At 44.8% G+C, this 71,221-nt stretch overlaps 1 protein-coding gene across 3 annotated transcripts; it reads left to right on the top strand.

Annotated features, from left to right (window-relative positions):
• Positions 1 to 26,102: 26,102 nt before the first annotated feature.
• On the top strand, positions 26,103 to 67,221 carry MRAS (muscle RAS oncogene homolog). Of its 3 annotated transcripts, none has more exons than XM_074910910.1 (7): positions 26,103 to 26,202; positions 26,480 to 26,645; positions 48,578 to 48,788; positions 58,184 to 58,337; positions 61,569 to 61,668; positions 63,004 to 63,083; positions 66,244 to 67,221. In XM_074910910.1, the coding sequence occupies exons 3-7, from the start codon at positions 48,596 to 48,598 to the stop codon at positions 66,341 to 66,343; spliced, it is 627 nt and encodes a 208-aa protein (XP_074767011.1). In that variant the 5' UTR covers positions 26,103 to 26,202; positions 26,480 to 26,645; positions 48,578 to 48,595; the 3' UTR covers positions 66,344 to 67,221. The 3 variants fall into 3 exon arrangements, with proteins under 3 accessions (XP_074767011.1, XP_074767010.1, XP_074767012.1); XM_074910909.1 differs by having other exon boundaries at positions 48,575 to 48,788; XM_074910911.1 differs by lacking the exons at positions 26,103 to 26,202; positions 26,480 to 26,645 and adding an exon at positions 29,052 to 29,069 and having other exon boundaries at positions 48,575 to 48,788.
• The last annotated feature ends 4,000 nt before the right edge of the window (positions 67,222 to 71,221 follow it).

Raw genomic sequence — 71,221 nt, 5'->3', positions numbered from 1 at the left:
GGTAATACAAAATTTAAAAAACAGGGCGGGGGGGGGGGGCGAGGAATACACCCTTGAACTATTTTACTTGGACGCAAAGCCAACTTCTGCCTTCAGTTAAAACTTTCAGCCCCCAAAATCAAAGTGACGATAGGTTTGACTGAAGGCAGTATTAGGGTCAGTTTATTCTGGTACCGTTTTCCATGTGCCGAATACATTAATCATAACAATTACTGGTAATGCTAGCCATAGTGCCAAGGAAATAAGTGCCAAAGCACTCACCTTCCACCTGATCAGACTAAACGGGAAGGAATGGTCAGGTTTCTCTCCCTACAAGCCAGGCTATAGCAATCCGGAGAACTAACCAAGCTGTTGTTAAAGGCAATAGTGTTCTGTAACAGACTGCTGCAATTTCCTTAGGATTATTCTGAAGTTTCAAGTCCTTCTGATTTGATAGTTTCTGAAGAAAATTTTTCTCTTTCAAAGATCAGTTGGGCTGAACTGCATTCACTGTGGCTGTTCTTAAAGGTTGTTATCCTAATTTTACATCTCATTCTCTTGTACAGAGACTAGGATGAGCACAATTTTGTCTGCATAATTTCATCTCCAATTGCATCTACAGCTATAGTATAAATGGGAAGTGTCTCTTTGATTCATCTTCATTCCAGGCTCTCTTTTGATGCAAGACAAGAATAAAAGCCTTACACAAAAGATCACAAAAGTTCTTTTCTTTAAGGGGAATACTTGTGTTTCTATGTGTTGAAAGAAGCTTGAATTTCAAAGTTTTGGGGAGTTGGTCTGGAGTACGTTTAAATTGCAAGAGAAGATACGCAGTGATAGTCCTGCTCTTGTACAGGTGTTGTACATCTGACATGAGCTTCCCCTTCACGCTAGGGCTTTGCAGTACTCTGGCTCATTCTGAAAGAAGAACTGATAACATGCTCTGAGGGAAGGAGATATTAGTCCAGTTCTTATGATATTCCCCCCCTCCCCTCATTTTTTCTTCAAAGCAGCAATATAGTGAGGTCATATGTTTCTCCATAGTATTCCTCTCATTTGCACCATTCTGTAACATTCTTTTCATGAGTTGTGTAATCCCACACAAACTAAAGAGTGATTAATAGATTATCACATCTCCATTAGCTTCACCTTGTGTTACTCTTGAAGGGTGTGTTATGCACAGGGAGGACTTAACAAAAAGGACCTCAATGGAGGAAAAGTTCCAGGAGGCAAATGGTCCTGTGTATCTGTAGGAGAAAGAAGTGTTTGAGGACTTGGGTGTGTGTTATCTGACCATGATCCTTAGTCCATGGATTTTGCCTGTCTTATTACTATTGTTTTTCCCATTTTGTTTTTAGCTTTGTTGGGAGATGGTGTTGGCAGAATACGTTGAAAGGCCATGGGCTGCAGAGGATGCTGTTGGAGCAGGAGGTATTAGTAGCTGCGGTGATGCTTTTGGGGTGGTTTTGGTTGGGGGGGGAAAAAACAAGGAGGCTCAATGGGATCTGAAGGAAGCATGCATACTCCTGCACAAAGTGGTGTCCCTTTTTATAGTAAGATAAAGTTGCAGGCTATGCTATCAGGGAACGATGTATAGAGCAACACATGGAGGTATTTTAGCGGACTTTGAACCAGGGCTGGCTTGGAGCCTGCCAGCTGGGAAATGCAGGTAGAGTTGGTATGCAAACCTTGCACCAGAATATTGATGTGCCCTGTAACACCTTAGCTTTAACATACTTCTTGAGTGTTTAATATTTCACTAAAAGCTTTGATAAGGTGAAACTTCAGTGAGAATGGAAAGACTTGCCTACTGTCTTAGGCTGGTGAGCAGGATATAATCTGAGTTGGCCTGGTGCATTTGTAAGAACTGGTCTGGTGCTGTTTGAATTTTTCCTAGTGTTGTTTGGTCTGGTAGTTTTATAAACTGCTTTTCTAATACTGTAGTATAAATCCATTAATTGATTTGGTTCTGGCTGTAATATTGACTTGATGAGTGGTGTTCCACAGTCCTGGTTTTTAAGGATAGTAGTTAAAGAGTTGATTGAAAAGACTAACAAAGCTGCAGTGGTTTGTTTATGGGCAATGAAACTTTTTAAAAGGATGTAGTCTACAAAAGATTTTTTCATTAAGTAGGACTACCTGTAGTTTGTTCTTTTGTTTTACAAGGAAAAAAAAAATCAGCCAGGTTGAAACTTCATAAGACTTTCTCTGTGGTATAAACAAGAAATGCTGAAGCTTTCTGCATATTACAACTATTCCCTTAACAAAAATACTTACACTTAGGACAAGCTCTATATGGACACAGAAATTTTTCCCATGTACTTTGATAAGGTGATCAAAATCAATTACTTAAAAGGTCCAGAGCATTGCATCTCAGAAGAGCCTTGTCCCTGAAAGCGGTTTGCAAAGTCACTTAAAATCTTGTTGAGAATCACAACTGATTAGTCCTCCCTTTAAACACCAAAATATTTATAAGAATCTAGCTGAAAATCATGAGTTGTCAAGATCTGAATGCTTGAGGGACCTCTGAATCATCCTACTATTAGGTTGGATCAAACTTTTAAAGATGTGGGAATATAGGGAATCATAACTGCAGATAGAGATGTTAATTTCTGCCTGCTAAAAAATCACTTGACTTTGGACTTAAAGACGAAACTCCCCTTTTTTGCAATTCCATACATTCTGCAGCATTAGCACTAATATAATAGATATGGGGGGGGGGGTTTTCAGCATGTACCCTGAGGTCATCTAATTTTAAAGCTTCTGGTGACTCCAAATGTAATGATTCTGGGGAGAAAAATCAAGTTTGAGTCACGGAATATTACCAAGTAATACAGATGCTACAAGTCACAGCCCTGTAAGCCTTTAGTTGGCAATTTTTTTGAAACACACTTTTAATGCCTGAGTCATTGTGCTCTCAGGGGGGTTATTCAGGGTCCGTTTGTTAAACTGACTTAGAATGACCCTGGTATAGCTGAGACTTTCTATATTTATTTGAAACCCCATTCTTTATCCTGGCTCATCTCCCAGCTAAATCCAGAGACTACTTCATAACAAGGCTGACATGTCATTTTCGGGAGCCCAAAGGAGATAACTTTTTCCATGGCAGCTAGGGAATCCCTGTTATCAGGAAGAGTCTCTGGCTAGGACACAATCTCCAGATGCTCCAGAGATGCTCTGGGCTGTGCCAAGCTGCCTGGGCTCTTGACTGTGTGAAAAGGCAGCAAGTGAAGACAAATGACTCTGGGCAGGGAAATGCTGAGCTTTGTGTGTTTTCATAACATGGCTTTTGCAACCATAAACAGCATTCTGGTGTCCTGAGGGATGCCTACCCACAGTAAAATTTAGAGGGTGCCTGAATATTGCTAGGCTTTCGTTCTGAAAAATCAGCATAGGCTGAACAGGACGTGGTTTCACCATTTTTCTCACACCCTGATGGGTTTTTTGTTTTACTTTAAGGCCTTATTTCCTGATCCTGGCATCACTCCTTCAGGGTCTTTTGAAAAGCAGCTGTCGACTTGGCCTACTTTGTGTCCTCTCCCAGTCGCAGGGCAGAAGCAGATGAAAGTTTTGGGCTGCTTTGTTTTTTAGATATAGTATGTTAAGAAAATAATGGCTTCTGTAGCCAAGGGTGGCTTCTAGCCAGGCCAGAGGCCGAAACATTTGTTTGCACCATATGCAACCCAAGTGCTAAGCTTTAAGAAATTCCCAGCAGCTCAAAGTATGGTTACAGAAGGAGTTTGTCTGTATTCTGTGAGAAAAGTGCAGTGAGATGCTCAGGTGCAGGTAGGAGCTGTGGGTAAGAAGAGGTGGTGGAGAGCTGGCTACTGTGAGTGTCTCTTAGGTGTTTACTTCTTCCCAGGTACTCTATAGGGAAACTTGGCAAACCTGGGCAGCACTTCAGTCCTTCTCTTCTTCTATGTATTTAGATGCAAATGTGTCAGAAACCCAAATCCCTTCTAACCTTCTTATTTTGTTTTGCTCGTTATCAGTTATCCTCATAGTCCTTGTATCCTAATTGTAATAACAATTTTTTAAAAATGAAGGAAGAGACAGTATATCTATTGGCTCATTCATTCTGATTTCCCCAAAGTGTTACTGGAGGCAATATTTTCCCAAGAATAGCTTTTCAGAGGCTAAAGAAGAGTTATAAACATAAAAATATCACTATAGCTCAACTGAATTACTTGTGCTAAAATAGTCCTTTACTAAGCAGACTCTGGAAATTAGTCCCGCACTCCTGCAGGGAGTTGCGAATCATTACACTTGCAGCTTTAATTTAGAAGTGCAAGTTCTTTCTTCTTCTCTAAAGATCCACAAAGCTGTTTCTAAGGCAATTTCTGCAGCTTTTGGAGAGTCTGAATTGTTCCCAGACTCAGAAGAGTCTTGAAATCCTTTACAGGTCCCCTTGCCAGCTGCTGCTCCCGAAATGGCTGGAGTAGCCATCTGTCATTTTTAAGCCTACAAATGTCAAATATCCAGGGTGAAAACAATAGGGAGAAGGCTGCTAACTCTTCCCAGCTGCATCTGTCAGTTAAATGAAAAATGATCTTTCGCTGTATATCTGAGCAGTGGACAGTCACCATCGGTGTTCTTGGACTCCCTGATCTCCCAACTTTTCTGCCTCTGGACTATCCCAGGTGTGCTCACAGCAGAGCTGCCTGCTCCTCTTCCTAAATTATTTTCCCCTAGTAAGGGAAGAGTAAGGAGCCGAGTCGACAAGGGAATAAATTTTAATGCTTACTGATGCCACAGGCTTTCTCTAGCTCCAGGCTGGCTGTTTCCATCCTGCCCGCACTAGGAAGCGCTTGAAATTGAAGCGCTCACACATTAGGTGGTGCTAAACTCTAATAAATGCAGGCAAAGTGATTAAAGGAGCTGCTGCCCATCCTACTTTCTGCACTTGGCAAGGCTCCACATTCATCTTCATGCTGTGAATGCTGCCCTGCGGCTCCAATAACCGGTTCGGAAGCTTTCTAGTTTGCAATTAAACTTGCCATCAAATAATTCTTGATAAAAAGCTTCCCGACTAGTTTTTTTCTAAAACTACAGCCAGTATCACCAAACTTAGGAACCTGAATTTAGTGTTTTGGGACTTTCCTACTCTTAGGGCTGTTCCCAGGGTGGGAATAGTTGGAGCTGCTTTGCACTTCCAAGTCACTTCTTTACTACTGCTCCCATAAGCATTGAATGGGAGACCTAAAGGTAACGGTCAGGTTCCTCTTTGGACCAAAACCCTGTCTCTTCTTGCTTCAAACTTGTTGACTAAATCACCATTCTATGTGCAACAGATGGGTAGAAAACTTGACTGAGGTCTACCTTACTAAGGGTTACCTGATTGAACTCTCCTAGCTATGTCTATCTTGCATTTGAGAGGCAAGATAACAGTGAACCTGCAGCTGAGTACCCAGTAGAGCTGGAGACCATTCTGCAGAGCACGAGGAGAGGAAGATGTCCATAGTCTTTCCTGCATACTGATGAGCACAATTATTTCATGGTCTGCACATACCTCCACACTGTATGAAACTTAGTGGGATGCAGCAAAAACTGGCATGAAGTGTGCTGCACTTACAGCACTTACTATTAGCGTTCTCTGTTAAAACATTCCAGAATCACAGACAGGTTCCTTTGAGTTCTATTGCATGGGGGAAGCTTTGCTTTAGGAGATCAGGACCTTACAGGATAATTGCGGACAGCGTTAAAAATGAAGGGATATAAAATATCTGAAGAGATGTTTTGAAACAAGCTGCCAAATAATGAATAATCACAGAGAACTGAAATGAGACCCACAGTGTAGCCTTTTATTTCTTAGGGTAAGCTACGTCTCTTGGACTTTTTTTTCCTCTCTGAGAACAAAAAGCAGAATCAATAAGCCAGTCAATGAAACTACTGGAAACCACTTTGAAGTTTGTGATGAAAGAGAATTTTCCTTCCTGTTTGAATTGCAGATTCCTTAGCACAAAACATGGCTGGTTCAATTCCACCTCAGCAAATCCAATTGAAGCCTCGAAACTCCCATCCCACCCTGCTGCCCAACCCTCCTGTGTGCAGCTCCAACGAGTGAGTTCAATCAGCTGTAGTCTGTACTGAGGACATTGCTTTTCAAAGGAGCTGAATCTATTGTTTCACCATCCCAGCTCTCAGGAAGTTTCGCTGTGGCCATTTTAAAGGCCTTATATGTTGGTGGGAGGAGTGGGGGGATGTTTTTTCAAGCAGTTCTCAGGTCTTTAGTCTTTTGGGTTTTGCTTTTTGTTTGTGTCTATGGGTCAAGAGAGCTACAATAGCACTATAATTATTAGTGGTTAAAATAAGTGTTATGTTGCACGTAAATTAGCACTTGATAGTCCCAAACAGTTAATGAACCATTGGTTAGAAACTGGTTGGGGGAAAAATGCCTAATTCCTCAATATGAGTAAGTCTGAGCGCTATGAACAACATCAGTCTTACTTTTAGCTTTTAAATATACAAAAGGATGAAGTTGGATCTCTTTTGACTTCCTAGCTCATACCTGGAGGACAGCACTGCTTTGATTCTGGCAGCCAGGGGATGTTTGCTCACTATTTGGCTCCTACTTTACAGACAGTTTCTCTTTGGCAACTTCAGAACCATTCAGTGGCACAGCAGCAATGGAAGTGGATAACTAGCGTACAGTTATCCAGGGGTTATTACATTTTAACCTTACAATGGGCGGTGCTTCTCATCCTTTTCTGTCATTATGAGTTAGAGACCTTGCCAAAGTCATGGGTGGTCTTTATTAGTATGCAGTCATGTAATACAAGACTGTCCTTGACCAGGGCAGCTCTCATTCAAAGTATCCCAGACAGGGATGGCTTCTGTGCTCTGCATGTTTGTAGCATCTGGCAGTTTACTTTCCATGAAGGCTCCTTAATACAGTCACTATTTTACCCCATTCAAAGATGAGACCTGAGATATTACGATGGCAAGTTCCAGCTACATTAGAAATTGGCAGAGCAGAATTCAGATAAGCTTCCTTAAGAGCTACCTTGCTGACACTGCATGGTCTATAACCTCTCCTTGCATCTCGCTGCACAATCATTCAGTTGGTGAACTACAACCCTTCAGCTCACCAGGACCTGTTTCTGTCTGCAATGGTTTGTGTTGCTAATCTAATGAGACCCAGGAAACATGGCCACATCCCACCTAGCAGCTCTCTTTACAGATCTTGGGTCCTTCAACTGATTTCCCTTTTAGAGGGGAAATGCAGAATGACAAACCTTGGTGCCTCATCTTACTAATGGATGGATCCAGGATGAACAATGCTTCAGAGAGGCCCAAGAGAATACATCTCCACCTTCCCTCAGCCTCTCCCAAATGCACTCCAAAGGATCCAGGTATGCCCAGGCTTCTGTTGAAGATTTTCAGTGTCCCTGTCATCACAGCGCTCACAGAAATCCCTACCAGTTCAGTCATTTCTGAAGGAAGTTCACCCAACAGAAGTGTTCTGCTGTTGCAAGTTGCCTTAAACACTTGGCAACTCCCTTCTGAGTTAAAGTAAAGCAGCAGGGAGTCATCTTCAAGTGCAGGGTGGGATAGAAAAGGTTAACCAGCTAACTGCAGAACCATCCCCTTTAACTGAAGGCAGGGAAGCACACTGCATTCTTTATAGCTTAGGACAGAAAAGTGCACAGTATGTGACATTGATGCAGAGTAAATGTTTCATGAGCTGGCCTCCTAACAGACTTTTCCCTGAGAGGAAGGAGCTGGCATGGTGGTGACAGCCTGAATGCCTGCAGGAGCGGCCCATGAAGTCTTCAGTAGCTGAGTCAGCATTCTCGGAACCTGAGAATCTTCCCCCTTGGACTTCATAGCTTTTTTGTTAAATAAAACTTTGGTCTCTTCTTAGCAGAAGTCTGCACTGACAGACAACAGAGCTGGAAGTACTGGTGATGTGTTTGGTGGCAGCTCTGAAGGCTGTGAGCCTCCCTGTCCTGTACTTGTGAACACAGGAATAATTGAACATTCTGTCAGACCATGCTCTTATTTTTAGTAGCATTGTTACAAATGCCCTATGTGCTACAGATCTCTCTCTGAAAAAAATGTCATTTGCAACCTAATTTTAACATGGTTAGCAGAGATTGCAAACATGATAATAGCCTTGGAAAAACTGTTTCTGTGGGAGAAAAACCTTTGGTTTAGTCTGTTACTGTTCTACTTTTTATGATATCTCAGCTCTATGGCAGCAGGACAGGTTACAGAAAAGTTTTTGTCACAGCTTTCGGTGAAAACAGATGGTGTAGCAAAGGAGCCAGGAAACAGGGATAAGAAAATAGGTGATATATATCTCTGTAAGGTACTTTGGCCAGTTATTTAAGAAGTGTCAGACATCAGGGTATTGGTTCAGCTTCCTGGTATCTAATACAGATGTCAGGTTTCTTTTTTTCAGAGTAACTAAATCCCTCCCCATTCTTCTACAAAACCACTGCTCCAGTTACCAGTGAACAATAAGACATCTTCTTTTTACCCCAATTGATGCAAGTCTCAAGGTGCTTTCATAGTCCCATCACCAAAAGTTGCTGAAAAATCTTTTCCCTGATAACAGCATAGTGATCCTCACCACTCATAAATGAGATGCAAAGTCAATGCTATGTCTTATCACACTGATTAAACTGAAATATGCTGGCCAGAGCACTGAGCTAGCATGAAGAAATGAGATTTGGAGCACAGAATATATTGCAAGGGTTACAGTGCTTATGCTGCCTGGCAATGGGATCAAGTTTTGTCATTTATTCTGTACAGAATTTGAGCAGGGTCTTAGTGTGCTCGTCTGGTGGTTCTGCTGTGTGTGTGAACACTAGTATGACCATTTTGCTATGTGGTCTGGCCCCGGGCAGCTCCAATGGCCGCTAAAATCGAGGTATTTCTTCCTGGTCTCCTGCTGAGCAGAGGAGCTGCGTTCCACCGAGAGCCACCTGCACGCTGCCTCGGGCAGGAGGGTGTTGTTATACGACTCTCCACTTAGTGTCCTCACTTGCTTGCTTTTTGGATCAGCTAGAAAAAGGGAGGGCTCTTGTTTCAGAAAGGGCAGAGAGTAAGAAGTAAGACCTTAGTATTTGGGGTTTTTTTATGTAAGGAAATAATCTCTAAAATTAAGCTTTCTCTAGGCTCTGAGTACCTTGGGGTTGCATCTTTCCTGATGCCTGTTGGAATGGCTTCAGGATGCGACCCACACTTTGTAGACATTATAATCCACATTCAGGGACTTTGTTTAGTTCCTCTGAAGCCTGTGGAGCATGGCAAACTCTAATATGTAGGGCCTGATAGAGAGCTGAAAATCCGTGGGAATCCCTCCTGATCCAAAGAGCATGGCTTTCTCACTGTGGATAAGCAAGTGCAAATGCTTTCACACCGTATCAGCTAATGAGTTACTGGACAGACTGTATTGGTCTCATTTTGAGTCCTGATTCTGTAAAACATCAGTGTGTACTTCATACTGAAGCAATTCCTCCCTTGCATATTTGCTGTAACTAAATGGTTAACTGGGAAACCTCACATAGATCTATTTCAGACTGGAGGAGAGCGATCTCCTATTTTTTTCAACTGTCCCTGTTGAGCTAATAATAGGGTATCTACCTTTAAACTTCACCCAGCTCATTAACAAAATCTTACTTCCTAGATGTCTAAAGCTGGAAAGAATAAGGTCTATTCCCACTAGCTCATCTATTACTATCACCTGCACAGCACAGCCCATTTAATACCATGTACAATTGCAGAGGAATCTCTTCACACTTCCCCTTTGCCCAGTTCATCAAATCTGAAATGGGTCTCTTTGTAATGGAAATTAATAAATGTAATGAATGAATTTACTACTAATTTTTTAACTTCAATATGATAACTGTTGCTCACCTTAAAGAAATGTCTTTGCAGCATTTATATTATGTAAACAACGAGTGCACAGAACAATGAACCTGCTTCAAAAATTTCCACCAGCTTGGACAGAGAAGGGATTGAACCATGTTGCGGATCAGCCCCAGGCTTTGGTACACTAATTGTTGGGGGAATCTTTCTTTTCTGTCCTTGGGACTGTGGAGTCCTGAAAGCTTTACTTCTGTAGCTAGAGGAAGACAAAAACCTGTTTCAAAACTGAAGTCTTCCATGAAGGAAGAACACTGTATTTCAGATGATCCTAATTTTACCAAGTTCCCCTATTTTAAGGTCAAAAAACTGTGGGGTTTTCAGATCTTATACAAAGGCATCTTGTTTCCACACAAAAGCACAAATAGGAGAAAATCCAGCCCTTCCACCAAGGATTTGTTCCAGTGATAAACATGGACTTTGGTTTAGACTACTTTGCCTCTTTCTTTGTGAAACCTTTCTAGCTTCAGTTTGCAGTAAGTTGCTCAAGTACTGCCATTCCCTGCTAGGAATCCAGAGGGATAAAGTTTCATGTTAATGGGGAATATTTCAATGCCTCAATTCATAAATTGGACTTTCACCCAGTAATTCCAACAATTTAGTAGCGTAATAAGAGGATTACCTCCTTCAGTTCCTGTTCCTGTCCCCCAAACTCAATACTCATCAGTCCAAAGTCTTCTAATTATTTTCTAGGGCTTCTGACCTTTGTCTAATTGAGCATTAACTTGTACAATGGTATCTGACAACATTTTAAGTCTGTTTAAATCCAGCTTAATTTGATCTTTATCCTTTGCTATATAATTCTTGATTCCTTCTCTATGTCCAGCCAAATCTCAGGACATGGGCCTCTAACGCAACCCTTTTTCTTATGAATTGTTAGGAACCGGCTTGTGGCTATTGGGACCCAGTTGCCAGATCTGCTTTTTTGTGCAATATCAGTAACAAAGCTGAAAAAACAGAAGCATTTTTTTTCTCCAGGGTATAGTCTGAGAGCAGCTGGAGGGCTTGGGCTGTCACTAGTGTATTAGGTGTGAAATACCCGCTATCTTTAACTAGGTGAATCTCTGACAGCAGAGCCTGTTAATCACGGTACCAGCAATAGGACTGCATCAATGGGCCAATTTTCTGTGTAGCTATAAATCACACTACATTCCTTTGTAGAAGAGAAAACCCACTGAGAGAACTGATTCTATTTGGGTGAGTTGTACTGAAGGAATATTGCTATTTAGAAATAACCATTATTGGTTTTGATTTGATGTGGAATAGAATAAAGCTTAAGCTGAATTATGCAGGGTTACTATAATTATTTTGAAAGTTCAGCATGGAAAAATTTGTAACAGTTCATGGGCTCACATCAGGGATCATTTCAATTTTACCCTCATGAACAGTTGTTCATTCATTGCTCATTGCAACAATCTTTTAATCAAGAAAACAGCGTGGATATTTCACTCCAGCTGGTAACAGGGGTTGGGAGAAATGGTGAGATCAATTTTACAAGCTGAATTTGAGAACCGAATTTCTTCAAAGTAATGATATTTGATAAATAGAAAGAAGTAGCTTTAAAGCTTCATTAAAAGGAAAGATGGTGTCAAATTCAGACTTTAAGTAGTGTGCTGCAAATGTGCTCCAACCCTAGAAGCAGCAATGGGACTGTCTCATGGGCAGCTTTTCCCCATTGCTCTTCATGTGGCAGCAATGGGCAGGAGCTCTGGTTTGCTTCACCAGCAACAAATTATAAATCACTAAGTGAATGAGCCAGCACACAACAAAACAGCTGGAAGCAAGGATCTCCCCTTCCATTCTCCTCGCTGCTCAAATTAGCTCATGCAGTGCTTGCTTACTCTTCAGTAGCCAAACCCAGCATCTTACTGAGTAACTTAAAGGCTGATGCCTTTTGACAACAAAAAACTGGGCAGATGCTGCAGCTGGCTTCCCAGACAGGTAAGATATAGGAAGGGGATAAGATAACAAGTCTTTTCTGTGTTCTTGAAGTCCCATATCCCTTGCAGGTTACTTACCATTACAGCTGTCTGGAAAGCAACTTGCATTATTTTTCCACTCTTAATGTGAAAGAGGGCAGACAGACAGACAGGAGGATCTCTTTAGATGCTGTTGTCATTGACTTTTGTGTGTTTTTTCTCCCTGGAAAAATGTTGGGATTAAAAGCGTTAGAGGTACTAGTGAAAGCATGAGCATTCTTGACAAAACCTATTTCGAGGATTTCACACACACACACACACCCCCGACATTTCCACTCTGGAGGAAAGAAACCTAACTCTTCTGACCACTGTTTGATCAGCTCTAGGACTATGACAAATCCTTCAGGTTCTGCTTATAGTCTAATGGTGTCTCCTATTATTATTTTTAGGTAGGGTCCATCCACATATGAATGGCACAAGTAATAGCACTTGCATTGCAGAGTTGCCTTGAAGAAAGACCTATTTGGGCATCATCAGTGCCAAGTGAGTGTTCAAGCTTCTGGCTGTTGCATGACTCAGGTACCTGCTCCTACTGTGCTGGTTTGTGTCTGCTCTGGCTCTGCTGTTGATGAGTTTGGATCTATGCTTCCTGATGGGGATGCTGCTCTGAGAGAAGGATCCTAGTTATGCTTCTCAGATGGCCCATCTGTGGAGACAAGAACAAAGGAGAGTTTACCCCACAGAAAAGCCTTGCCAAGACACACAAATATGTATTTTGCAATCAGGAGATATAAGTAGTCTATACTGAAATGGGACACTCTGCTTTTATAAGTTTTTGTAACCTAGTGAGTGGAGGAAAAACTGCATTAAAGATGTATTTTTTAACAGTGAAGTGATACTGCTACCTTATATACAACTTAGGAGCTTTTCTATCAGTATAAAAGGATATGGCCAAGGTGTTTCAGCCTTTCCAAGCACAGGTGGAGTGACTCCAGAAATCAAAAGTGCAATTGAGAGGTTTCCCTCCTACCTGACCCAGTAAACTCTTGGTGGCTTCACTGGCAATCTTGTATAGCTGCAGAATTCAGGTTGGGGTCAGTTACCATTAATACAGTGAAAAGCAAATGAGAAATCCCTGATTAGGTAAGTCATTACTACCTGTTTTCCCAGTTCAATCTCCAGACAAATTGATTTAGGGGGTTGGTTTTTCTATTGCCTGTTCTGGAATGCTAATAGGGACTGGGAGATATGAGCCTATTCAAATTGATATCTTGATATTTCTCATTATTTGTATATTGAGATTATTTCATAATGAGAAAATGTTTCGATTTTTCATACAGAATCAGGCAGCTTTGATATGCCATACTTTACCCTACCCAGTATCTTCTACATGTAGTGAGTATAAATTGACCTCTGTCATGGCGATATTTTCCTTATCTTTTTAGTGGCACGAAAACTGTCAAGTAAATCTTCTATAGAAGCTCTCAGCAGAAAAATTAAACTGAACTATTTAATCCCCATGGAAACAGCTTATCATGGATGGAGGATTTCCCCCAAAATCAGATTGTGAGCTTCCAAGAACACATCCTGGAAATGGTGATTTCACATCAAAGCTGAAAAAGGGAGTGGGAGGAGGAGAGAGGAGATTTTGGGGAGGAGGGGGAACCTGACTGCTGGCGTTCACCCAGGCTGTGCAGTCTCAGTCTCCAAGATCTAACTCCTGTGGATTTAGTGTACATGTGAGCACTTCCACAAACTTCAAGCTGTCCAGGCAGAAGTGCCATTGTTAGGCATTTAATCTGAAAGCAAAGAGGATCTTCTTTCTTCCTTTCAAATCTAAATCTCTTGTTAGCTTAATTTCTTGAGAGGAACACAATCAGACGGTTTTTCCCCCAAAAAAATTGAGAGTCAGGCTTTTCTTTTTCTTCACTCCCAAAGAAAAGTAGAAGTTACAAAGGAATGCTTACTTTTATTTGTAGGGTTTTTTTCTGATCATTGAAGTGCACGTGATGTGTCCGCTCCTTAAATCCCTTTATTCTGTATTTGTACTCTTTCATGTATTTTATTTTCAGTCTGCTGTGTCACTTTCTGCTTTTTTCAGAGTTTTCTCTTTTAATTGTAACATTTTAAAACTTGACACCCATATACCCTAACACATCAAGACTGTCCTCTCTTAAATCTTAGACTTCCCACTCCTGTTAGTGGATCTCTACTTCTAGGCAATGATGCAATGCACTTGATCGCTTATGCCATACTCCAGTGACAGAAGAAAGGAAAATCTCTCATGAATGGCCCAGACCACTTTCCACAACCCCTGCCCAGATAGGTAGATGATCCAGGATTTATTTTTCTTTCTGCAGATGACTGATTTTTCCTCATACTCTGTTATGATATTTCCTCAAATGTCTTGTGTCATGACACTTGGTCTCTTTTCTGTGACTTCTCTGCTCGAGAAATGCTGCACAGGCTCTCAGATCATGTAATTGCTTATGATCTTTGCACAGCTGAGGGGCACTGGATAAGTCTCAGCTAGTAGCCCACTCCAGAGCCTTTTATTTCTAGTCTTGCTGATTTGAATCTTGGCTGGGGTCTAAGTAAAAACTGACATCACTTGACAGTTGATTTTTAAATGAGCTGGCAGCTTCCATTTTCCAAAGGGTCATGGTTATTATAGAATACTGGAAATTTTGGTGACACACTCAACAGAAAAGAGGCCAGGGATTGAAGTAGCATGCAACATGAATTACTGGAGTATGTTGAAGCATCTCTTTAAATCAAATTAACTTCTTGTCAGCGCAAACAACCCTCATGTGCTGAAACCCTTTGGATTGTTCCTTGGAACCCAAACTTGCAGAATTCAAAAGATTACATCCTCAGATATCAAGACCTGTGCAAGCAACATCCTTTATCCAAATGGATTTCAGAGTGGCAATATGCTGAAAGTGAGGTGGAGCCTCAATGCTGTAAGCATCTTTACATGCATCCATGCAACTATATTCGAGCAGAGGTTCTTAGAGCATTAGGAATCTCCATAAGGAGACTTACACTGAAGGCCTATGACCCTCAGCTTTGCTTCTTGCAAAGAGGTATTTGTAAAAATGTATGGCCTTCCATAAACACCACCCAGTCCTGGTGAGCAAGGCTGAGTCCTTCCTCACTCAGGCAACATATCATTGATTTCCTTCTGAAAAGACATAGTTCGTTTTTATTAGAACTTAGAAGCAAGCAGTAGTGTGAAGAGTAGAACAATCCAAGCAGCATTCCCATAAGGTCTCCATGTGGTGCAAGCAGTGACTCTTCAGGCTGAACTCATTAGACTGTCTCTGAAACTGTTCCAAATGCAACTCTCCTTCAGGAAGCACTGAAAAATGAGCAAACTTGTACCAACCATGATGATTTTAGTGATTTTCCATTTCAAGACGTTCCTTTTTTGAGTAAGGGTATAAGCTTGTTTGTGACCTGATCCAATGCCTGGCAGATTCATTGAGCTGTGAGTAGGTTGTCTCTTTCTAAAATTTGCTGTGCTTGAAGGTTTTTCATCAACTACCTGTAAAACAGTGGGGCAAAGAGCCTTTGTTTTCCCATTTCCCACATGTGAAATAAGATAACAGTTCCTCTGATTCTTGATTTACTGATGTTTGTAAAGCTCCTGGTAGCCATTACTTGGGGATTTTAAAGGGCTGCATTTCTGTCTGGTGTAGGTACTTTGACTTCAGCAAAGCTATGAACTAGATTAGTATCTCCATCTTGTGCGAGTAACTCCTAACTAATCTTATTAAATCCTTTCCAGACCCAGATCAATATCTGAAATGCACTCTGTCCTGTAATTAATCTGATGAGCCATGTTAGCCATGTTTACAAGTCTCTTCAAATTTTTCTTTAGAGTTTTATATTTTAAAATTAAACTGGTTTAGCAGAATCAAGGTCATGATCTCTGTTTCTTGGTAGCTTTTTCATACCCTTATTAAATATCCTGTACTGAGTACACTCAGTAATTCAATGATCCTTCCCTGGTGAATAGAGTTTGGATACCAAGGTCTTAAAGACCCTGTACAGGGGCAGGTCTGGCAGTTTGATGGCTCATGTGTGAAAGGCATTGGTCAGATCAGCCTGACAGATGCATGGATTTGTTCCTCAGAGACATAAATGCATGATAATGTATGTGGACCTACATGAGTTAGAGCAGCATCACGTCAGCACTCCTGGCTCCCACCTCATGCAGTTATATGTCCTCATCAACTCTTGGTCTGTTTAAGCTCTTGGGGGTAGGGTCTACCTCTCAGTAAGGACAGTTTTCTGACACCTGGCTCTTTTGGACCAAAGAGCTATTCAACAAGCAGTGATGAACTACAGTACTACTAATTGGTGAGGGCATGAAAACACTGGCCTTCGGCTATGTAAGCCCTCCAGAAAAAAGGGCACATGTTCTTAGCTCATTAATGCTATAGATTACTTCATTAATAATATAGATAACAGCAAGACTTAGAAGTAAGCTTTAAGAACAGAAGGAACTAATGGAATAATATTGTGACTCAATTTTGTTGAAGTCTCAGTTTTTGACATAGCTCACATATGTCAGAGTGCATCAGACAGTAATTAACACACTACAGTTGTGTCTGGGCCCAAAACCATGGCTGACTGGTCTAGCATTGGCATAGAAGATTGGACTACAGACCTCCACAGGTTCCTTCCAACGTACCTTTCAAGGACTCTGTGACCCTGCCCAGGAGTCCTGTCATGTTGCACAGTGCACTGAAGTTCACACCCTAGTGCCACAGAAAGAGGTCTAAGGATGGGGAGAAATATTGGATATATGCACAGGGAATCATGAGAGAGTTGGAAACAATGTCAGCGTTGCTTTCTTTTCCCTCATCAGTCTTTAGTGTGCTGCTTTGGAAGGGACTCCACTAAATGAAGGCATCAAGAAGGCAGCACTGTAGAGCTTTATGGCAACAGGGAGTGCAAGGCTGAGTTAAAAATCTGAGATACTGGGTGGAGAGCAAAGCAGCCTGTACCAATCAGTCTCTAGAGTATTCCATGGAATCTGCAGGTTTTCCTCTTTAAAGAGTGGAAATCACAAACGTTTTTGGCCTTAGATTTAAGGTTTCTCCATGAGACACAAAGAATGTTGCACAGCTGAAAATTAAATTACTTGGAATCAGAGAGAAAGTTTTGTTCACCTCTTAGTCAGTGCAGGAGCTGGTAAATGTGCTCAAAGGTCCTGTGGGGAGGTTCATTCCAACTCCTTTTACTATTTGAAGCTTACATGGTCATGGAGAGGTGAGGAGAGAAATGGGCCCCTGCCATAGAGGCTGAAAGTGCTATCGGCACTTTATCTAATGATTTGGGTTTGGCACAGGCCTAGACTGCTCTTGGGCCCAGTTCAGTCTTGCAGCTGGTATATGTGCTACAGAGACCATTTAAGAACATCTTCCCTTCTCTGAGGGCATTTGTGTGCTTCATTATTACCCTTGCATAAAGAGGAAGGCCTGACTGTCCAGCTTGCAGAAATCACCCCACAGCTAGGGTGCTCTTGTATTACAATTTTAGCCTGGGCTGCTGACCCAGCCTTGAGCTGTAGAGCTAACTTGAGCGTCCAGAATAGTGCCGGCCTACCAGGAAAATGGCAAGCTCTGCTCTGCATAGAGCTGCTCAGCTGGGCTGCTGCTGCACGGGATGTGAGGATGAGAAACATTCTCAGTTGGGATCTGGGGCTCAGATTGGCCACACGTGCGGGCTTCACCACCAGGGTCACACAAGAAACCCCATTTCTGCAACTAAATTTCAGGAAAGCGTTCTGCATAATTTGAATATCCCAGTGTGGGGTGGGCGAAAGGGAGCAGCTCAGGTCTCTTCTCCTCCTTCCCCCTCATGGGAATTAAACATGAAAGCTAAGTGCTGGCTTTTCTGAAGCTATTATTGGCAACCAATGCAAAATGTCCCTTTTCATGACAAGTAAATGACCTGCTAAGTACAAGCTATAAAAATTCAGGTCATGTTTTCTGTTTCATTAATATTCTGCCTGACAAAGCCTTTGCCTGCTGGGGCTCTCTGCTGGGGAAGGGGAGTTAAAAAACCCTTAAGGATTTCTCACTGTCATTATGAGATAGAAAGACAAACAGGCTTCTAAAGGAAAGAAGGTTCCCAAAAGACAGGCTGCCTTTGTGTCCTGATCTCATGAGCAACCACAGGAGGAGGGAAGTAATGCCACTTACACACACAGTCCCAGTAGTGTGGAGTTCGAATGCTTTTATGTTTCACTAATAGCTGGGCCTGACTGTCCCAGAAGTCAACAGAAAGGTTTTCCTTGATTGCAACAGGCAATGGACCAAAAATGTGATTCAGCCACAGAAATGTTTGCAAAGTTGATAAGGACGGGAAGAAGAGCAATATGAATCAGAAAGAGAATCCAAGGGATAGTCTCTCTGACATGCTTTTCTACAAAAACATAGAATCATTAAGTTGGAAAAGACCTTTGAGAACACCAAGCCCAACCATTAACCTAGCACTGTCAAGTTCACCACTAAACCATGTCCTGAAGTACCACATGTACACATTTTTTAAATACCTCCAGGGATGGTGACTCCACCGCTTCCCTGGGAAGCCTGTTCCAATGCTTGACAACCCTTTCAGTGAAGAAATTTTTCCTAATATCTAAGCTAAACCTCCCCTGGTGCAACTTGAGGCCATTTCCTCTCACCTTATTTCTTGTTACTTGGGAGAAGAGACCAACACCCACATCACGATAACCTCCTTTCAGGTAGTTGTAGAGAGCGATAAGCTCTCTTCTGAGCCTCCTTTTCTCCAAGCTAAACAACCCCAGTTGCCTCAGCTGTTCCTCGTAAGCCTTGTGCTCTAGACCCTTCACCAGCTTCATTGGCTACTATAGTGCTTGGGTCAGTAGTGTCAAGAATTTACTGGAGATGATTGTTCTTTCCACATAAAATTGTCTTTCAGAAATCGGAGACGTGTCTCCCTGAAGGGCACCTCCAAAGTGGGTTCAGAGTGTGCATGACTTCTATAGGTGTTTTCCCATCAAGGATGTAGGGAGAATGGACCTTTGTTCACATGCTTGGCTAAGGATAGATTAATCTAAAGCTGGATGTTGGATCCGAAGCCTTTTCCCCTGTGTAGGGAGTTTGAGCTTGAAGGAAATTGAAGAGCATTAGCTTTTGCTCTTGGCAGTGTTGAGTAGGATGTATCCTGCATTCTCCGGGCTTGCAGGGTGGTAACTGATGTGCTGGCAGCGAGGTCATGCTGCCCTGCCTAGGGCTGAAATTTGGCTTTCCAACTCCAGGCTGGCTCCCATTCCTCTCGCCTGTCCTAATTCCTTGGCTATAAGATGATAAAGTGAGTTTCACACAAAGAGCGTGGAGGCTTAGATGCAGCAAGGAGATCTGAAATGTAACCTGACAGGTCAGTGCTGTTTAGGTCATCATAAATATTTCCTTGAGCCAACAGGTATTTCCAAGTTTGGCAACCAGGTGTCCTGCTGAATCACCTCTTCCCAGAGATGGGTTTTAGGGACCATGCTGCTTCATGTCTTCCTCTGTGTTATTCACTACCACGTAACTTGTTCTCTCCAGTGCTCTTGCCTAGAATGTCAATGTTTCTGAGCAAGCACCATCAGCCTCATTCCAGGGATACTCAGCCTGCAATGAATCCATTGATTCATAGCTTATTTTTAAAGCCAGAAGGAATTGCTATGCTGATCTGCTCTGACCTCGAGCATGCAGTGGGCACAGGAGTATTTATAGCTCTGTTTACAGCATTCTGCTCTGTATACAAGCCAATAAGGCCAAGTAAAGAGCAAGGTCCCTGGCCCAGTGTATGTCTGACAGCCACTACAAGCTCAACTGCTTTATTAAGGTATTGCCCTCCGTAAATGGCAGGGCAGACTGGCCTTGCTGATTCCAGAGCACATGGGCAGAGAGATGCCTGTGCACCAGACTTGCTGTGCATACATCTGTGGCCTGTCTGCAGCAGAAGCAGAAATAAGCTCCAGGAGCAAGGATCTGGGAAATCCTGGGTCTGTGCTTTAGTGTTTCTTAGTCTCCATGTTGAGCCTGTCTTGAACCTTCTCATAGGGGATTCTCTCTCCTATGTTCTAACCATACTGAAGCAGCCCAAAAGATGCATAAGGTCACTGGATAAGATGGTTGAAATGAACCTAGGGATTAACTTGAAGGAAGGTGCTGGAGAAAAGCAGGACAGAGCCACCACAAACTGCATCTGCTACAGCTCTCCCACTCTGCTTCCTCAGTGTGTTTCCTGTTTCATGTTTGGAGTCGCAGGCTAAGACAGAGTGCTCCAGACCACCACGGTGCTGCATCTCAGAGAGGGTTATGAGCTGACCTGCCCAAAGCTCAAGCACTCTCAGAAGATAAGCGCTCTTGTATGTGTGGAACTGAGATCACTAAAACTGAAACAGTGATAAAAGTTACCTTGATTTCCACTTGCTATGTCCTGTCTTCATGTCTCACAGCATGCAGTCAGTGTCCAGGCCATTTGTTTTTCTCCTGTGCTTAATTCTGTTGCCTTAGCTCTTGACGTATGGTGAGTATCCAACCAGAAACCTGAGCATTAACTATTAAATCCATTAACTAGATAGATCAGCTAGATTTTCTTCCTGTTCAGTGTCAGATTTCTGCAGGTTAGTGCCCTGCAACAGCTTTTGGACTGCCAGTGTGGCCTAAGAAGCCCTTGTCATTCTTTTTTCAGTAAAATGGCGATTACAATATTTCTTAGAATAAGATTTTCATAGCTAAATTTTGTTAGTGTTCTGATTGACATGGGTCCTGTCAGGCTCAAATTCCACTGAGAGTCTGCCTTTTTCACTAGGATGTATTTGTGAGTGAACATGTAACTGACTGTAACATTGTACATCTCTCAGATGAAATCCCTAAGAGAGAAAGTAATTGCCTTTTTACATGCAGAAATGGTAAAATCAGCTGGAGCTAATACTTTGATAGTTAAGAGAATCAGTTAATATTTCAGCATGGAGACAGCACAGCCACTGAGGCCCTTACAACTGTGAATCTCACAATCTTGCTCTTGGGCAAAGTATATGCAGTCATCTCTAATCTGTTCTATCTCTCCACAAGCAGCTCACCCAGCAGTGTGAACAAATTGCCTGGAAATGTCGTCATCGGGCTTCATCTGGCACTATCTCCCCTTCTGTCTGGGTCATTGATTTCCTCATCTCCTCTGCCTTAAAACTCACATCATACATTAATTTGCAGCTCTCCAGTACTGAAGCAGCTGCAATGTGCCTTCCCTGCTCAACACCAGCAGCTCTCAGCCTCTGAAGTGTCCTTCACTGTTGCTCATATGAAGACCTCCTGAATGTGTCTCAAGTGGCCTCCCTGCCTGCTACATAACAGCATGTGCTCTGCCAGCTTTTGTTTCATCACAAGAGAGCTTAGAGATGTTCTGCTTTTGGAAATTGGGTAAGATTCGGTCTCCTGCCTACAATGACTTAGTGTGCTGGAGAAATGACTCCCGCCTTGTACAAGCAGCTACCGTGCAGCTCTCAGAGCTGTGCCAGCCTCTGCTAGCCACCAGCTGCCCTCCAGAGAGCCCCTTCACCAGCAAGGAGCTGGGGCTGCTCCACACTCTAGTCTTATGATTGCTAAATATAGAGTCCATTGATAAATAACATAAATGCATGAAAGGCACGAGAGCCAACAGCTGTTGCAGGGTTGTCTTCGCTAATAGAGCCTTTTCTTCTGTTCTTTTGCCTATGTCCCTGTGGCCTTTCAACACTGTCCTTTGCATTTTGAGTGGATATCTCCGTTCACCAAATTCATACTCAGTTCTCACTGCAGAAGTGTCTAGGACTGGGCCTTCAATGAGAAGTTATTCTGTAAGAGATAAAGTCTTGCCTAGCTACTCACTGATGGTGTGGTTGCTTTCTGCTTGCACTGGTTGGAGTTTATTCCCAGTCCTGGTCAGCTGCCATCTTTTAATAGCCAGGTGCCACTCAGATCCTGTATCAAACCTGTTTGCTGAGCTGAAGCCAGTTAGAGCAGCTAAGATGCAAACTTTTGCCTACTGTAGGTTTGCATGGCTATTCCCAAGGATCTGATATGGGCAGTACTTTCCTTGTGTTTTATTAAGAGTAATAAAGTCCTACTTTTCCTCAACACTTGTAAGCTGAGTGCATCTGACATGGAAATAAGTGCAAGATGGTGAGGCCTCAAATGTGAAGCCCTTACTCCCAAATTAATGGTGATCTTCATGGGAATAATTCTATTTAAAGGAAGCATTGGATAAAATGAGTCTATTTCTTTAGGGAAGCATGTTCTTTATAAACCTCTGCTGATCCTTGTCTTGCTAGAAACCAGTCTCTTTGTTTTGCAGCCAAATTCCTCATTCTAGGCCTGGAATATGTCTGGAAAAATACTTGTAGAGAATCTCCTGTTATAAATAACCTAGAGGGGTGAAGTATTCTATGTATCCTTCCTAAAACAAAGAGCAGCAGGCTGCAAAATGGTATGGAGCAAGGGCTGATCTCTTGTACTAGGGGAGGAAAAAATATCTTGATCTTGAGGCTGATGTTCGCAGTGTGTACTCAGGGTGAGTCACATGAAAGGAAAATTGAGATAAGAGCAAAGACTCCCAAAAGAAAACTACTGATTTTAATCTCTGTATCCCTGCTTACAGTCTTTGCTGTAGAAATAAAAGCACTGTGCTTCCCTGTAATGTCTTCTTGTTAAAAGGTGCAGCACCACCAGCTCCCCTGAGCTTTCTGCCTGTGCACTCTCTGTATGTTTCCTATGTATAAAGCCTCTTGGGATTTTTTTTTTCTTGACCTGTTTATAGAGGGTGCTGTGCAGTCAGCCTTTCCCAGCCCTATTGCAGCTGTTGCAACCACACCATATCCCGTCTTTGGCCACGCTGGCTCTTAAGCAATCACGCGTGAACTTTTGTTGGGTTTATGTAGTTACATGTGAATATCACTAGATGTCCTCTACTGCTAAGTAGCTTTATCGTAGTCTGTGCCAAACACCACACATAAATTCAGTGAAATGAATCTCAGCTGTTTAAACTGTCCTTTTTTATAGCTTTATTGTTCCTAGTCCATAGATACACAGCAATATTCCTTATCCATAGCCTGAAGGAGTGATCTGCTGCTCTGACTGACTGGACTTACAGTGACACCAAAGCTATTGTATTGGTTTTCTGCAGATTTGAGCCATCTGGCATGTCGTAGGAGCACCTCAGTTCTTTCCTTTGTGGCTCATTCACGACCGTCAGGCAGGGCTCAGGCTTTGGCCTCCTTTTGCTCTTCTCCAAACTGAACACCAAAGGTCAAAGCCTGTGGGGCCCTGCTTTAGCAAGATCTGATCTGGTGCAGGATGGTGTGTGCACCTCTGCAGGGTGCAGTCAGGCACAGCTCCCTGCTCCAGCAGAACCCAGCTGCCCTCCAGGCGGTGGTGCCAGCAGTGCCTTGGGTTAACTCATGGGAGAGTCACTGTGTGCCCTCAGACCCCATCTCCACCCTCTGCCTTCTCTGCAGTGACCTCTTATCCCCAGGTACGTGGCACCAGCCGGAACTTTAACAGACAGAAATCTTACCCATTGAACTGTTCATGCAGAGAAAACATTGCCCTTTTTTTTTGTGCAAACAGTCCCTGCCTCGCTGCCATGCTGTGCAAGCCCCTGTACTTGCAGTCGCCTGCTGCAGACCTCAACTCGCATGCAGCATGCCAGGGGTGGGCAAGGGAAGCATCCCCAGCCAGCCCGAAAGGCAGCTGCCAACAAAACAAGCCAAGAGGCTCGTGCTGCATTAACCCGCTCAGCTTTAGTATGGAATAATAAACAGCCACATTTGTCTAGCCCTAATAGTGAAATATTATGCTGTATAAATAATATGTCCTCTTATTTAGAGCACTCGCTTGAAGTATAGTCTGACCCGAGCAGTTCAGAGACTGAATGGTCACTTTAATCTATTAAGTGAAGCTGAAACAGACTGGAAATGTCGTGTGCTTAAAGCTGTATGCGGGGAAACTTCGGCTGAAATTTTAAGGCACTTCTTTCTTTTAGCTTTGCATTAAGTTCCACAGTTTGAAGCGTTGCCCATCCTGCCCTCAGATTCCCCCAGGAGGACTGGTAAAGGGGGGCTCTTCATGCCACCGTATCTGCTGCTAAACTGAACATGAAATTTTGTTTGAGGGCTCCTTGGGGTGACTCAGCAGGATACAAAAATGCACTTAAATAGGAGTTGTATTGTGTAAGCGCTCAACCGCAGCAGCAATTCCCCTTTAGCAATGTTGTTAACTAATACGCACTACAAGAAATTTAATGCTGCTCCAGATACTGGCTGGAATTGAAAGAAGAGGTTTTGGCTTTCCTCCTTACATAATTTTAGTATTTCTTATAGGCAGGAAGGCTACTGAGAACTGAGAAATACCCTGAAGACCCAGCGTGCAGGAGCCAGGCCGTGGGTTTTTCCTCTCAAATGCAACTGACTTTGGTATGAAATGCATCAGAGATTTTCAGGTTTGGGTGTCTGAATATTGGGCTTGGTTTGGAAATACAGCCTTCTCCACAGAAGCAGAAAGGTGCCTGCTCTGAAAGGTGGATCTGTTTAAGATGTCCAAGTACAAAGCTGAATGCTCAGATTTAAAGATCTAAATGTGAAACCTTTGGACTACTGGTCCCAGGACTGCTGTGTCCCCAGCATTTAGTGACAATATTTCCACACCTTCAAGAGTGTATAAATGACCTGATGTGTTTTGAGACTCATTAACAGGTACTGCTTACTGGCAGCTTTGCCAGCACTGCCCTGGCTCATGGCAAGACGTGCTGATAGCAAGAAAACAGATTGCTCGTAGCCAGCCACCTCCATCGCTGCGTTGCATAAAGCTGCCGACAAAGTCTGCCCTCAGGAAACTGAGGAGACTGTTTTGTCCCGGAAGGACAATTTGCAGCCAACAGAGCTGAGTTTTGCACCAAATTCACGTGCAAACCTGTGACTCCTGTTGACAAATGCATGTCATACAAACCCCGCTGTTGATTCACGTGAACAAAATGCCTCCGTCCTGTGGTTCGCTCAGGAAAGCCTGTGAGGGTTCTGGACTGGATATGTCTCCCCTATGGTGTGAGATTAGTGAAGAATTTTCAGGGTGAGCTGGCACAGTCACCGTGGCCAAGCACACTGTGGCTGCTTGCTGTGGGTCTGCTCCCCCTCACCTCCTCCATGCTGCTGGACCAATGCAGATTTTGAGGCAGACCCTTGTATCTTGTTTGTAAAATGGCAGGGTGCTCCTCGCTGCCTCTTACTTATGTGGGAAAGACAGCGTGGAGGCTCTTTCTTGTTTCATGCAGGCCAGACTGCCTTCGGTAGACATTTTCAGGGAATACTGGGGTGTGTGTACGTCATGCCGATTTGGCACAGGAGAGGAGCTGGGACTGTTTGCTTGTCTGCAAGAACCAATTCGAGTCATACGCATCTGCTTGGCAAACCAGCACAGAAGCTGCAAGGTGAATGATGGGGTGCATAAATGCAGCCCTCTGGACGCTTGGCACGTGCCTGAGCACCCTGCAGGGCTGTCCCCGAGATGCTGCCGTGGTAGGACACGGGGCACGGCCAGGCTGGCCAGCCTTTACCGACGTCGGTCATTCTCACATCGCTGTCGCCTGCGTCCCCTTTGCGAGGGCAGCGTGTGGAAATAACGACCGGCTGTGCGGAAGCTGGACTTCTGCTCCTGTCAGCTGCAAGGGGGGGAAGGCGTGAGGCGGGAAAGCAGCCTGCAGGTGAGGTGTGAAGCGCTGCTTTGGTTCTGTCTCCAGCGCCAAGGGCACAAAGGAGAAGTAACCCCTGCCCGTGTGTTCCCCGGAGGGGGTCATCTAGGATGGGACTCCCTCCTCCTCCTCCTCCTCCTCCTCCGTTCGCGGGCGGCTGCACAGACCCCGCGGCCCGGCGGGTCGCTCCGCTCCCCTTCAGCCACAGCCCCCCGCGGCGCGGCGAGGCTCCGGCCGCCCGCCCGGCCGGTTTAAGGTCCCGCCGCCTCCCGGTCCCGCCGCCGCGGTCCACCTTAACGCGGCGGCGGCTGCGGCGGCGGACGGGCCCATTGCCGCGCCGGGGGTCGGCGGGCCCCGGGCCCCCCCGGGAGCGGCGCCACCGCCCCGCGCCCGCCGGCCAGCGGCATGAAAATGGGTCAAAAGTGAGAAATCCGTCGCCGATCCGCGGGTGACGGTGGGTCTCGGTCGCCCCCGAGAAACCCCCGGCGGCGGCGCCCGGCCCGGCCCCCGGCGGCGGGGCCGGGCTATTTATAGCAGCCGCCGCGGCGATATAAGGGAGGGCCGGGGAGGGCTCCCCGGCCGCGGCCGCCGGGGCGGGAGCGGGCGGGGGCCGGGGCCGGCGGCGCTGCCCGGCCGCGGGCGCCTCTGGGCGGGCGCTGAGGGCGCGGCCCCGGCAGCCCGGGTGAGCGGGGCTTGGAGGGCTCGGGGGTGCTTTTAGCTGGGGGGGGGGGAGGACGGAGGACGGACCAGAAGAAAGAAAGGACAAAAAAAAGGCAGACCCAATAAATCGTAGTTTGCTTTGCTTCTCTCCCCTCCCCGCCCCCCCGAAGCGGGGGGGTGCGGGACAGCGCCGCGGGGAGTTACGGCGCTCCACGCGCGAAAAGCCCGCGGGAGGGGTGGGATCACCGTGACACCCAGCGGTAACGGCGGCCGGGCTTTCCCCTTCTCTCTTCCTCCAGTAATCCCTGCTGACATGCGGTGCCCCGCTCTGGCATGAGCCCCCCCCGGCAGGAGGAGCGCTGCCCGGGCCCCGCCGCTTTCCCTGGCCGCGGATCGGTGTCGGGAGGAGAGGGCTGTCGCCGCGGAGCCGCCGCTCCCAGCACCGCCGGACGCCGGCTCGGGACGGTACGAGGGCTTTGTGCCGCGGGTCTGGCTGCGCGGCGGCGGGGGCTCTCGGTGCCCGGGGGGAACGCCCGGGAGGTGGGACGGGTAAAGCAGTGGCTGGACCGCGGTGGGTCTGGTGCCTTGTCTGGGTGTGTGGCGGGGAGAGGGGGTCACTCGGAGTTACGCGGCGTAGTGGAAGATCTTTGTAAGTTGAGGATTTGTTGGATTTTTGTCACGTCGGGGGTCTTTTACCCCCAGCCGATTCAGAGCCACGCTAAGCCTTTACTTTCCTGCCTCTTGCGTGTTCTGATCTGTGTATTGCAAGATTTATCCTGCCTTAAAACTGCTCTTGGACCACCGAATACTGTGTGAAAGCTTTCAGATTCGTTCGTTTGAGATACTTGCTAGGCTTTTGGAAGACAGATATAGATGTTATCTTTAATTACAAAGAAACAAGGAGAGGAGGAGATAACTTTTTTTTGTTGTTTTTCTGGTTTTACTTTTTCTTTGCTTTAATAAAACAGACTGAACCACAGCTGAAGGACAAGGACTTTTCAGCTCTTGTGTTTGGGATTGCAGGGAAAGAGTTTATAACTTTTTTTTCTTTTTTTAAACGTCTCAAGAGTCCTAGAAACAGTGTTTAGAAAACCCTGCTTCCCAGACAGAGAAACTAAGATAAAGCCACGCTGGCTGCAAGTTAAGAGTTAGACGTTGGGTGGACCAGTCTCAGCATCCTGTGCTTCGCTGCTCTAGTAACCCTCCCTGTCAAGCTTATCGCTTTATGCAACAAACTGGCACTTTACTCTGTGGCAGTTCAGAGTAGAGACTGGGGTTCTGTGTACAGCAGAGTCCTGACCCCTGTGTGAGGCTCTCCCCCGGCATGGGTAGCTGTAGCCCTTCTGCACCCATCAGCCTACACTTGTATACGTTAGTTGCCTAATGTTATAGAAGTGTGAAAATCTAAGACACCAACTCCTTGGGTATCTGAAGTCCTCTAAATTTGGAATTTGGTGGCAGGCTTAAAAGGATGCTATTGAATAGAAATGTTCTATTTATGTCTTATCTGGAAACAGTTGATCATACGGTAGTTGGTACTGAGAACAAGCGCACCAACTTTATAGTCATACCTGGATATAGATGTGCTCTCTGAATTTTCACTATGAAATTTTCCGATTATCTCAGGCCCTTTCTGCACAATTGAGATGCATTTCAAAGGCCTAAAACTGCATGGGTCAGCTGTCACTTTTCTTTATGAAAGGTGCTTGTCTGTTGCTCTGAATCTGTTAGGGGCATTGCAAAAATGGGGTCTATTAATTTAAGGAAAACTAGGAGAATGTAAGAGGGAGAGTAAGGGTGTGGCAAGGAAATTATGGAGTAAAAGCTTTAAAAAACCCCACCTCTCGGTACCGGTACCATAGTTTTGGACTGCCTAATAGAGATAGGATTTCTTTCTATATACTAGAATCTGAAAATACAAAACTGACAGCATCTCTTTAAAAATAATATTGCATACAGAAAAAGAAACGTTCTTCTATTATAGTTCTGCATCAGTTTGTTTGACTTCCTTTGATTTTGCTCCTCCATTTTATGAGATATCCCACACGATAGTGTGTGGCCCAGATTGCAGAGGGCCAAACACCCCACCGGCAAGACTCCCAAACCAGAGCAGCTGCACCAGGGTCGGAGCCAGCCCAGCATTTGTTTTCAGAAATGATGTGAAAGGCAGTTTCTATTTATTGAAGTTTTTTGTGGGTGTTTTCACAAGCTCAAAATTTTTTGCAGAGGAACTAAGAATTACAGAAACAAAGCATGCCTTCTTCACGGGGGGAGTTTTTGGTATGTTTTGCGTTGGGTATTTTTTTTTTTTTTAAACTGGGACTGAGGCTAACAAAAAGGAGGAATAAAATTGTATTATCAGATGGTTAGAGAGGACTTATTTCCTTCTCCCCACACATTTTTTGGCACTGGGGGAGACATAGCATTTGGGGACTGGAAGGAGGAGGAGGAGTTGTCCTGTATGTGAGCTGGTGTTGTCATTAGCAAAGTAGGACACAAGGGCAATGTAAGGACAAGTGAATATAGGAAAAGTGAATGTGATGAATCATTATCGTTGACATTGTGCTGTGGTTCCTTAGAACTCTTCTTTAACTGCAGACACAAACAGCATCCTGCACCTGAGACCTGCATGGCCCTTTAGCTCACACCAAGTGCTGCCAGTGGTGTTTCGCTGTTGAGACCATCAGGGCAGAAACTCTGCTCCCTTCTGCTCTTCATTCTGGAGAGCTCCTTGAAGAAAGCTGTTTGGCTTTTTTCATTTCTGCCCTTTCCTTTTTATCTTATCTCTTTGGGTGTGAAATTTTTTTTGTGGCTGGATTCAAGCCAAGAGTCGCTACCTACCTCCCGCAGTTGCCAAGCCGGGCATCCTTGCTGACCTGCTGGCTACAGGTGAGTCAATTTATTAGGATGAATCAGTCTGCCCTATGAAAGTTTTAGGCTTCAGGCACCAACTGGACCAGTCTTAATTTGGTTTTGCCGGGTCTGTTTGCTTTGCGCTGCTGCAGCCATGCTGTCACTCATGGTGGCTCCTCGCGCCAGCCTCGCTCAGCCTTTGCAGCCTGCGCAGGGCCCCGGCTGCGGTGTGGTGCCCCTACACGCAGGAGCTGCCCTTGTCTCAGAGTTGTAACTTCTCTATGATTGCACATCCCTTTACCTCCCTTACCTGCAGAGATGGAGGCAGGAGGGATTGCACCTCAGCATGGGAATGTGCAGCCCTTGACACAGCGTACTCCAGACTCCGGAGATGGAGAATATTAACATGAATCTGCAGGAATGAAGAGGGGAGTGTTTTTGCATGGTGGTGGTGTTTGCATAAGCTTTTACTGTCATAAATAAATAGATCAGCGTTAGGGGACAGATTCATTATGGAAAATATGGAATTCATTTACAGGCTTCCATGACAGTACTATAGACAGGGCTGAGGAAGAGAAGTGGTGTTAAAAGATACGGAAATGTGCACTGAAAGTTACTTTTCAAAGATGAACAATATTATTCCTGGTGTCTGAGGCACCCAGCTTTAATGAAGTATAAAGCAGAAGGCTTTGGGAGGATTTGGTCCAAATGAAAACAGAATGAGCGTGGGACTGGCAGATGGGAGGAACGTTAGCCCACTCCTTGGTGGAGTTACTGCTTCTTTCTCCTGTTGTTGAGTACAGAGGGACTTGATAGAAGATGGTGGGGGTGGGGAGGGGAGCACAGCTTTCCTTTTCTACTTGAATGTCACTGGCTGTATTTTCTTCCATGGGGAAACGAAGGTCCAACGCTCTAATGGGTCACATCCTGAGTATTTATATCTAGTGTAAATCTAGAGCAAGTCCATCAACTTGAATAACATCTGCAATAAGCCACAACTGGCTCTTTCTGAACAGAGAGAAGAAATGAACAGCTGTAGCTTCAGATACTGAACTTTCTGGCATACTCATTTTTTTCAGATTTGTGACTCTTTTATTCTCTGAGAATGTAGTGGAGCAATTGCTTATCCATGCATGTGTGTATATGTGAGAAAATGTCAGCAGAGGAGTAATACATATGGAAGTCTTGCATAGAGATATGGCAAGCTGGCCACCTGTTCTTAGATGATGAAATAATTATATAAATATATGACTCCTGAAGTAATGATTGAGGAAAGGGATGGGGGCAGGGTTGGGAGAGGTTAATGATATTTTTAAGTAGTTTGCTGTACTTACAGTACTTCTGGTGCTTATTACTGACTCTCCTGTTACTTTTACTACTTCAGACACTCATTCTTCAGTAAGTGGTGGTTAGTGCTGCACAGATGTATAGGTTTCATCACAGAGACCAGTCCAATGTCTGGAGCTTGCTGAAGAGATGTGAAACCTGCCCCCAGGTACCTTCTCTGTCACAGACTGCCCAAAGGCAGGTAGGCTAAGGTCAGCAACTCTTATAGATAACCCATAACTGTGAATCGGCCTCTCACTGAGCCCACTTTTCTTCTTTTTAAAATGGGGTAGGAGAAGTTCCTTCTTTGTGGGGTGTGTTGGGAACATAAATATAACAAATGGTAAGATAATTCAGAAGGCATCTAAGTATCTGAGATACTCTGGGATTATATTCCCCTTCTTGCTGCTTCTCTTCTGGCCAGAATTGCTCAGTGCTTTTACAACTGAGAGGTTTTTTTAATTTTTGGCTAAATCTTGTTTGCCTCAGAATTTGTTTGCCATTGATGGGCTTGAGATTAAAATCTTGAACTACTTTCTTCTACGACTACTATAGAGCAGCTTAAAAAGCACACTGACACCCCTTCACCTTTTCGCAGATAACATAATGCCTGCCTTCCCTTCTCTTTCAGAAGATCTGCTTCTGGAAAGGATGTTGTACCAAATATATAACTTTATGTAGTGTGGTAAAAATGTTTTTTTTCTTCATCCATCTTAGCCCTTCACTGTCTAAGCTTTGATGCTGCAAATTACACATAGTTTCCTACAATGCTTCTCTTTTGAATGTACAACAGTTCTCATTCCTGTATTAACTTGCCAAACCTACCTGAAGTAGCTGCTTCATTTCATGGAGGGGAAAATCTATGTATTTTCCCAAAGGTAGGGGAAATGCCCCCAAATGGTTTGCTGATCTCTGTTCTCTCTGGTTATTGCCAACTCCTGACTGCATCAGCCTAGTTCTAGTTCTAGAGATAAATGTCACTGAGGACTTCCTGGGGACTATTTCGCATCTGAATGATGACTAGTAATGATCAAACATGGTGGGCCAGACCACTGGTTTATGTAGTGACTGGTGTTAGTCCACTGAAGACCAAACAGTGGCTCCAAGTTTACATCAGCTCCACTGAAAACAAGTACAACTGCATCAGCTCGCAGACAGTTTATAATAAACCTGCTCCCTGGGCTGTGGGTTAACCTCACTAAGTGTCTCCTGGGGTCAGGTCTGTTACTCTTGTATGTGAAAATAAGTCTTGGTGTGCTTTCTGATTTACTGGAGTGTAAATAAAGCAAGAAGGTCTTTCACTTACAGGCTCAGTCATCAGCATATATTAGTAACGCTCATCAGCTTTTGACTGGAACTTTGATGGCATAATTACTCTAAAAGGTTAACATATTCAAAACTACCTGTGTGACTTTGGGAGTTGGATTCCTAAGAGTCTTAGTCATTATTTTAAACAGGAGTGAGCTTTTTAAGCCACACATACTCCTGGAAGTTTTAAGAAAACGCTTCTGCTATCATGTCTTTAAAATGACAGTTTCTAGGACGAGCATGGCAGCTCTGTCACTCCACTCATTTTAGATATTAAATAAGGAGATTGAAAAACAATTAGAAAAACACCGTGGAAAATAGATTCTCATGGGTAATCTTACTAGAGAGGTCCAAGATGTAAAAATGCCTATTCTTCAGTCTCTTGACAGCAGGACGGATGTGTGTATGTATTTTCAGCAATGTCTTTAGGGCAGCTGGAAGGATGACTGATGTCTCAGCCGTCACTGTAGACAGAGCAAAACATATATTTCTTCAGACACGGTTTGGTGCACTGAATTCAAACAACTTGTGACTGGAACAGTTTGAGTTACCAGGGCAAACAGTGTTACCAGAAGAAACATAAACTAAGAAAACAGTCTTGCATAATCTAGTATGTATGTTTGTGTAGGTAAGACTTTAATTTATTATTAGTGTTTGGGGTTTTTTTGAGCAGTGATGGATGAGTCTTGGTACTTGTGCGATTTTTAAAGCATTCCTGTAGCACTTGTAATGCAAATCTATTTATTTTGCAACATACCTGTGAGATAGAGACCTGCTGTTTATCTCACTTGTACAGCTGGGGAACTGGAGTATTCGGTAAAGCTAAATACAGCACACGAGATCACTCAGGAAAGTCTGCAGTAGGACAGGCAGGAAGGTGCTGAAGCTGGGTCTCAATTCCCATGAAAACCACCAAGCTCTGGTCCATGCTTTTCCCATCAGGTTCCTCCTTGGTGCTTCTGAGGCAGCTTGAGGCATTTCCTTGGCTAGACAAGGTGAGGTTTGGCTTTTCTAAGGAGGGAAGCTCAAGCCTGATGATGAAGGCAGGAATATGATGTATGTCTGGGGGAAGATGAGGAATGAGGAGCATCCCCCAGGTAGAGATGCCACCACCACTTCTTCAGAGAGCCCAGCTTCCCCAGTGCTGCTACAGGCTGCTTCACAGCTATCAAAATTCCATTCCTCTGGGCAAATCCCTGCTCTTCTTCCTCTGCCCAGACCCTTTTCTGCTCTTTTTAATAAAGTTGATATGAGTGGAAGGGTTGATGATGAAGCCTTCTGCCCAGCTGCTGGCTCCACATCTGCTGCCACTGCCCTGTGTCCCAGTGCTGCCTGGGCTCTGTGACAGAGGATAGCTGCCTCCACTCCGCCCGGGCCTTGTGAGGGGCACCAGTGTTTTGGTTTTGGGGGAGGAAGCTGTCGCAAAGCTGGCGGGAGGAATTTTTTCTTTCGGTTGCATGATGAACAGTATTAATATGAGTTTTATTGCTCAGAATGTATCCACATTTATAGGATGCTATATTTAAAAAGGAGAAAAAATGAGTCATGGGGAGCTATGCTAATGCTAAGTATTTATGTCTACCTCTTGTGAGGCTGAAGGCAGCGGGAGCTGAGCAACACTTGCAAGGATTTACGGATCAAACTAAAGCCCAGTGAAGTCAGTTCTAAGTCACACTGCGTTGCTCGAGGCCCGTATCAAGTACCTTGTGCTGGTTGCAATGAAATGCTCTTCTTGAAAAACCTGGGAGTGCTCAGTGCTGTCGACTTCCCTGGGCTGAGGCAGGAGCTCGCTGAGCCACAGGCTGCGGCAGAGATTTTGCCCTTCAGAGGTTACTGGTCCTCGGTTGGAAAGTCACACCTCGTTTGGTCATAGCCAGGGGAGAGATGTCCCTGTGCCTCTCAGACTATGCCTGCAGCACCACCTGAGCACATACCTGCACCGAGCGGGAGCAGGCAGAGCCAGGGCACATCTTGGCTTCAGCCCGCTCCTCTGCAGGAGCTGTAATCCCAAAGAGAAGTGAGGTCTGACGCTGCTTTCAGAGCCCGCTAGGGACACAGGGATGCCAGGGTTTGGCTACTTTCACTTATGGCATGTCTTGACACTAATTCAGTTGGCTTGCACTTAGTTATAAAGTGCAAGTGTTGGTGTTTGTTTTGTTTTATTTAAAAGTTCCTTAACGAGATAGTGATCTGTTTGAGAGGGCCAGTGAATTCACATTTCCAAGTGTCTGCTTGCCAGTGTGGCTCAGCTCTGGTCACAGGTAGAGGAAGGACTGGCACTGGTTTTTCACTGCTGGGTGGGCCGAGAACAGGGGATGGAGATGGACTCACTCTCAACAAACCCAGACAGTGTCGTGTGCCTGGAAAATGCAGATTTGGTAACAGCAAGGTGCTCTGCAGCTTCTCTGTTTTGCCCATATGTTCAAGAGGAGGGGTTTTCGAAGTGAGCAGAAAATAATTATTAAAGTGAAATCTTCAGGTTTATTGGGCTTTTTGTTTCATTTGTTGGTTTGTTGTTGTTTTTTTTAAGAATTGATCTTACAGTATGAAAATGAATAAGTTTAAGCTTTCTTCAATATATTTTTGAGGGGTACACTGGAAAAGAGAAAAGGCTGTAAAAAGGTAAGGCAGGTTCTAGTTTGTGGAAACAAATACTTGCTCATCTTGGAAATGTAAGAGGGGCTAAAAAGCTGTTGAACAAGGATCTGCTGTTTGCATTCCTGGAAGCACAAAGCCAGTGGTGAGTCTGATATACAATAGCTGGAACAAAGACCCACCCAACCCGAGTAAAAAGGATGTTAATGGACACTGGTGTAGTGGGAGTCCCTTCCATTTTTTTCTTGAACTGACCTTCCCACTTAAAGGGTTACTAAAACATCCACTGTAGCATGTCTCCAGGCACCTGATCACTCCAAAAAAGCATTTAGAGGATTTTCTTTTGCAAGTCTGTGAACTTGCAATACAAACTCTTCACCAGTTGGTTGTTGTCACATAGAAAGACTCCAAAAAGGTATGAAGTGACAAAAAGTAACAGGATGCAGATGGAATTTAATCTTTCAGGCACATCCAGACACTGTTATCGGGTCTGCCATCTGTACTTAACATGCCCAGATAGCTCTTGAGTGGTCTGCGTAGACAGCTGGTAATTTAGTAGAGATTGTGATCTTCAGAAAATACACAGCCGATGTCTTGCGTAATACTTGGTATGAGTGCCACCAGCCTAAGTACAAGGCTTGCCAGGTGAGGAACATCTATCTATAAAGTAGGAGTCTTTGTGAAGAAGTTATTTGATACCTAGCACTCAGTCCCAGAAGGAGTCATGAAGGGACTTGTGCTGTGGGGTGATGAACTGGGAAGGGGGAGATCAGTGAAGGAGTCCCTTTGGCTCAGTAGTGCTTGCTGCTCGATTGAGGTTGGTTTGATAGCTGCTGGTGTTTGGTGGGTACAAGAGTCCGGAGCTCATCTCGGAGGAGGAGACACGCCCCAGTGCTCTGGGAAAACCCTAAACTGTTGAAAACTTTTTTTGTGAAACAACAGTGCAATATTATTGCCATCGTAGCTCTCAGAGCAGCGTGATCTCACTGTTAAGGTACCTGCCTAGCCACAAGTGTACATCTGTCATAACTGGCCTTGGAGAAGGTGGCAGGTATCGCCTGAGCCCATCCTGTGCACGTCCTGCTTCACTTCTACCTGAAGAGACCTTGGTGGTAGCTGGTGAAGGATCATAACTCTGGACTAGAGGTTCAAAGATTGGGATGAACTGTAGCAGTGATGTGGACTTGAATGAGTACTTGCAGCTCTTTCTTCAGAAAATATTTTGTAGCTCAAAGGCAGAGTGCTAGGAGAGAGGCTTCTCTGTTTCCTTCACATGCTGTGGATGCTTTCACATTTAATCTGCAAACTGTCAAAATGGCAGGCATGAGGAGCTGAGCAGACCATTTGCTTTTCTTGAGGTTCAGTCTGGTCCAAAGAGATACTGAATGCTCTGTTAAAATGCTCTGCTGAGCATCTTTTCCTCTGCATGTTCTGCAAAATGGCTCCATGCAGCACAGAAGTGCAGATAAGATGCTGCATCACCCCTGTTCTGTGAGCCACAAGTATTTTGTTACATGAGATTTACCTGTAGAGTATTAAGTCCATCTTCAAAAGTTTGACTTGGACTGAAAGCCTGCAAACTGTGAAAAGTATTTCATGTTCATCAGCAAAGTTAGCTAGGAGATATATAATTTCTTACTCTTTTTGCAATGTAGCAAGTCTGTTTAATTAAGCATCTGGGATTTGAATTATTAAATAACAGGACAGTTTGAGTCTATTTTTCTGTTGGTAAAGATCTCCAGCAATCCATTTTAATTCCTTGAGTTTTTAAATTATGAGCTTCAGAAACTCTTTGAACCTCAGGAGGATGACTTACTGGATCCAGGAGGGCAGCAAAATACAGCTCTTATTCTAAGGTCTCCTGAGCACAGCAAGACACTCCCTGTTGTTTACATACCAGCCTCACAAGAATAGAGGAATAAGTGTTAGGTTGCCGAGGCAAAGCAGAAAAACTGTGTTTTCAGGCATATCCTGGTTTTGCACAGCTTAAGAGTAAATCCTTTTGCTGGAGAAAACACTGGGAGCAACTCTTTGTTTTGGAGGCCAGATTGTCTATCCGCTTTGGGGTAAAAAAAAAAAAAAAAAAAAGAGAGAGAGAAAAATAATAGTAGTTGCAGTCTGCATGGGCTTGGGAAGGTTCATGAAGAGATGGACAGGTCTAGCTGGGAGATGGGAAGGGACAAACAGGAGTCATCTAAGCCAAAGTGGTGAAGGGTTGCTCAACTCGGGCGGTGGGTGGAGGTCTGCCACCTTCAAGGCAGTGAACAAGGAGCTGGGGAAGGTGAGGAAGTGGCTACTAGTGTCCATGATGGGGACAGAGGTGCAGGCAGCCCTGGGCAGTGTCCTCATGGGAGCAGGAGATGAGAGACTTGCTGACAAAGCCACTTGGCACCAACAAGCTCCCGCAATGCCTCCCAACCTCAGGAGTGTTTCAGCTCCCCAAGCCCTCCTGACCCCAGGCTAATGTGCTCTGGCTCCTGTTTGAGACCAGTGCACTTCAAAAGCCTTGTCGAGTGGAGGGGTGGGTGGACACGGTGGGTGGAGCTGATGACCCAAAATACCATTTCCCCTTCCTAAGGCTGGGCGTATACCAAAATTGTGTCTCTGTGTGGTAAAAGAATATGAACCAAAAGTGCTGAGAGATGCAGTGGTTAAATTGAAACATGCTGTGGCAAGATGAAAGTAATCTTGTCCCTTAGCAGCCCTTAATGCTTTGGGGCTTTATTTTTATTTTTTTTTTCAAGTGGCTGCAATCCATGCTGTCTCTATCTGTGCTTTTAATAGATTTTTATATGCAGAAACATGTCAAGACACCATCAGGGTAAACCGTACTATGTTGTGTTATAGCTCACAAGGTCAAGATGAAACATAAGAATATTTACAGTTGTTTTTCAGTTCAAAATTTATTTTTGTAGTGTCCTTGAATGTACTGAAGCATATGAAGACCCCTATATAGAGTGAATGTCCCATAGGGAGAACTCAGCAGTTCAAAGAAGGGCCAGATCCAAGTTTCTTGCTCTTTCTGTGAGTCTGGTATGTAAAATATTACATAAATGAGAGATTTACACAAATTGCCAAAACTAAGGCTAATATCTCATTGCTTGATGTTTAAAAATAATGGCACTATACAAGCATAGGAATAGCATGTAAGATCTGCTGTGAGAGCAACACAACACTTCATCCCACTCTTTTTGAGAAAAGACCTTGATGTCTTGACTTTGTTGTGACTCTGCAGCACGATACTGTTGTACTTCACAGCTGTGTGGTGGATGGGATTTAAAAACAGATCTTCCTGGGCTCTGATGGCAGACCCTAAACATTTCTATGAAACTTCTCAGCCAAGTTTTGTAGGGGATTGAAACTCAGGAGAATCTGAGCAAGGAAACCTGTTCAAACAAAAGAGCAGAGTAACTGAACCAAAACAATGCTCAGGAAGAGGTAATCGATGACCAGGGGTTCTTCTGTGAAAGTAGCTCTTGATTTGACCTCAGTTAGTCTAGACTCAGAAACTTTGGCCAGTTACTTTGCTTTGTTCAGTCCATGCGTGGCCTTACCTGTGAAACAACCCTTCCCATTACCCAGGTAAAGCAGAAGCCCTGTCCACTTGTGGGAGGCAGCGTTCTGTACCACTGCAGGTACAACTGCACGTAGTACCGCTCACGCTTAAGGAGAAGGGGGTGTGTCCAGCCCCAGTCAGTGATGAGCAGTGTGGTGATATCTGTGTTCACCAATGTTGTCCCATCAGAGGTCCTTATCCGCCCCTTCACCAATGCTGAGTGGTGTGTTTGCTGTCTGTGTTGCTGAGGGGAGGGAGGTCCTCAGTGGGTCGGCTGTAGCCCAGCACATGTCCTCATCCCTCGGGGACAGCATCCCCTCGGGGAATCTGACTGAACAGCTTCTGGACATCTGTTAATGCCCCCGATGATTAGACAGAAAGCATCGTCTTTGGCGTGTGTCACTGGGAGGCTGAGTACCTTGAAGGCTGAATTCTGAAATGAGTATAACATGCGTGGTGTGTTTCTCCCATGTGAATGCTAAAACCAGTTTATAGGGCAGAAGCAGAAGATGTTATTGTTTGGTGTGTGTGAAAGATGCTTTGTGGCAATGGCAGCAGAGGGTGTGCCTCTGCCTTTTCCTTTAACTGGGGAGAGACTCTGCTGTTGCCTTTTCTCCCAAATGGCAATTGGTTTTTGAGGGGGTTTATCTTTTCCTGAAATTGTGAGTGAATTTCTAATGTGATTGCACAGAGGTAGTGGTGGTTGGAGCCCTGCTGTTGCCTCATTCATCAGAGGTGCTTCTCAAGAGTGCAAAACACTTTTGAGGTATGATTTCCCATAGAATGCTAATCCAATGAAGTGCCGTAGACTCACTTGCTGGCACTGTTTAAATCCATAATGCAGCACCACCTGCCAAACCATGGGGCATAATGGAAGTGTTAATGAATGTACATATATACCCTCCCACACGGCTGCAAGTTGAATGACTTAAAAGTTGAGGCAGAGGGTTCAGACTGAATATAAAATGAACCAGGCTTAGCGTATCCTGATGCAGGTCTGTGCTGAAACTGGGGGGTGAGGTGTGGCCACAGGGGTCTAAAATTGGGTCAACATAGGCTGCTATCAGCTGCTGATTTCTGATATATGGAATCATCCACTCATGACACCTGAGAAGAAACTTGAGCATTCAACAGCAAAGCACAGGTACTGAGCAGCACTGGCTGGGACCCTGGTACATCTTTTCCAAAGGGGTATCTTCAAAGCGGGATGCTTCTCTCCAGTGCTGACAGGGTGAATGCACTTGATAAGAGGGAGGAATTGAGTCACGCATGGGTAAACTCTGTTCCTCAAGGGTGGTTTGGCCCATTGCCCGCTGGTCTGAGCATCAAGGTGTGTATTTGTCACTGGGAGGGCTTGCCCAGGCTGGCAGGGAGCAGGAGGAGGACAGTGGGGACGGGGCTGACAGCTGAGGAGGTTGCCAAAGAGAAGGGCTGAGAAGAGACACCAGGGCTGGCCTGGCACGTGGCTAGGATGCTGGTGTTGTACATGCACCCTGTCCTCAGGCATGTTCATGGGGTTGCTGCGGCCTCATGGAGCTGCACATCACCACATGCACGGCAGAGGTGGGGGCTGCACAGCCCCCCACATCCCACTTCTTACTCTGGTACCCGACCCTGAGCTCTGCCCACTACTCCTCTTTCAGACAAGCCCGTTGGATTTGCCAAGTACAGAGTCACCTTACCAGCATGTTGTACGTAAATAGGAGCCTCATGCTCTTGGCAGACGCTGTGACAAGTCTGGAAAAAATGACTAAATTACTGTTACGGGTCCTGGGCCAGCGATGAGATCTTGGAGTCTTCCAAATGACAGAGTAATGACATGGACCTGGGAAATGCCTGGAAAATGGCTTTGCACATGGTTCTGGGATCTAGAGTCATGACATTCTACCTAGAATCTGCCAGGTGCCTATTTGGGTAAACCTGGGAGATGGCTGTTCTTTCATCTTCTGAAGTCCATACTCGTGAAGCTCTACTAAAAAGCTCCAGCATCACAGACCAGCACGCTCTGTGTTCTTCTGTACCTGTAAATGAGTATTAAGTGGGTTGCAGGACTGTCCTCAAGCCAGGAGCCTGAGAAAATTGACAGCCCTACAAGTTTGCCCTGTGCCCTGGGGTGTAGAAATGTTGCAGAAACATCTGTGCTGCCCCATAGCTCACAGGTAATTCCAAGGAACACTGCAGTGCAGAGAGGGGAATAAGCTATCTATTTTTTCATAATCTTTTTGCCTGGAAAGGGTAGTCATCAGTCAAGTTTTGGAGAAGATCTGATGTAGAGCATAGGTTTTGGAAATAGCCTGAAGATTCCCACTCTCTGCACCTTCCTCCATCTGCCCCAAGAGAGGGAGCATCAGCCTGGTCTTAATAGGATTCACTCATACTCTCATGGAAATGTTATTACCAGGGACCTTTGCAGCCTTGAGCTCTTTACATTTGTCTGAAGAGATGCAAAGTGTGTTTGACAGGAGGGAAGGGAGTCTTTAAAAAGCCATTTACATCCCAAAAGACAATGGGTAGCAACACCAGAGATGTAAAAAGCATTAAATACAGAATTGAGCCTGACTGGAAGAAAAACTTGGGGCCAAATGCATTGATTGATTTGCAGGACAGTGACTGGAATGAGATGGCCCTGTACCCTTTCCATCCATAAACCATCTCCAAAGCATCCATAGGTGCCATGAAGTCTGTGCATTGGCTCAGCCATGCCTGCCCTGTGCACGGCGTGATGTCCGTAAGACCGCAGTGCAGCGAGCCATCAAGGAGCTGGGTGGTGGGGTGGGTGCATACAATCAAGGTGGGTGGATACTATCAAGCACCCCTTGTTTTGGCAGGGGGACATGAGGCCATGGTGGGGAAGGCAGGGTGGAGCCATGAGGATAGTTCATGTTGGGCAGTGCTTGGTGCTGCTCAGGACCCCCCCTAGCTCCGTGCTGTGGTGCACAAATTCATCGCATGGGCCGCTTCTACCTGCCCAAGGTGGTGCTGGCTGAGGCCAGGAGGGCTGTGCCACACACATCTGGCTGTGCCATGCACATCTGGCTGCATCACCAGCAGCAGGGCCACATGCAGGCAACAGAGCATCTGGCTGCAAACTGAGCAGAAACAGGGCTGTTGCTTCAGAAACCTTGCTGAGCAGTATAAGAGCAGCAAAGCCATCCAGGGCAGTGGATTTGGGGTCTTTTTATTGGTGTGTCAGCAGGCTGGGATGTGTAGGAGGGAAGCTGCCCATTTCCAGGGATTGTGCGAGCAGGAAGGGCAGCTATTGGAATTTGAAGCTGCTTCCTCCACTGTAAATTTGTTCTTGTGTTATCTCTGGCTGGGCAGGGCAGGGGAACATCTTGGCCATCTGATTTTTTGCTACAGTATGTTTAGGTCAGCTTCATTGGTTCCATGATAACATAGGAGAGGCATTCCTGGCCTCACTAGTGAATAATTTTCAAGATTCAATACAGGAATCTGTCATCCCATTATATATCCCAAGAGCTTTGGAAATAAATGAGTAAGGAAGGGGATGGTGGATTTAAACACACAAGAAGTGATGGAAGTAAAAGTAGCTGAGCCATCCGTTTCATCAGGCCCCAGTTACTGTGCAGGGATGCTCTCATTTCATGCCTTGGCAAAAGGCTTGGATCAACCTCCATGGACACCCCTAAACTGGCAACCACACAGTTTTAATTAAGGTCAGAAAGATACAGAAATGGATATCACATAGCTGATTTCTGATTGCATATCTGGATTCTACAAAACTGGTAGCGGCAGTGCTGTAACTCTACAGATGACCTAAATCTGACTTAATTTAAAAAATAATGATAATCTGGCTCCTGCATCTGACTGTTGGTTTGTCAGAATCATAGGAATCTTCTTACGTATTTTGGAAAGGGCACTACATCACTGACAGAAACAGGCTGAAGATTAATAGAGTTGTGGGAGGTGGAGGAGGAGTTGGGGGAGGGAAACAGAGTTCGGTTTGGATGACATTTGTTGATATGATTGACGCATGGTGTCCTGCATTTATATACAGATCAGGACACGGACAAGCATGTGCTTCCAAGTAAATACGAGTGAGCCCCTGAGCCCAGCCTGGCCGTGGGAAAGCTGCTGCTCAGTCCTACAGCAAGGGCTCCTTCTTATCGCTTAAGGATTCGCAGCAGAGGGAGGCAGGGGGCCGCCTACCACCTAAGCAATTTCCACTGACGCGGCTTTTTATTATTATTATTTGTTCAGACTATAATTCCATGTTTCCTGAAATAACTACCAAGTATTCTTCAGGCAGCTACTGCCTTTAGCTGCCTTTTGTGTGAATCTCAAGTGCTTCATTACTCCCCCGGTGCATTTTCTTTCTCGTACAGTAAATCTGAGCAGCATCTGTGTGGTGGGGGAGGCGATGAGATCTTGGGTTGAAAAGGAGAAAAGGTCTGACTGGCACAGGACACCAGTAAGGGGTTCAAGGAGCACAGCCCTCAGGGCATAGTGTCTTTTTGTGCTGGAGGAGAATTCACCAGGCCACTTCCAGGACCTACAGCTACATCCCCCAGATTCAAAACACAACCAGTTGCAGCTCTTTATTGCTGGGTTGAGGATTTTATTTTTAAACAACAGTTGGTTTATGCCTTTTTTTTTTTTCCTCCTCTTTAGTAGCAGTCTGACAGTGCTTTGATCACTGCTCCAAAAGGAAGTGCCTGTAATTTCCTGTGCAGATCTTGCCAGGTGCTGGGCTCCATCAGATCTCCTGGAAGCTGATGGGACTTGAGAGTGCTCTCACCTGGCAGGATCCTCCTTATTAGAAAACCACAGAGACTTGAAATTTCACTTGGGTTTTGAAGAACTTAGTGCCAGAACTACAAAGGGCATCAGGCTCTGGCTTCCCACATGACAGATCTCTTCCATGCTGACTTCCCACTGAAGGCTTGCACATGCTCCAGCTTTTGCTCAGTGTGTCCTTTTTTTGAGGCATTGATCAGGCAGGAAATCTGACAGACTGGAGGGAACCTGGCTAAGAGTTAATCATCTTTAATAATAGTTGGCGGTAGTTGTTCATACACCTACGGGTCCTTTGGCTTTCGAAGGTTTGGGACACAGTCATGCCTACTCGAGGGAGAAATTCCTGAAGTCAATTTGGTCCTGATCAGCATGACTCAAGGGAGACAGCTGCCTCCTAAAAGGGCATGTCCCATGTTTCAAGGGTTCTCAGTAGCTTCCAGTCCAAGAGATTGCCTGCAACACATAAGGCTGAACTATTTTGGTACCTGGCGAGCGTGTCTGGGTGTGTCGCGGTGGTTGTGTGGCTGCAACCAGCAGTCTGCAAGAGGAACAGAGAGGGAAGTGTTCAGATCTTGCAGAGTTTCAGCCCTGGAGGCATTGCATGGAGCTGCTAATGCTTGCAAAGTGGCCGGGTAAAAGGGCATAATTGAGTGAGCTGTGGCTAGAGGAAGAGTCATTAATTGCAACTGTAGGAGTAGTTGGCAGCCTCATGGCTGATAGTGTTCCTCCGCCTCAGGTGAGATTGGTGTCTTCAGGTACACAGAGCTCTGCCAGGGTTTATGTGAAGAGCTATCCATGGACCAAAGCAGACTGATGATAGAAAAATTCCTTTGGGCCATGGGCTGATGGAATTGGTCAACATAAATGCATAACCCTAAGTATATGCTAAATCTCAGCTTACTGCTATAGCAGCCGCAGGGTCCCTAAAGTTGACAGTTTTGGAGAGCTGCAGCAGAGGAGGAGGGAGCTGGTGGTTCCCACACAGACCCTGCTGCAGCTTTTTCTTGAGGTTTCATAACAGAATTAAGCAATTTGTGTCATGTGTTGCCATGGAGACTGTAAATCACTGTCATACTGGGCCTCTCTGTCAGGGAGCTGGTGTCTTTAATTGCACTAACCTCCTCTGCAAATACAGGGCTTAGTTCTGAGCTCATTTCTTTCTAGGTAGCTCTGCCTCCAGGACAGCAGATCTGGAACCGGGGATTAGGGGTGCTCACACATCGAATATCAAATATCTGGGGTCTATTTTATTATTGTCTTATGTGGCAATACCTCTGCTCAGATGAACAGAAATTATGATTTACACAAGATGAGATCTATCCCACTTGCATTCAGGACAAGTTTTGCAACGAGGATGGGGATTAGACACACTACCTGTATGTTGTGGTGACCTGTTGGGGCTTAGTGGTCCAGTCGCACAAACTAAGCTGAATTTCTCCATCTTTGGTTGTTTCATATTACTTGGCTGCTCCAAGGGATTAGTTTAGCCCTTCCACTCCATCCCCGTGTCCGAACAGGTAAAAGAGGTTTTGTACAGTTTATTCTGCCTCCACAAAAAATCATTTTGCAGAGGAGACTGAGCCTCAGTGATATTCTTGGGTTTCTCTTTTTTCCTTGCCATCTACCCCAGAAGTAGCCACATTTCTGACTGTCTCAGCATTACTGGCTTATGCTGTCAGGACAAGGATCTTGCCAGTACATATGAAGACAGTGGTATAAATCACCCTTCTTCCAGTGACTTAACCAGAGCCCTGACAGCATTTGTCAATGTAGGGTATGGATCCTTCTTCTGGCTCCTTCAAAATAAACAACTATATAAATCGTAAGTCGATTATCATCAGAGCTTATTAGCGTATTACCGCATGCTGCTTTGTATTCAGACAATAGATAAAAACGCCTGTGCTTCGTTTTTCTCAGTCAGATCTACAGCAAACACGCTTATTCTTGCTCCCATCTGAGGAGAACTGTGTCAGTACTCGTGCCAAAAACACATGAAAATCAGCCCAAGTCTTGCGCACTTGCCCATAGCAATGTAACCAGCTGGCATGGAAGCTCTGCACACCTTTGGGAGTGTTTAATGTTTTCCAGGAGGTGACATATGTTGTTTTGAAGGTTTGATTTATTGTCTGGTTTAGATGATAATCTTGTCAAGGCATGAGCTGTTTTCTTGCTTTTGTTATCAATCAGGGCAAGTGGAGATCTAGAGGGATTGAAGTACTTGGCTTTAGGAGAGTTTGTATTATGTGCCCGCATGTTGGGAGCGCAGGACCTGTCATCTCAGTAGAAGGAGGAATGTTTCCATGAGCAGTAGAAACAGCCCTGGAGAAACATCTAAACTTGCTGCTCTTTGACACTCAATAGAAGTTTTTTTTGTCTGTTTATGCTAGCATCACCTAAAATATGGGGGGTTGTTCTCAACAGACCAACCTACAGTTTTTGACATTTTTTTTTTTTTTTTTTTTTTTCGGTTCAGTTCTTGCTGTTCTCCCCAGGCTACATAATACTCATTCTAGTAGCTTAAACATACAGTCTAAGAAATGATGGAAACAATGGGAAGCAAATGTCCTGATTCAACCCGCAAGTGTGCTGGGCAGAATCACAGTTTGTACAGTGGGCTAAATATTATCCTAGTACTTTGGGAAGCATTTCATGCAAGAAAAGCTTGAGGTTTCTTAGGAGCAAGTTAAAGGGGCTGGTACAAAATGTCAATGAAAATGTAATGCTTGTCTGCTGAGCAGTAGCTTGTGGTTTTGTGATGAGGTCAAAAATTGTGCACAAATGGAGTATGGTTTTCACATCTGCGGCCTGTCCCCTGCCATGTCAGTAACAATCAGTCTTTCATACTGCCTGGCCATGTAAAGGAGGATGGGGTGAAATCTTGGCCATGGGCAAAGCAAAAAATTGTCATCAGATGTGTAAGGGGGGGCAGGGTTTTATCTGGGGGCTCTGTCCTAAAGAGCCTATGAGGATCATCTGATGCAAGCAGGGTTGTGTGAAAAGAAGACATGGTCTTCCATGCAAAACCGAGAAATTTAGTTGAAATTCATAGATTTCTGTGCAGCCAAGCATGCTGGTTATTGATACATGATCTTGTAAATATAAGAAAGTAGCTTACTCTCCCAAAAGTGGAGGTAAGAAACTTTTCCTTGTGATTATGGTGAGGAACTGCAATAAGACTGGTTGAGACTTCAGCTGGTGCTTGCTTTCCTCCTCCCCATTCAGCAGCTGTTGCTTGCAGTGGAAATTCTTGCTGTTCTCAAGAATTTCCTCCAAAGATAGTTTAGAAGCAAGCAGACTTGATCATGTTTCTTCTTGTTCTGAAAATTTTGTCTTATCTCAACTTGGACAAGGTTCTTTACTAGCCTCAGCAATCTCACCCCTGTGATCACCCTCTCTCTACTTCTTATGGGTTTTCTTTTTAGAGGAGAAACTAAGACAGTTCCTATGCATTTGGTTCGAGGAGAAATGTCCAGTACATTACCTTAGTTAGGGGTGAAGACATTTAACCTGCATAACATATGGATTATGCATATGGGAAGTTGTTCCTGTGTTTACAAAAGTCCCTCAAGTGCAAGCTGTACCTTGTCATGCATAATGTGATGGGGAGGACAAAGAAGAGAAGATTCATTTGAAAAATGGAGAGTTTTTCTCTTTTGGAATTGAACTGTGACTGTAGGTGGGAATGTAACTCCCAGAGTTATATCCTGCTAGCACTAGCTGGATTATGGTGTGGTGATCAGAGGCAAAAAGTATCAAGGAAACCTTGTTCTCATGACTGCATTGGGAACAGAAAAAGCATAGAGCGAATCTCTCAAGTTTCATCATCTTGATATTGTCTTTGGGCATTGGTGTTGTGAATGGTGCGCTCACAGCATGCTTCAGGTCACCTACTAACATGGAATGTTTTGGGGGGTTATAGTTTAGATTGTGGCTTAATTTCCACAGCTGCTTTGGCCTGAGGATCTTTTTCCTGTAATTAAAACTTAAACTCAAATGTGAATGATCACAACTAGTTTTATTTTGTTTCCTTTCATGCACCTGCCCGCATGTCTGGGAAGGTGGGTATGTAGTGGGGGAAAAGCTGGTTAGTAGAGCTGTGAAATGACTGTGAAAGGCCCCTTCTCAAGGGACAAGGTCTCTAGTGTATGGGAAGGAACGTGGCACCCCCAAGCACACCAGGTCAAAAGTACCTTTTATGGTTCAATAATTTGGATAGTGATTTTGAAGAAAAAGACTAGAGAAACCAGAAACTAAAATTGTAAGTCAGATATCTTCTTCACTGTGAAATCAAATGATTCAGTAGTTATGTTCTTGTCTGTTTGAAAAATAGTCCAATTTGATGTTGACTTTTGGGCCTCTTCTGAAATGAAGAGTCAAAGGGTTTTGTCTGGAAAATATAAAAAATGAAAGAACTTCTGGAAATATTTTTTTTTTCTACACTATAGGGTGAGATAAAATGATATTAGTTAGCAACTCAACTTGCACTGCAGCCATGCAGTCTTGGCTCCTAAGCACTACCTGGGCCAGCTGTGGCACCAAGCACATCGGCCTTGCTCAGCGGTTTCTGAGAATGAAAGTTAAATCCTTTTCTTAGTGAAGAAAAATTGCTATTGTTATTGGGAAAGCCTCCAAAAGTTTGTGTGGAGTAGTGGAGATACAGATTGGGATGCCAATAGTTTACAGAGGTTCCCTGAGAGCAGCTAGTCCAGAGCAGTCCTCATCCCTGCTCAGCACTGACCCCAGCCAACACTTGCAGCCCAATGGGCACAACCAAAACCAAACCAGATGGGAGCAGGTGCCTGCAGAAACTGTCACCGCGGCTGCTTCAGCACCGGACGGCTTGCATCAGGAAAACCGATAGCAAGGAAATCAACTGCCCTTTCTTGAACCTTATCATTAGGATGGATTTTGTTTTGTTTTTAAACTGTCTGAAAAACCTCCCCAAAAATGCAGTGGTCATTCAAATCTGGGAGATGGCCTGCGTTTCCCCTGTGATTTGAGTGAGCATCGCTGCTGCACACAGAGGTGGGTGGAGGGCACTGCCCTTCATAGTGTACATGCAAAACCACTCACCTGGCTTTTTCTTAAATAAGCAGTCACTGCTGTTGAGTACTGAAATGGGCCATTCAGCAATGGCTGCCTCTCCTTCTTCCTTCACACATGTGCCGTTGCCCAGTTGCAACCAGTGAATTTTTTTCTTCTTTAAGAGTAAGTTCCTCTGTGGCTCACCCAAGATGAGGGGAGTAGTGTGACCACACTGCGGGGGAAGCTGCTCTCCTGGCTCTCTGGGCTGTGTCATATCCACAGAAGCCAGCCTTCCTGCCATGGCAGGGTTGAGGTTTGGGTTTTTTTAAAGAAAAGCAAAACAAAAACCCCACCTGTCATCCCTGGCCTGCGCCTTCTTGTTTTTATTTGTCAAACTCGAAAATGAGGCAGAAGAAAGTTGCATTTTTATCTGCCAGCAGATCCAGGATTGGACCTTTCACTCCAACTTCATCCATTGCCACTGGTTCTGCCTGCAGATTTGGCCCCAGGATGTAATGCACCATTTAATGTTTGCTGTACCTCAGGTTACACAGTGGAGAGTAGCACAGCTCGGGCTTATCAATGGGATTTGATCACTGTCCACTGGAAATTATCTGGAGCTTGACAGCTGTGCTGAGCCAAGGTGATTTTTGGCATGGCTGAATGGGCCCAGCCACTGTAGGAAAGGTGTTCAGATGATAAAAGTTTTGCACATGTATTTGGTGGCAATTGGTGATCCTTGTAGACGAGGCAGGAGTAAACAAGTCACAGTGGTGGTCTGCACTTCTGAGTGATGGGTCTGAGTTGTGGTAAAGCTGTTGGGGAGGGTAGGTGCTGACGCTCCTGTCCAAAAGGACTTTGGATGTCAGTACTGCCTTCATCCTCACTTCTTAGTTAACAGATAAAAGATGCCTTGTGCATGTTGCCTTCTTTTCATTGCTAATGAGTGATCGGAGATGCTCTCCTTCTCCAGCAGGTTGAGCACACTTGAAGCATGGCTACAAGTGCCGTTCCCAGTGAAAACCTCCCCACGTACAAGCTGGTGGTGGTTGGAGATGGTGGTGTGGGGAAGAGCGCTCTCACCATTCAGTTTTTCCAGAAGATTTTTGTGCCAGACTATGACCCCACCATTGAAGACTCCTACCTGAAGCACACAGAAATAGACGGGCAATGGGCAATTCTTGATGGTAAGCAATCTACTCTTGTGGTCCCCTTTCCCTTCTAGCTGAGCCTAAGTGCAAATAGACCTCAGTACCTCCCACAGTGTGTTGTGCCCTTGTGTCCCTCCTACTCCGCTGTGGGCTGCCAGGAATTTGAGTGCGAACTGGCCTGTGAGCTGTTGTGTGTGGTCTGCAGCTGATCTCCAGCAAAGCGTCTGCTTCCAGTTACATTGGTTCCAGTTCTGCGCAGAAATGTTTTTTGCAGAAGTGTAAAAACCTATAGATCACCATAGATATTTGGGGTAGGCTTCTACAAAAGGTGAATTATAGCACTGTGAGGTGGCTACTGCTAACGATACTTCATTGTGGTTAGGCTCATCCCCTGGGTAATAACAGTGAGTGGGTAACTGAATGAGGGTTATAACCAGAAAGAACATTTAATCAAAACTGTCAACCACTGACAGTGAAGAATTGTAACACCTCTTAACTCCCATCATTCAGGCGTGATATTTTCATATCTAGTTACCTGTTTCATTTAAATGCAGGTAGAATACCAGCCTGGAGAGGTGCTGTAACCAAAATATTTCAGTTCTTTGAAGAAAAACTCCTTTTTAAAAAGGAAAACAAAACAAACCAATCAATCAAACAAACAAAAAAACCAAACCAGCCAACCCCCCAAAAAATAAACCAAAAAATCTTGGTTCTGCAGGTGAGGAAAAAGCCCAGTATTACCTAAAGCTGCAACTTAACTAGTTTGCACTGCAAGAGACAGACTGACTACATCCACAAGGAGAATCTTGCTGTTAAATGTTTTAAGTTTTGTTCGGCCTTATAGAATAATGACGTAGCACATAAAAGCAAGCAAATTATTTTGTGTCTTAATTAGCCAAATGCATGTATGTCGCCACTAACACAGCTGAACTAAATTTAACTTCACTTGTGTAAAGTTTCTACCTCCACCCTCTTGTCACGAAGGCGCTCAAGATCTCTGGTGTCTCTGTGTATCTGTCATTGGTGCGTGGGGACAGAAAACTGGAAGATTGGCATGAGTGGTGGAACGTGGAGGCTGGTGGAGTTTTCTGTGAAAACCATAAGCTTGGTCTGGAAACTTAAGATCTTAGTTGCACTCTTAAGGATGTATCAGACACAATTTAGTGAGTACAAATGGCCCCAAGGTCCTTACAGAACAGCCTTTACTCAGTATTAATCTTGCCAACATTTGTTCATTTAAATATGTTGTTAGTTAAGAGCTGATATGAGGGAATATTTGTTAAATTGGTGCCCAAATATGTCTCATCATCTACATCAGAGATACCTGCTCTCAGTCAACCACCACATAATGTATCTGTGCACCTTTATTTTTAAAACGTCAGTGTTGTATAAAGGAAAAATCCAATCCTGCTGTAAATGAAATCCATTATTTCTTTTTAGTCCAGAATCCAGCCCTCTAAAATGAACAACCTTTATCTTTGCTGGTATGCCCCATGTTCTGATATAACAGTACCAGCTGCTGTACACATTGGTGTTGGCTGAAACAGCCTGCTTTTTGTAAATTATTTGATAGTAGGAAAGGCATTTTTTAGTGAATATTTGAAATTTTTGTTTAGTCAAAAAAACATAAAACAACCCTGACCTGGGTGGGAGTGAGGAAAAAGATTGTTTTCCAACAAGCAGAAACTTAACCTTTTGTTTTCATGAAAAAGCCTTTCTTTTGCTCAGATGAAGTTTAGTGGCTGTACTTGGGCTGAACTGAATTGCACGTTGGGAGTCCCCGACTTTTAGAGTTTGTGTGCCCACAGATGCCTTGTGACCACAGAAGTGAAACTGAAGCTTCTCCTTCTCTTTCCTATGACTTGAGATTGTGAACAGTCAGAATTTTGGAAGAAAAGCAATATTCTTGCTTGGAAAGGCATGTGAACCTTTACCATCTGCCCAGTAGAAACAGGGCATAAAGACTGACTATCACATGTGTCTTCTGCCACAGCTTTCTGTCATAGGCTTTGAATCTAGGCCATTCTCAGAGGTCACCATATACTTGGACAGCTGCTCCTGTTGTGGTTACACATGGTTGCATGAATCATTTATGGTATAAAATTAGGGACAAACATGATAGAAAGGATAAAGATGCATCATGATAAATTCTAGACTTTCCAGTTGTCCTTTATGACCAAATCCTTTAGCAGCTGATGTTTCATGTAGTACTTGGTGTGAAGAAGAAGCTGCCCACCCCCAAAATAGGAACTAGTTTTAGAAGATTAGACTACCAAGTGAGGTATTTGAGGGATTCCATAAGTTTCTGAGTTTGCAGAAACAGTTATTAAAAAAAAAAGCCAAATACATTGACATCCAGCAACTTCATAAAAAAAAAAAAACAAAAGCCACAGCCCACCCTCTTCCAGGCTGTTGCCTGAGCAGTTCTGTACAAAGTATCTAGATCTAGCATTTGGTATGTGTACCAGCATTATGTTGTAAAAAATCCCTTGTGCTAGCCAGCTTGCATAAAACATTTGGCTTCCCTCCATGAAGACCTCCACCCACATTTATTCAACAGCACTAACTGGCAGCATTATAAAATGTTTGACTTGCATTTTTTTCCTTTGCTGAAATGTCTCACTGAAAGTAGACAAATGGAATAGGCTCTTATTTCAAATTTTTGACCTTGGAGCCAAACCTATGTTCAGACTTTTCTTTTCCATATTTGCTCTCTGTCTTGGGTGTGTCTCTGTGTCTATTTTCTCACCAAAGAAGAGTCTGTGATAGTTCCCTGCCTTCCAGAAGATTGTAGGACCTGTGCTTGGTGTGTTCAGGTCCAACACTACACAAAAATACTTCATTGTTGGCCTTATGCCAACTTTATAAGACCATCAATGCAGTGTTTGGAGGATAAGCATTGTAGAGTGGAACAGGGCACATCACCTGAATAAGGGATGCACAGGCAGTTCGTGGCTAGCCCATCAGTTGTTGCTGCCCCAACAAGGCTTTAAGATCAGCCTCCAATTTTCTCTGCATATGTTATCTTCATTTATTCCCTGCTGTTCATGCTGAAATCAGCATGCTGATGTGCTTGGTTAAATGCGTTCACACGCAGATGCTGTATAGACACATCAGGTTAGAACTAAGTGGGGTCCAGGGTTAATCTGCTTTGATTAGCTGTTGCTCCAATTCAGTTGCTATCATTAATTTTGTACACTCCTTTCTGTGTGCAGGCTAACTTAGCAATTAGCAGAGGATTTCTTTTGGTGTGGCTGCAAAATGCCAGTCTGGAATTATTAATGTGGGCATGAAGCCAGAAGTGGAATACCTTAATATGACAAAAAATTCCCAATGGTTCAGAATTCCTTATGGGTCGTAAACCACACAGAGATAAAAATGTAGCGAGGAAGAGGGGAGGAATAGATAGTCACAAGCACATGGCTTTGGCATGTTGATGAATTGGGCTAAACTCTTAGCTGTCAGTAGGGCTGTGCCAGCTGGTACCCGCAAAGCAAGGAATTGCGCCTGTGTGTTGAGTGAAAGGAGGCTGTGGTCTGCCTCCTCTTCCCTTTCCTTGCTCTGGCATAATTCATAGGAAACTCTCACTGCCTAGAAGTTGTCTTCCTACTCCTGAGCTTCAGTTTTCCATTTTATTTCTCCTCTTCCCAAGTACCTCTCTCAACCCCTGGGTGCCCTTCCATTGGGCTAGACCTGCACAGCCCTCGTGTGCACCCCCGTGGAGTAACACCAAGCACTGTTCCTTCCCTCAACCTCCCTCTCTCCCTTTCCACCCGTGCCTCCCAAGCATCCCTTTTTGCCAAAGGTTTTTGCTGCTAGTCATCCCAGGACAGGCTGTCTGCTTTTCTCCTCAGGAAGCTTGGGAACAATTCAGCCAGGAGGCCAGAGGGTGACCAAAGGTCACTTGAGACTTGCAGGCAGAAGGGTTGGTTTGTGGCTCACGTTCTTTTTTTTTTTGTTTAAACTTTGGGCAGCATCATTGAAAGAATTAAAATTAAAATTAAGTTTATAATTTCATTCTTTTATTTATGTGTACAGTATTTTCCCTCCCTTAATTGCTGGGATTTTGCAACCTTGAAAGAGGGATTTTTCTCTTGGGTTGTGGGGATTTTTTTCTTGCCAGGAAAATTTTGATGTTGCAACATGGAAAACACAAGGCTTTGAATACTTGTCTTTTGTTAAAGAAAGAGCTCCTTTAAGGGCTCGCATCTTTATTCTGCTCATTGATGTGGAAGCCTTTTTTCTGAAGGCCCCTCTTTCTTTTTCCTTAAAGGAAGGGCAAGAATTCAAGTACGCGGGTTTTCCATGTTATAACATCTGTGTATTTAGTTAGGGCACAGAAGAAGTGCTCATAAAAGCCCCAGTGTTTCCTCATCACATGTTTTTCCCTGAGGAAAGCTCTCATGCCAGGGGAGAGTAGCTATATCTGAGAGGAGCAGAAGCATCAGAGTGACCAAGTGAAGCATCTGTCTCGTCTCGCACACAGTGTGTGCACCTCATACCTCTTCAGGGTGGCTTGGGGTGTAGGAATACAGAATATAAACTGTGGTCCCTGCACTCCATCTGCTCAGTGCCTAGAATACTAATTCCTCAGCTGAAGACAATGGCTGATGGGGGATGCCCTCACCCACCATACTGCTGATGGAAGGAAGACAAAGACTGTGGGGATGGTTTTCCTCAGCCTGAGACTCCTTTGACTTCAAGTTAATTCAAGTTAAGTTTTCCCTTGAGCTTAGCTACCAAGCTGCAGGGCAGCTGGGGATGGAGTTTCTCTCTGGTCCCACATTTTGAAGCTGAGCTGCCATGCCGAGAGGCAAGTCTTGGAGAGAGAAGCACCATGAGGAGTCTGGCTCTGTAACCTGTGGTCCCCTGACAGTACCACATTCCCAGGTCTGCTCTTTGCTTCAGGGACTTTTCCTGTATTTCATATCAAGAAGTTGAAGAAGCAAAAAACATCTGGAGTCACTCCTTTGTGCTGCTCCTCTCCCTGGCACTGTGAACCCAGGTTCCTACCTTCCTGCTGACCCATCCAGCCCCTTAAAGGCTTGCACATGTGCTGCATCTATGTAGCCAAAGGGATTTCACTGGAGACTGCTTGTGAAATCAAGTCATACACACTGTGCTTGCCTTTCTGAGCATGAGATCGAGGTAGTCACAAACAGCAGCATCCTGTCCCTGAGCTTCGTGGTGTGCAGCAACTCTTCTGGATGCTGGAAGGCAAGGCGCTCCAAGAGTCACACTGAGCTAATTTCAGGCCTGGCTGCAGCAATGTGCAGCTGCTGCTTCAAACAGGCTGCTGGTGTCTGATTCAGGCAGTGAAACCCAAGGGCTGAAGGATAGAAAATGGGTTTAACCTGCCTGTCTTGTCATCTTTGGCCCCTTAGGTGCCATGGACAATGGAGAAAGTCTCGAGTTCATCTATACACTTAGCTGCCCAACAATGTAAAGATAAAGACGTAGGAGGGATTTTTGCCTAGGTATGAAAAGAGAAGAGGAACTCACCTGCACAACCAGATCTGAGCTCCCTGAAGGCTAGGAAGGCTGTGTTTGAATTTGAACTGAATCCAGCCTAGGCTCTAGAAAAAGCAATGCTGTGACTTAGATTTCATAGTATGTCTCTGCCCTTGGCTTAGATTTACATGCCTGTGTCTCTGGATGGGCACTCAGAGTTGGTTGCAGAAACATTGACACATAAAATACCTGGAAGCAGAGTGCTTTTATTTTGGGCCACAAATTCCTGTGTATTCCTGGACTCCTGTGTCTGCCCAGAAGTGCCCTCTAAGCAGCCGCATTCTTGCCTAACTGATCAAGATTCACAGGAAAATGGTGCGTAGAGCTCTAAGGGGGCAGGATTCAACTAGCAAGGAGTTCAGCACAACAGCTGGGGTCATGTCCGGAAAGCGGAAAAGACCATCTCTTTGCTCAGCAACCTCTTACCTGCAAAGCAGGAGACCTCCCCGCTGGGCTCTCACAGCCTAATTGCTCTTAGTTTAGTCTTCAGCTGATTGCATGATAGCTCTGTAAAATGGCTTAGCCCTCTTTGGATGTCTCTTCCTACGTCAGACATAGTCCTTGTCATCTCTCTCCTCAATCTTTACTCAAACACTTTCATTAACACTCCTCTTTGCTGCTTCTTCCGTCAAGTTTGTGAGAACGTCACCAAGTTTGCCGTTGGAAGTCCCTGACCATGCACTGCATAGCCTATAAATCTGATTTCAGTTCTTGGGAGAATGAGGTAGGGGGAACCTGCTGTGCATTGGTCCAGCCTTGTTTCTACATTGGCTTTTATGTGCTGCCAGTGAGGCAACTGGCAGTAAGAGGCAACTGCTGTTTTAAGGTGTACCAATGGAAGAGAGAGCTCACAGTTCTCTGCTCATTATTATTTCTATGTCTTCTGGTGTCCCATCTTCAGAAATGGGAATTTTAAAAGAAGGTGAATGTTAGCTAACATCCTAAATCTCCTTACTCCTTTGGGAAGCCAGTCAAAGCACCTTCCCAGCTTCACCTTCACAAGGTTTCTCCTTTTTACTTTCTCATTTCTGTCGGTAAGAGTCTTCTTGAAGCTTTTATGCCACAAGATTACACCAGAAGCAAAGCCACTTGCATCTGGCCTTTTTTCAGTGCTGATGCTTTCCAGGATGTGGTACCATCTGCCTACAGAGAATCCAGATTGCACTCTCCTCTCTCAGTGTTTACAATTCATGTAGCACAGAAGTATTAGAATGGGGGGGTTGTCTTATTAAGAGCACATTTAAAGTTAAAACAAGGACTTCTCTGGCCATCCACATGATGCATCCACTTTGCATCAATAACCCATCTGAGATTAACCTTAACCTTCACTGCTGCGTGTCTTTTACCTGCATTTTGAAAGTGCCATTTTAAATGCTGCCTGGACTTGCTCACCTTTCTACAAATGCTGCAAATGAATTCCCTTTAAATAGCAGTTGCTGACACAGGAGCTCTGCATTTAGTGTGATGTCATGGCCAAGATCCAGGCAATGCAGGAATGGCAGGAGCACAGCCCTGTGCTGCACCTTGGGTATCCCCACAGCCCCTGCCCAGGCCTCAGCCCCTGTCCTCTTGCAGAGGATGGAGAGCTTTGGAGGAGTAGCAGTTGGGGATGGGTTGATGGGTGCGAGAACAGAGCTGGATGTTCCTCACGTGTTTCATGGGAAATCTGCAAATATGCCAGAGCTAGGGGAAGTCCCGAAGCAAATTACCATGCAGGATACGGCACATCCATCTCCACCTCCCTGCCCACGGCTTATGCTCAGGCACCTGCCCTGTCTCGGGGGGAGGGAGGGAGGGAGGGCAGGAGAGCTTGGCCCCTGCGAGAACTCGTCCCACTTCACAAGTTGGGTATGTGTCTTGGAGAGGGGAAGGGAGTGTGTGTTTGTGTGTGTATGTGTTGGTTGCTCTCAGCCCTGCCCTGACATCGCATCCAGCTGGTGCAGGAGTCAGATGAGGGCAGCCCAACCTCCCCTTACAGGTTGGGTGGGTAGGAAGGATTAATTTCCTCTTCCGTCCTAGCCATGTGGTCCTGGCCTTATTCCATGGTAGCAATTCTGCCCAGGACATAGAAATTCACCAGCACTTGCAATCTTTAGGTTGTTTTTTCCTTTTTTTTTCTTTCCTTTTTTTTTTTAGTACAGTCTTTAAGAATAGCCTGGATGCCTTTGAGCTGAGACCCTTGTTTCCTAGATTTAGAGGGAAGAAGCAGGATAAAAGGGTATGAAGAGACACTCATGACTTTCCAGCAAGCCCCAGCTACTTGGCAAACAAGCCTAAATCAATGCAAGAGCCTAGAAGCTCTTTTTACCTTAAAGGCTCATGGAAACAGACATTCAAGACCGTCTAAGGCAGGCAAATGAATGAGGTTGAAGACTTTGAAGGGCCTGCCATCACCAAGTAAGGTCTACAGGTCCTTCAGCATAGCTACCTTTCCTCCAGTTGTATAGTAAAGGTGTGTGGGATGGCTCGTGGAATGCACTGTGATGTACAACATGGCCACCTGTGGCCACCTGTGCTGATGCAGCAAGTAACACTGGCAGCAAATTGGGTTTTATTCTGGCCCCGTTTGGAAATTGCAGCAGCCTGAGCATTTACCCCTACAGGGAATCTCTTGCTAGGACTGTGGGCCTGCTCAGACTAGAAAAACCCTTATCAAGCCCTGCTGCTCTCTCAGCAGTATGCTCCTGCCACAGTCTCCATCCACCAGTGCCCTGGACTTTCCCCATCACCCATGGGCAGCAGATGCTTTTGCTGTGGCTGTACAGCAGAGGTGGAAACAGCTTTCCCACCCAACCCAGTTGACTGGGATGTGAAAATGTTCCCAGTCATCATGAAGGTCCCACATTTGCCTCCAGGATACAATGATGCATTAGGACTATTACTTCTGAGCAGCTGATGCACTTTGAGCTCACCCCATGTTTGTACTGACATAGCCTAAATTAATGAACTCCTCTTGTACCCATCTCCTGCCAGTCAAAATCCTGGCAGTGTACAAAGCTGGGACCCAAGAACTGGCATTGATGTGTGCACCAGTGTGGGGTGTTTATCCAGAAGGCTGGTGTAGCTTGCTCTGCATGTGGTCCATGATGTAGCTGATGGGAACCCCTGCAAGGCAGGGTAATGGAGAAATCAGTGAGTTATGGTCACATTAGAGAGGAGGTTAATCTAGTGGGGAACAGCATCTGGGTTGCTGCCACAACTGGGGTGTTTTAGGGCATTTGAGTATAGATTTACTCACTGTCATTGCACAGAAACATGATCACTACATAAGATATATGACTAACTTAAAGCTTTTCCACCTGTTTTAACTACCTTCTCAATATCAGCACACACTTAGGACTAAATATTTAAGGGGATTACTTCAAGGCTGTACTGTCTTGCTCTGAAAGCACATAATTGTGTGGAAATAATATCCAGGTATTGAGAAAAGGAAAATGCTTGTAGCTATTACTTTGGGTTGTCTTCCAGCTCTGCTTCACCATGGAGTTTGTAGATTGTCCCTGACATTTAAACTGGCATTTACTTACTCTTCCAGTCTTGGGTTTTTCCATGTGGGTAACAGAAAGAGCTGGGAGAGGGGAAGATGGAGGGCTGTGAAATACTTTGAGCCATATCTTGCCAGAGGAGCAACTCCCCAAGTTCAGTGGTCAGTATTTGGTACTGGAAGAGAAAAGTAAAATCCATGTATTCTTCCCCTCCATACGCTCCCAGCGTAGGCACACAGTGATGAGTGGGGTCTAGGAGTGGGTTTTGTTTTGTAACAAGAAACCACCTTCTCCATCTAACTTGCTTTTGTCAAATCTTGCAGCCTTTGAGAGTACCAAGCCCAGTGGAGGCAGAAGGGCCATGTAGGACACATAGTGGTGACGACAGCCACAGGTCCTCGCAGTAACTAAAAACTTTTGTCTCTTCTGTCCTAGTTCTGGATACTGCAGGCCAAGAGGAGTTCAGTGCAATGCGGGAGCAGTACATGAGGACCGGAGATGGTTTTCTTATAGTCTACTCGGTGACAGACAAGGCGAGCTTCGAGCACGTGGACCGGTTCCACCAGCTGATCCTCAGAGTCAAGGACAGGTGGGTGCCATGGAGTCAGGCGCTGCCTGACCCCACTCTGCCGCTCTGGAGACTGTGCCGTGGGATGGTTGCACATCTCGCCCTGCCTTTTGCCTCCTGGGTGTCCCGGGGAAAATCCTTGTGTGGGATTGGTGGACCTACATATGAGGAATAAGAGTTTTACCTCTTCTGATAAGTATGTAGTGCTTTCAGTGTGGAAAAGTTCAGTAGTGTTATGATGGGGTGAAAATGGGTCTGGAAGGGGGAATCTCCTGCCAGAACAGTCTGGCAGAGCAGTGTGAGAAAGGCAGATCAGACACCTTTAAAGGTAACTGGTCTGGCTCCGAAAAGGGAAGAAGGATGCTCTGTACACAGTGCAGGCACTTTGGGAACACCAGCCGGGAGTCAGCAAGCATTTGGCCCTAACCGTTTTGTGTGTCCTGGCAGCAGCCTCCTCTCCCTGGCTTCAGTTTGCACCAAACATTAGAAGGTCCTGCACAATTTGGGCCTGTGAACAAGTGTCTTGAAGGGGAAAACTCCTCATGTTGGAAGGAACTGTATTCCTTACAAGGGGTGTAATGCAGTTAATGCATCATGCTCTGCAGCAACCATTTTCAGTGAATAAAAATATCTCTGCGTGACCAGGGAGAAAGCAAGAGAGGTCACCCACTCTCCTCCTTGTGCGTGCAAGGGGGAAGGTAGTGCTGAGAGTTTAACTGTGGTAAGCAAATGCATCCTGACAGAGCGAGGGGGAGCTGCCCGTTTATCTCCAAGATAACTCCCTCTTCCCATCCGGTTCAAGAGGTGATGAATCCATCCCCACTGGGTGGGGTGTGAATTAAGCCATTATATGTCTGCAGCTTTGAAACACTTCGTTTTTCCATTCATAATGACTTTTAATTATGGAAGTCATCAAGAAAAGCCACCAGAGAGTTTGGGCCTTGTTGCTGGCTTCCTTTCGCAGCTCTGAATAACTTCCCCACAGGAAGGGTGGACTCATACCATGTGAGGTTCACAGCTGACAGCTCTTCTAGTAAAGCGTCCAAAGCAGAGCCCACAAGAGTGAAAAGTAAAGGAAAATCCACCCTTTGATTTCATCTAAATGAAGAAAAATGTCAGTCAGTCTGCCCCCCAGATCATGACAGTCTTTTCTTCACGGCCAGCTCAGCTTGGGGCAAATTAAATCTGTTTCTGAAAGCTGAAGAAGACCACGACAGCATTTTCTGTAATGTCCCCCAAACAATGTCAGTTTTATCTAATTTAACTTGGTGAAAATAAGATGCAGTGTTCATTGTTTTGCTCTGGACTGAAACTTTCACCCCTCCGTACACCATGAAAACACCGCGGCTGGCATGTGAGAAGCAGGAAGTGAAACTGGCTGGTGAGGTTGTTTTTGTTTCCCCGCTCAACGCCACTGAAGTGCAGAGCATGAGGAGCTTAACACTTCATCCAAAACCTGAGCTCGTTCAGAAAATTGCATCAGTAGGAGCAGTGTGAATAAAGAAACTGTCCTGCCAGACCCGCAGGTAGCTGGAAGCAGAGCATCCCCCCCAGTTTTCAAGCTAGCAACTTAAAATACAAAGGAATTGCAGGCTGCCACGTTAGCAGAGCTTTTCAAAGCCTTCCTTCTGTTTCTTTTCATAACCTTCGTTACAGTAAAACTTCCAACTATAGTAGCTTTGTCCAACTAGCAATCGTATGGCTTACAACAGGGAACAAAATCCCCATAGAGTTTTATGCCTGATGTAAACAAGGCAAATGAGATCCCATCCACATGTAATCCCTTTTTTATCAATGTGCTGCAAGCCAAAAAGGAATCAAATAATCCAGACAAGCAAGTGTTTTGCTCCAGAATAATCAGAGTCAAGATATATCAATGCTCAGGTATTAAAATTAAATCAAAGTCACATTATCAGAATGAATAATTGTAAGACTCATTTAAAATGCAGAGTGCAGTACGGTATTTTTCCAGCCAGAGCAACGGGGCAGTGTGCCAGAGAGAAGATGGAGCCCTTATCGTCTTGATGAAAAATGACATAGAAATGCTGTTTGAAAATCTAGAGTTACTCAAGGAAGTGTTTTCTGCAGAAATGAGTATGGCCAGCTGCTCCTTTCCCCAATAAAATCAGCTCTGTTACAGCAGAGAACACTGGAGACATTTTAGGAGTTAAATATAGGAAAATAATACTGCAATAACTGTCAATTATCAGAAGGGACCTCCTTCCTCCTAGCAGTGGGTAAAGGCCCTGCAGCACAATTTTGTTGTGTGTCATGCAGCTGGAGGAGAGGGTCCTGTAGAGGAGGCAGGGTGGGGTGGGCAGCATCCCCATTGCCAGGACCACCCGTGGCACAAGTCACCAGAAAAACAGTGATTTCAACAGGGAAGATCCTGACCCACATGTGTCATCAAGAGGGCCTTGCACTGGATATGCCGTGGATAGAAGGGTCTCTTCTCAGGCAGTGTCCAGAGACAGTCACTTACATGCATGGTAAAGTTAAAAGAAATACTGAGTTTTATTACAGAGGTGAATGGTTTTGGTACAAAAGGATAGTTGTTTACCAGGTTTTTGCTGTAGGATCAGTAGCAGGTAATAACATCAAACAGCAAGACACTTCAGTTCCCCCCAGTGTCCTTCCAGCTACCACTGCCAATTTTTCAATTTGTCTTGGGGTAACAACTGATGGGGATCTTTGCACCCAGTCATTTTCTCCCCCATGAGATGCCCCGCTAAGTGCCAGCTCTCCCAGAGTTTGTCTTTCCTTCGTCCACTGTTGCTCTCGGTATGAGTCTCCACCAGAACTGAAATGTACCTTGCAGTGACTAGCAACTGCCAAGATATGCAGCTACTGATACGCCTTGACTGTTCTGAAAGAGTCCTGTTCAAGATCTGTCTCTAAGTCTCAGTTAATTTCCTGACTAATTCTGTAATTCTTTCTTCATCTAGCTGAATCTTCAGTCTTCACTATCATTGCAAAAACAATGATACCAAGTCCCTGAAGTGCCTGCAAATAAGAATGAATGTGTGCATGCATGCAACTTGTCAAGCAAAGTTTTACAATATGAATATATGTGTAGCACAGTCTGAGGGCTGACGTGTGTTCATTTGGTCTTTCTTTATATTTCTTTGCACATATGTGGTATGTCTGTAGCTGAAAATGTTAGATGATGTCAACATCAGAAAGTGAAGCTTATGCTCAGCACTTTTTCTTGTAGTCTGCTAATAATTGGGTGATGGTTTTGATTTTTTCCAGAGAGTCCTTTCCAATGATTTTGGTGGCGAACAAAGTTGATCTAATGCATTTACGGAAAATTACAAGAGAACAGGGAAGAGAAATGGCAACAAAACATAATGTAAGTTTGCGGGATTGTTTAATTGGTTGTGGTAAGTCCCATTACATGCATTCAGAATTGAATTCTCTGCTCATTTAGAGCTGAATTAAAGCATTTCTCTTACAATCGAACATTTGCAATTACATTTTCGACTACTACAAAGTAGTAGCTATGCAGCTTCCCTTCAGTAGGGTCAGTTCATCATTGAAATTAGAACCTCTGCTGTGCACCAGGCTGTAGCAAAGCTGTGGCCGTCACGAAGCCATGTGTACAAGGTGATGCAAGTGGTGAGAAATGTGAAATGTTCAAAATGAGGGAAGAAAGTTCATTCTCCTGGAGTGAAAAGGCAGAGTCAGGCGTTATGAAGTATACCCAGGTGTCTGTAGGAAGTGAGCTTGTTAAAGATTAATGAAGTTACAGGGTTGTTAAGCCTATATAAATCTGGCCCACCATCTTAGCTCTGCATTATTCATGCCATAGTTTAGCCTGAGAAATTGGTCTTGGATGGGTGTAGATCACATGCTCCTCCACTAATCACCTCAAAATGCCAGCAGTCCTGAATACCCAGAGGGAGACAGCAACTCCGTAGGAGGAACTGAATGGAAAGGTAAAGGCAAACAAGCCTGAGACCTCTTGGCAGCTTGCTGTGCCTAAACGGCACAGCTTGCCATGTTTCTAAACAAGACATGATGGGAGTTTGGCAGGGCAGGTTCACTCCCTCCCCTCCCCAAGGAAGCTCGTTTCTTTAGGAGCCAGGACACCTAAACTGCAGTACAACATGTTGCACCCATCTGTACATGCACACTTTGGAAGAGGCCGTGTACGAAAATACCTCATCAGAGGCAGATTTATAAATCTGCCAGCGTCCTGGACAAGCACTCTAGGAGGCCCCATCTGGCTGTTAGACTTTGAAGGAGAAGATCATTTTACACTGAAGGGGAATTGTAGTCATGAAATATTCATGCAGTAGTCCTAATAAAATGTGGCAAGCAAGAATTTTTGGCAAGTGCCCATCTTTCAACAACCTTCGGCTATTTTCATGTCTGCAAGCACAGTTTAGGGGGAGAGAACATCTGACGACATGAAGTCTATGATTATTCTTCCCCAAACCTGGAGCTCTGATAGCAGCTGGTTTGCCTGGTGCTTATTCTGGACCTTTTGTAAGCGCTCACTGACCTTGCTGTGAGCGTGAAGGTGTTGATAGCAGTGTCATGACAACACTTTGTTTACTTGTATTTCCCTGGTCTCTTAGGCACCCGATTTCTCTGGCCTGTAGGGTTTTTCATTTTGAAACTAGTTTGCCACCAACATGTAGGCTGTTACTAATCTCTTTCGTGATGCACTTCTCTCCTCCAGATTCCCTATATAGAAACTAGCGCCAAGGACCCACCTCTAAATGTTGACAAAGCCTTCCATGATCTCGTGAGGGTAATAAGGTAAGCTGCAAACTCTTCACTTGCTCACTGCCCATGGACAGGACATGCAGGAGTCCTGGCCTGGAGAGCCAGGAGCCAGCTTTTGGGAAGCAGTGGCCAGGTGATTTGGTTGGGGGTAGGAGACTTCTGAGGTTTATTAAACTTTCTTGTCCTGTATCTGCATAGGGATGTTACTAGCACTTAGTTACCCTTGCAGGACATCAGAGCTAGGCAGGTTGAGAACAAGCTGTGGCCATAATTAAAATATATTATTCAATGAACGGTGCAAAGCCTGCCATAATGTCAGCTTTAAAAGGCCAGCATTAAAAGCTCTGGACCAGTATTTTGGGTTTTCATAGCTTTGTCCTCTCAGGGTCTCACACTGCCAGAGGTTAAAAAGGTCTGGCAAAAAATTCTACAAAACTCTAATGTTGTAGGTGACTTCTAACATTTTCTGCTTGCTGAATGGAAAAAATTGAGACGCTTTGTATGAGAAACAGCATGACCTAATGGCTAAGCCACAGGTTTCCTCCTCAGACTGCAGAGTTTTGTTCCCAGTTTGGCATGAGCTGCCTTTGCTCGCCTTGGCAAACGCCTGCTCTCCGGGCGAACCCCTGCTCTGGCTGCCGGCAGGGAGGGACTGCCTTCCAAAATCCCAGCTGCCCTGCAGGAAAAGAGCTGCACGCACATCTCGGTGTCTCGGCTGATAATCTCAAATATCTCTGAGAAGATTTGTTTTTCTGGCACCAGTTGTCTGCCAGATTTTTCTGGGCCCTCATTTTTCATGTTTTGGGAGGGTGCTGAGCTGAAATCATGCTCCTCCCCGCCATGCAGTCAAAGTGCCTCGCTCGGCAATTAAACCATGAGGCATTTATTCACAGCGTATCTGTACTTGTGAATATCTTAGCTCAGCCTCAAGTCAGCCTCCATCAAAAGCAGATGGTACTGCCCACTCTTCCCACATGTCTCAAAAGCAGGGGGCAGAAAAGTCTTTGGAGAACTACAGAGCTGAGCTGGAAATGTCCCAAGCTGTTTCCCAACTATTCTGTAACTCAGCATTAGCTGGCTAGATATTACCTTTGTGTTACAGCAAACTCTTACCACCATCTATTCTACTCTGAGGGGAAAAAAAACCACAGCCAAAATGATCTGGTGAGGCTTTGTTTGCTCCCTCTATGTAATGTGACTCCAGACAGGCTGGAAGGGGCATTGTATTGAGACATCACTAAATTCAAGCCCTGAAAATGAACTCCATAACCTCAAAATTAGGTGATTCCCTGAGTAGTCACTGTGAAAGTCATTGACAGCCAGGTGAAACCTTCTGTGACATCAAGGGCACCAGAGATGTTCGGAATAGCTGGAACTCACGTTAAGTCAGGGAGAAGAGATGCCGTGAGATCTAGCTGGTCATTTGCCACAGTGCAGGTTCACTTGGTCTTTGGACTTTGCAAAGTGTCCAGAGCCATAGGATGCCATCACCCACCAAGTGTCACTTTACTTTTTTTAAGTGAGCTTTTCCAAATAAAATGTAAATTTACAGCTTCCTAATAACTGTCATTCCTGGAGTGCTTTACAAATGTACAGGCTCCTCAGAGCCAGTGTGAGTTTGCAGGGTGAGGATGCTCGTTCAGGGTTGGCACTGTTTGTGCTCCTTGCACTTGGCTGATGCCCAGTTTATTTAGCTTCATGCAAGAAACTGTTGTCTGGAAGTAATCCAGAAAAGAGTGGGGTGATTAAGTCTGCCTGATAGATCTTTCAAATTTCCTGGTACCCCTTTTATGCTGCAGCAGTGCACACACAAGGTCTGTCACAGCAGAAATCATGAGCAGGCACAGGACATGGTTTTCTGGTTCTTTAAAACAGTTCCAGAACACTGAGAACAGCTTACAGCCACTTAGTGTTTATTCAAGTTAACTTTAAAGTTTTTTTTTTTATTTCAGCTTTTTAGTTTTAAGCTTTAAAATTTAATGTTTTACATGCCCCCAGCTTTCATACTTATTGAAAAAAAATATATCTTATTAGTCAAATCTGAGTTTTTCAGGTGCTTGCAAGCATTTGGGAGCTGAGGCTGTAAGAAAACCACCAACTAAAGCCATAATGATTTGTCCCCCAGCTATGCCTCATCCTGGTCTGCATAACATGGTCTAAACACTCAGTTCAGTGCCTGGCATATTACATAGCAAAGAGGATGGTTTTGAACTATCCAAACTCTCAGGTTGGTTATTTAGACACTGTTTGAACCTACAGAAGCTGCCGGTATTTGTATGGTTTATCTTGCAATAAAATCTAAGTCTACGGGCTGCCTATCAGGCGTTTGAATGACAAAGCCTTCTTCTGTTGAATTTGCACCGCTGGGCTAAGCTGAGTGGCTGCTGCAAACAGGTACTGTTGAAAACAGGCATTTGGGCCACTCCTCATCTTAATGAAAAGGGCGAAACCCTCAGCACATTTTAGAGATTGCTCACAACCCAGCTGATGGATGGGGGCTGCCGCGGCACAGTGCAGGAGTGCTCTCAGCTGCGGGTTTCTGGTGGCTGTGACTTCAGACAGCCAGGGACATCTTTCTGGGGTCAGCTTGCTCTCCATGCTCTGGTGCTCTTCACAACTTCTAAGGGAGGTCAGAGCCCCATTGGCAGCAAACTCTGGGGTTTTTTATTATTATTTTTCAGCCTCCCTCCATATCCAAGTCCACAGCAGCGCATCTGACTAAGGGGCAATGCCGGCTGCAAGCAGATCTTTCCAGGAGGGTTTATTTCTCTGTGCACTTTGTACCTCTTTCATCCTCTTCCCTAACGAGCGTTAGCAACAGTGTGATGGATGACGTTGGATTGCTTAGAGCAGCATCCCTGTTTCCCAGAGCAGCCCTCTGGCAGGGGAGGCGGCAGCAGTTCAGCCCAGGCAGCCGGAGGCATAGTGCCCTGGCAGGACATACAGCCCTGCCACTACCCTTAATGTTTGCTTATGGCTTCTTTCCTCCTTCCTTAAAAATTCAGGCAGTTGTCTTGTTAGCTGTGTGGCATGAAAAGCCACGTGTTGGTGGAAGGGTATGTGGAGATACATAAGCAAATATACATATGCACACCAAGATGCAGTTCTGCTGGCTGACCAGGGCTCTGGATGCTGATGTCTGACCCAGCTTGGTGTCTCATCTGCTTATTTTCCTCTCTGTCTCCCAAAACAGGCAACAGATCCCAGAGAAAAGCCAGAAAAAGAAGAAAAAGACCAAATGGCGAGGGGACAGAGCCACGGGCTCCCACAAAGTCCAGTGCGTGATTTTGTGACGGGACTGCCTGGGAGTGCCTTGGACGCCTCCCTCCCCCCTGCCCCGACCCACCGCCAACCCAGGCGAGGAGCAGCAGCCGCCCCGCCGCCCCCCTGGGCTCCCCACAGCGGCCCGGGCTCGGAGGAGGCAGCTCGGGGGGGTCTGGACTCCCCCGGAGCGGGGCTGCGCGTCGGGGCGGCGTGGGAGCCGCGCGAACGGGAGGCGGAAGGGATCAGCAGGACCTCGACTTTCAAACATCCCCAGCGCCTTCCAGGGGCCTCCATGATGTTTATTTAAAAAAAAAAAAAAAAGAAAAAAGTGTTGGTTTTATCTACAAACTTTTCTCCTTGTGACCCATTTCTGAACAGCCATGAATAGCCCCCCTGTTTGGTACAGTCGTCTGTGTATGTGTGGGGGAAGGGAAAGGGCTTTTATTTTCTTTCTCTAGGTTGGTTTTTTTTTTCATCCTCTTCTCCTTTTTCGTTGTTTGCTCAGCGAGTGTTGGGTTGCAGAGAAACACGGCTGGGGTTAGATTTTTTGCACTGAACTCTGTCTTAGGCGGCAGTGCCAAAACACAACTTCATATGAAAGTGCATAGATTTGGAGGAAGAAAATTAATTCCAGCTGCTCTGGGTGCTCCAGACATTGTGTCAGACTCTGGAGGGCAGCCAGCTCACAGACCATAAACTCCAGTTTAGGAAAAGAGGTTTGAGCTTGGATTATATTTTTTTTTGTCAAGAGGTTTTGTTTCTGTTTTGTAATTTGGGGCATGTCAAAGTTAAGACATTTTGTTAATCTGGAAGTATTTAAATTAAAGTAATTTACAAATGGAACAGTATGTCATCTTTAAGGTGGGGGAAAGGGAGAGAAGAAGTAAAACCTGAAATGAATTTGTTATCTGGGTGTTGAATTTCTCCCTCATAAATGTGTGTAAAGTGGTGCGATCTAAATCCCTCTTTATTATTCCTTAACCTTTCCCTGCAAAGCGGTTCTTGGGTAGATGAATTGTTTTGCTTTTCCCAGGCTCATCTTGCACACATACAAAAAATCTGTTTATGGGCTTTGGCTCAACGTTGCTTCGTTTCTTCTTCTCCCTCCTTTGCTGAGAGCTGGTGACTTGAAAGAAAGAGGTGATTTGAAAATTATTCGAGTGGGATGTGTCTCTTCATAAGCTTACTGTATCTAAAATGTCTCCCTGAAAACAGCAGACTAAATATCTTTCCGCCTTTATAAAAAGGCAAGGCAAAAAACCTGCAGCCATTCAAGCCACCATCTGTGGCACCAGAAATACGGTTGTGCACATCCTGGAGGGGCCACATTTTATTTCACACCTTTCCTGGCAATAAGAATTGTGGTGGCAAATTTTTCTTTAATTTAATAGATTGTCATCTGCTGGACTGAAGCCATCGGCTCCATTCACAGGGTCACCAAGCCTCTTTAAAAGTAACAACTTGCTTTTCATCAGCTTGAATCCTATTCAAATATGCTTTATGGGCATGACTTAAAATATTGGCAGAGTATGAATGCTTGAGATTTATGTGTCTGAGTGCAGAAAATCTTGGTATTGGATATTGAAGACCCGTTCAGGATGGTGGATTATCACAGACTTAGCTGTTTATGTTTGCCTTTGCAACCTGTTTGCCACTGGTTTTCGTTTCTTGACTCTGCCACGCCACCTTTTAAAATGGGAGTTGGCTGCTGATTAATTTTCAGGTGAATGAGGCTAATGAAAACATTTTCCTAATTTGTCCAGTCTTCATCACAGTCAGAAGATGGCAAATGTCTGCAGCTGGCTCAGTGAGCTGCTTACTGTAATGCTGGCTCCACTGCCTCCATCCCCTTTTGTGTGATGGCAGATGCTGGGGATGGATTAAGGAGGGGGATATTGAAAAGTAATGTCTTTCATGGACTCTTACATTGGATACGGGCCATATGCTTCAGTGAAGTTGCAACACCCTGTGTCAATCATGATCTGGCTCTAGACCATTGCAGTATTTCTCCCACTATATTGTTTCCTCGTCGGCTGAACTGTGGTGACCGAAACCATTCGGGGCAAATCCTGGCTCTTGAGGGCTGCCACTATCTTCTGCGGGTGAAGTGTTCCTTGTAGGCATCTCATTTGTTCTGCCTTGAAAACCTCTAGTAAATCAGAAGGCATCTGATATTTGCAACCAACCCAATTTGCTGTAACGCCCGTTACCACTTTCCTGCCAGAATCCCTGTCTAGCCTGACTACTGGCTTATTTTTTTTTTAATTATACACAACTAATGCTGTGGGATCCCCCACACAAGAAGATGATGGCATTTTCAGGGAGCCCTGTTAAGAGCGCCTAGGGCTCTTCCACTTAACCCCCCCCGATTTCTGCTGAAACCCCTCATCCCAAATCCCTTGGGAATACTTGCCTAAAAACAGCATGTATGTATCTTGAGTCACATCTGCCGGGTACTCAGCCCTGCGTGTGAGAAATTATCTGCCTTTTCTGTAGCATCTTAATTGTTTCTTCAGCTTCTTTAGCAACTAACAGCTATTGCAGAATAACAGGGGAAGGAGGGGAAAGGAGCAGATTAACAACCGAATATGGATAGTGGCAAATGGGGAAAGCATGCCCATTTTCTTCTGTGTTCATCAACTTGTTCATAGCAACGAGTGTTTTCCAACAGGGATCACATTTCTTAATGAGCCTAGGGTGCTCAAAGTAGTGGAGTATATAAAACCTACTGCCACCTAACTCACCCTTTCATATTCAGGGCTGTTAGGAAACTGAGAGCACCTACCACTGCTATATGCAACATCTGGAGACCTGGGTTGTGAGACACCGGTTGGTGGTCCTTATGCTACAGAAAGCACCAACTGTGCTCGTGGGTGGCTTATTTTTTTCTACAGAGCATCCAGTGGTAGGGACTTTTTTGCTGTGGTCAGAGATATTCTGGAGAAGTATTCTGTAAGGGTGCCCTTGGAGGTCATTTTCCAAATGGTCCCAGTGACCTAATGTTGTCTTCAGCCCCTGGGTAAATCTGCATTTGCTTGTCTCAGAGCAATCTGGTTCCTCTTCTGCTAAACAGGAATTTAGAAGGTAGAGCTTACCATAGCCTTACCTTGCTTTCAATATACACTTTCAAACAAAATCAAAAGAGGGGTAAAACCTTGTAGATTTACTTGTATTTGATAACAAAATGGCCTCCTTTTTTCATTTTAGACACTGAATAATATTTCTAAAACAACAAAAAAATTCTTAGACTACATAAGTTTTGGCTTCATAAAGGCTTAATCACCTTCCCAACCTGGGATCTCATCCCAGCTGTACCACTGCCTTCAGGTAAACCATGTTGCTGGTTCCTCCCTCGGGTCCTTCTGCCTATAAAGCAGACACTGGCTTTTCTTACTGGCTTTTGAGATGTATGGCATTTATTGTACAGGCAAAGTCATCCGTCTCTCTACTTTTGTCTTTCATTTAAGGAAAAGGGAAGGTGGGAAGGAAGAGAAGGAAAAATACCTGGCTGAAATAAATACATTATCCTCTGGCATGAGCAGAGACTTTAATTGTCCCTCTCTGCCTGCCAATTCTAAATGGAACAAAAGCCTGATAACAACAAAAACAACAAAAAAAACACCAAAACACCTGTGCAGGTGGTGGGCTACTTACAAAGCTGCGTTCTTGGCTATCTCAGCCAAGGCCAGTGCTATCGCTGGCAAAGCTGCTCAATGACAGTCTGGGTACCTCTGAGTAAACCATGTTCAGATGATGGTACTCAGTAGAAAACCACTAGAGATGGTGAACAAGACAAGCAAGATCTTAACGAGGGGCTGAAATTGCTTGGTTTAGGTCAGATGTTTCAGTTTAACAAGAGGCCACTGCAGTATGTTGCTCTGTTCCTTAATCTGTCATAATTACTTTTGACTGTCTCTTTAAACCTACAGCCGCATTAGAATTTGTACATTGGGATAGGCTGACAGTTTTAGACATACATGATGTGTTTCATCTGAAGAGGAAATTGAGTATTATTAGGCATGGAGTGGACAGCATTGTAATACTGGCTTAGACTTCTTGGGGGTTTTTTTGCTAGTTGGCATCCTAAGGCCAAAACGGACTACCCAGAGCCTTGTTCAGCTCCAGAAATTTCAAGGGGTGGTTGGTAAATGCTGCTGAAGTGCTTGCGAAGGAGGTGATTCCCTCCAAAGCTCTGCTCAGAGTAGAATATAATGAAGAATACAGAATATAGGAGTGTTTTTGAGAGACACAACTTGTGGACTGCTCCAGATGTCAGGGTTCAGATATGTATTTATTAATGAGAGGGGGAGAGGGCTTGAGAGAAGTTTGTCCGTAGAGAAATAGTGACAACTGCCACATCAATCTGTGTACCTGAGACCAGACAGAAAAGCTCTGTGTCTGGAAATCCAAGTTCTGTGAGTTGGGGTTCAGTAGCCAAACTGTCTGCTGTAGGCTGAGCAAAAAGGAGGACCTTTAATTCACATATGAAGTACTGCCTTACAGCTTCACAGCAAACATTACAGTGAAAAAGAGACAAAGGATGCTGCAGCACAGGGAGTGTTGCAGTTCTTGGTCACTGCTACCTGTTCTGAGAGGTCTGCTGGAGCCAGTGATCACAGAGGCTCAATTCTGTCTTGCATACATGTATTTAATGCTATGTGAGATGCCTTGGGGTACCTTGGGGTTTCATATGTAACACAAGACCCATGGGAGATCTGTGCCCTTCTGGAGCAACATCTAGCAGCCAGGTAAGATTCAGCTGAGCATCTCCAGATGCGTATCTTCAGGCAGCTAGTTGTTGGTTTGAGAGCCCTTTCCTATTTCACAGCAGCGCTCTGAAAAAAGTCTGTGGATATTTCAAGTGTCTGCAGATATTCTAGCTCTTCTGCAAAGTGATCTCATCTGGT

The sequence above is a fragment of the Athene noctua genome, chromosome 7 (genome assembly GCF_965140245.1).
Source record: "Athene noctua chromosome 7, bAthNoc1.hap1.1, whole genome shotgun sequence".
In the NCBI taxonomy this organism is placed as follows: Eukaryota; Metazoa; Chordata; class Aves; order Strigiformes; family Strigidae; genus Athene; species Athene noctua.
Note: the sequence above shows the minus strand (reverse complement) of the source record. Positions and strands in the feature narration are given on the sequence as shown.

What these genes read in the sequence shown, in the direction of transcription:
- MRAS (XM_074910910.1), top strand. Translation starts at nt 48,596, where the DNA reads ATGGCTACAAGTGCCGTTCCCAGTGAAAACCTCCCCACGTACAAGCTG. An exon ending in GCAATGGGCAATTCTTGATG is followed by an intron (nt 48,789 to 58,183) that starts GTAAGCAATCTA and finishes CTTCTGTCCTAG; the next exon opens with TTCTGGATACTGCAGGCCAA. An exon ending in AAATGGCAACAAAACATAAT is followed by an intron (nt 61,669 to 63,003) that starts GTAAGTTTGCGG and finishes TCTCTCCTCCAG; the next exon opens with ATTCCCTATATAGAAACTAG.